This window comes from Pinus tabuliformis, chromosome 9 (genome assembly GCF_031772625.1).
Source record: "Pinus tabuliformis cultivar Carrire ecotype Pingquan chromosome 9, CPIR1, whole genome shotgun sequence".
In the NCBI taxonomy this organism is placed as follows: domain Eukaryota; kingdom Viridiplantae; phylum Streptophyta; class Pinopsida; order Pinales; family Pinaceae; genus Pinus; species Pinus tabuliformis.
This window is the reverse complement of record NC_142307.1, coordinates 1,500,328,894-1,500,400,982: the sequence shown is the minus strand read 5'-3', so window position 1 is coordinate 1,500,400,982 and position 72,089 is coordinate 1,500,328,894. Positions and strand designations below refer to the sequence as shown.

General features: G+C 37.1%; 1 pseudogene; it reads left to right on the top strand.

Annotated features, from left to right (window-relative positions):
* Positions 1–26,920: 26,920 nt before the first annotated feature.
* On the top strand, positions 26,921–52,798 carry LOC149154292 (zinc transporter 1-like; annotated as a pseudogene).
* The last annotated feature ends 19,291 nt before the right edge of the window (positions 52,799–72,089 follow it).

Genomic DNA, 72,089 nt, shown 5'->3' with positions numbered 1-72,089 from the left:
TCAATAGGCCTTCATTAAAGTAGACTCAAGCCAATACATGGATCCAAATGCGGGGGAGGGTATATCGGGGCAACCTTAAAGAGAAATGTCTTTCTCTGGTGGCCAACACACAATAATGATACAACTTAATACTAAAGTAGTAGTGATGGTGGAGTGGAGGGGAGGAAGGAGGGAAATAGATGTGTAGGGTTGTAAACAAACAGAATCCTCAGCAACAATGTTCCAGTAGAAATATGTAAGAGGGAGGGGGTGAAATCGTAGAAACAACGATGTGCTAATTAAGGTTTCATGCCAGATATAACATAGGTATCATTAGCGTCAAACAACATGACTAAATCTGGGCTCCCATAGGTACTGTAGGTTAGTTCAATATCAAAAATAAATATGCAATTACTACAAGTCTTGTAGTCTATTGAACAACACAAGTAAATCTATAATATAATGCAGGTATTGTTCTCTATTTAGTAGCCTAGATAAATCCATGAATCAGAGAGAAGCCAGTAGCTTCATTACATTATTTCAGAAAGAGGAAAACACAAATGAAATGAGATTACAAAAGGGAAAACATACTACATATTGATCGTGTTTGGAATCACCAAGATTATTTCATTAATACTGATAGGGTCCAAATAATCAGTCCATAACATTCAGGACAATATTTCTAGTTTTTTTTTCTCGTTATATTTCCATTCTTAACTATGTTAATTTTGGCGAGTCTGTTCATTTTTCCTCGGTGACCTATATGCCTTTCGCTTTTACCCATCTCTACTACCTTCCTACTCTTCCTCCACTATTTAATGTTGAGAAAACCCTGTTTAATCTCTCTGACATTGGCATTCCTTAACACTCGTTCTATGAGTTCTCTTCTCTATCACTGAGTTCTCTTCTCTATTTTCCTTACCGGCCTTTGCAAAATCCTTTTCGCTTTCTTATCGCTGAATATTTTCATTCCATGTTACCCATCTTACTCAAGGTCTGACTCTAATATTACATAAGTTCTAACTCTATGTGCAGGCGTCGATGCTTTTCTCCTCTGTGAAGTGGAAGGAGGGGATGCCCTTTGAAGTCAACGGATAGGATGCCCAAGTTAATCCCCTACCTCTAACCATATTCCTTCCTTTACCATCAAAATTGGGCCCTGGCAGTAGATCAAGTAGTCATGCGGCATTAGAGGGATATCATTCTTGTAGTGATTGAAAGGGCTATTTTAGATATAGAAACGCTAGTTAGACAATACATATTTTGTATTTTGTATAGAAAAGTTAACAAGAAATCAGGGACTGCGTAACACAGGTGGGGAAGCCTGTTATAGCCAAAACCTTCCTTCTTCTATGTGTAGACCATCATTCTATACTGGAATATCAAAAATCTCATGGGAAAATTTGTCACTAAGAGATAATGCTGAGCATGAATTATTTATCTAAATGGTAGACCTTGTGGACAAAATTAATAGGCTTTTCCTACTCAAACAAACACAGTGAGACCTAAGAGAGATATTGTCAAGTAGGAATTGGTTCTCTAAATGGCAGAGCTGATGGACAAAATTAAACAAAGTTGATAGGCTCAACATGAAGTCACAACTCCTAAATGAGGTTCAAGCAAGTCTGTCACTTTAAGCATAATTTTTATCAAGTCAATATCAATAGAATGTTTACCGATTATGGTTTTAAGTTTGTACTAGTTTTGTGCTCTTTTTGAAATTTTATCATATAACAAATAGAATCTATAATAAAAAAACTTTAAACTTAGGCTATTGATGTTCTCCATGTAGTACACCGGTAATATGTGATAAATGATTGTGTTAATTTTTTCTGAAATTCAAATAATAATACTAATAATATTTATTTAAAAATATTAAAATTAAAAATATCTTTAAAATGTACTAATACATTTATAAGAGGTCAGAGGTTCCTTCGTTCTACAAACAAGAGGTCTCATACACTAATTTGGTGTCTAGCTTAACCATAACCTTAATATTAAATAATAATAATAATAATTAAATCGATAACTTAAAATATTTATTTTAATATCTTTCTAAAATATTAGAGGATCAAAATTACCAAAAAAAAAAAAAAAATAAACCAAACTTCTCTCCACAAATGAAATTTTAAAACAAATCAAACAATTCCAAATATTTGTTAAAATGTGATATACCACATTTGATTTTAATCAGTATTGTTTTACCATCTTTTTTACAATTAAAACTATGAACTGCCATAGTGTGCGATTATATGAAACTAACTCTTCTACACTTATATTTTCTGGGAAGTTGGAATCAGAAATTTAATTTGGTTACATAGTTTTAGTTTCTCACAGGTTTTTTCATAGAGTGCTAAATCCACATTGAAATCACATTTAAAAAAACAAAGATCAGAAATTTAATTTGGTTACATAGTTTTAGTTTCTCACAGGTTTTTTCATAGAGTGCTAAATCCACATTGAAATCACATTTAGAAAAACAAAGAACTATACTTCTAGTTAAAAAAAATCAAAAAATTCTTTTAAAGAAGAAAGCAGAACATAGATGTTTTTTTACAGAGTACTAAATCCACATTAAAATCACATTTAAAAAAACAAAGAACTATACTTTCAGTAAAAAAAATTCAGAAAATTCCATTAAAGAAGAAAACAGAACATAGATGTATTTGACTGCAGACATATTTATAATCTAAGAACTTTTCCTCTGTTGCTAGATTCATTTATTTCTAGCACAGAAATTCTGAAATATTCTTGGAAATCAGCTATTAAGTTAATTAGGATAACTTAATAGAGTCACATCTCTTATCGATGTACTATTTGTCATTAATAACAATTTTATTAAGATAAGTTCCAAGTATTCGTCGTCTTATGCGTATTCCGCTTTCTCTGACCATTGGTTTATAAGTAGCTTATTCCTGATATGTTTGAACTCCAGCGTTAAACTTCTGTTTTCTCTAATTCCATCCTTACAATGAAAGGTAATCAAGACTGTGGGGGAAGCATTCGTAATAAAATGTATTTTCAGAAAAATTCATCATAAGCAAGTGCTCTTACAACAGATGTTTATCGCTTTGAAGATGAGCTACGCCACTTCTTCCGCGCTCAAAATATGTTGAACAACTGCAACAAACGGCGTATCATCAAGGTTCTAATCCCTTAGGTCAGATCTCCTCGATCTCCCATCCGCTCCGTTAAATCTCTTCATATATGATATATGGAATTTGATTAAGGTTATTTATTTTGAGAGGTTGTAAGGTCTATTGGCGTATCAGGAGTAACGATCCGGAATATTAATTATTTTTATTTAATTTGAGATGGTGTAAGATTTACTCCCCTAGATGAAGTGGTCAAACTTTAAGTTTACGTTTACAGCGTTAGTTTATTTAAAACACGTTTTAATTATGGTAATTTATTTATTTTTATACATTGGCAATTTTATATACCGTAATGTAATATTTCATGTATATTGTTTTTTTATAATTGGCATAAATTTATTATTAATCTTGTTATGTATACAGGTGAAATCATAGGTCATTACCGTTGTAACATGGGTCTCTAAGATCGAGACTTGTATTGCACTCTTTGTAATGATCGTTTCTCTATTCCATGATAGTTATGGGATTACTAGTACCACTATAGCCTTTATTGCTCTTATTGTGTTATGTATTTCACTGATGAGATTGAGATCCAAGCTGATTACGATCGAATAAGGGGAAATAGACATTTTCGATCTGACCTGATTGAAAATAGATCGATATGCTTTGCTTCTTCTCTTGCAACTGGCTTGACTCCTGCTACTTTATACTGGAAGAGCTGGAAGAGATGGCTACTGTTAGTGGATCCATAAGTTGCTATGTTGCTATGTTGCTATATGGTTGAACCTTCACTTGCGGAGCTTTTTTTTTAAGTAAAAACCTTTTTAAAAGTACAAAGTTTTGATTTTTTTTTTTTTACAATTATAGAGCTTTGATATATGTGGATGCTTGATAAATCTGAGCTTATGTATAAATGGTATGCGTTAACTATGTTTTATAAATATTAAAATATTATGTTTTTTTTTTTTGGGAATTTTGAGCAACACATTAATAAAATGTTTTAATTATAAGATTTTTTGTTTTTTTAATTACTTAATATAATATTACATAGATGACATTGAAATATTTTATTGAACATACACATTCAAATATTTTATTCAAATAATTCATATTAAAAATTTCATATGTGACAAGTGTATTTTTAAATAGATATCTTCCTCTTTTGGGAAATAGAAAACATATATCAATGGAATAAGATCACTTTCTCTCTTTACATATAAAAATATGTTCATTGAATTTTTATTGTTATTATACATCTTCCTCGTCTTCCTCTGATACTTTGAATTAGAAAGCACTTATCAATAGATTAAAATCTTTCTTTCTATTTTTATGCGCGCACGCACATATATAAACATGTTATCATTCGTAAGTTGCAACTAAGTTTGTTCTTCTCTTATTCAATAAATTTATCCAATGTTTTTATAAGATCCTTATCTATTCTAGCTTCTTGCTAATACTTGGTTGAAAAACCTTTAAACTCCTCAGAAAAATCAATCTCTGCGAAATAAAGGTTCTTCTCTTATTCAATGAATTTATAAACCTTGAAACTCCATGGTGAAATCAATCATTCCAAGATCATATAGAGTAAATAAATCATACATATGTTCTTATCTGTGGTTTGGATCGGAGATTCTTCTCTTATTCAATGAATTTATAAACCTTGAGACTCATTAGTTAAATCAATCATTCCAGATCATATAGAGTAAATAGATCCATATGTATGTTCTTATGTGTAGTTTGGATTGGCATCATGAATATAGCATATGTATGTTTTTATGTGTGGTTTGGATTGACATCATAAATATAAAGGAACTCTTATTATCATGATTTATTTTCTTAGCTTAAAAATATATTTATGTATGTTTGTATGTGTGGCTTGGATTGACATCATAAATATAGAGGAACTCTTACTCTGATGATTTATTTTCTTAACTTAAAAATATATTATATATGTATTTGAAAAAAGGAATCAGGATCAAGCCCTTAACCTAAGGTTCCAAACACATAAGCAATCTTCGTCTATCCGCATCTTCTTCATCTCGTGGATACATAGTTTATATTGAAAATAAAATTTGATTGGGTACTCTGAAAGAACTATATTATCTTCACCTTCTGGCTACTCGAACTTGAGACATGTTTCATGCTTATGCCTCATATCAACCCTCGAGTCCTCATGTCATATGATATGTTTCAATATATTAAGCTATTTACACCCCCTACTCGAGTCACAGTTGGAATTCATGATGGGAGGGTCCTTGATTACGTGTCGTACATGCATTTCCTCTCCTTGAGCCATAAATGTGACGGGGTCACAGATGGATGATTCAGATGGTCCAAGGCATTTGGATTCCATTGATGGTTCAATGCTTCATGCTTGTTTGATTGACTTCCCTCCCAGACTTTTCATTTTATGTTGTTCTTTTTATCTATTGATACAATGATGGGTTGGGTTTTGAACACTATTATTCGATTTCCTATTGTTTGGTTATAGTTATGTTTTGATAGTGAGTTGGTTGCATCTGCAATGCCTTGAGCTACAAGCAACACGTAATTTCACATTTTTTTTCGATGATTATATTGTCGAGGGTTTACCCGCTTTGAACTTGAAGCCTTTCTATGGATTATGTCATTAAGGCTTTACCATATTTCAACTGGAAATTTTGTATTTGTCTTTGGGTGACTGGAAAAGAATCTTGACCAACAATTGTGGGTTTTTGCAGGTCCTCTCGAGAACATTTCGAAAACACTGTGTTGTATAACAATTTCTTTGGGATTTTTGTAGGTTCTTCAAGAAACAATTCAAAAACCCCTTGTTATCGGCCATTACCATAGGTTACCTTGACTTTTAGTTTGTTGCAATCAACTTTCTAAATGTTAAAAGGGGTTTCCTTCATGAATTTCCTCTGAAGGTTTGGTTTTAAAGTAACATGAGGGCTTTCAATTTAAATTTCTTCCATGGTTTTGATGGAAGGCAAGACAACAATTTATTTCTTGATTTCTTGTAGGATTTTAATTGGAGACTTCAACTAGCAAGGAAAACACTTTGACAGCTAGAGGTAAAATTTTCAAACCATGTACCAAACCACTTTTCTTTTGTTTCTTTTATATATTCTTGATATTAGGGTTATGGATCTTTAGATTATTCCATGACATTCTTGTATTGTATCTTTTTGGAAGCAATGTCTCCCTTTTATGTATTAAAGGGTATTATAGACCCTTGCACTTCACTATTACTATGTTGGTTGTTTGGTCTCAAAATCCTAATATAGTGTCTTGAAAAAGGTTTCTAATTATCGTGAGTCTATATTATAGAGGAAATGGTTTTATATTTGTGAATCACCTCTTTCCTTATTTGAATATTATAACCTCGAATCTATTATCTAATTATTTACTACCCATATGCTTCCAATAGGTCACTCAAGACTACGACTGCTAGGAGACCTTCAAGGTAAATTCTGCTGTGATAACCCATATGCTTCCAATAGGTCACTCAAGACTACGAGTGCTAGGAGACCTTCAAGGTAAATTCCGCTGTGATATTCTCAGTTCAAGAACACCTTTTTTGTATGGCTATAAATATTATGATGACGCTACTAATAGAAATTCATCTTAATTTTTTTAACATATTTGAATTCCAAACCCCAACTCAAAGTTTTTCAAATAGTACATTAAATTTCACCTCTCCACATATGAATCCCCTGAACATCATTTTTCTAGCATAGATATTTAAATGATATGGAGGATGATGTACACTGATGAAATCCATAGCAACATCTTCAGAACTTTTATTGTATAGTGTTTCGCATACATGGCCTTGAGTTGGTCTTGAGTTATGTTGTTAGCTAAAAGATTTAATTTTCTTAACTTGATACTTTGTCTTTTGAAACGTTTGTTCAATTTGACAATGGAGTATGCCTAAGCAACTCATTTTTGAGTAATTCGTATAGTAAAATAATATGTACTATTTTTTATGGGAATAACGTTCTTAAATTGACAATTTATACATTATTAATATATATTTTAAAGCAAGCTTCTAAATATGTTCCTCAGTGCACATGCATTTACTCTTTGTAAATATTTTTAATTCTATGGTTATTTCAACATAACCTTTAGCCAAATTATGTATAGTTATTCCTTTTAATTGGTTCAATATTTCTTTGTTTTAAGAGTTGATACTCCCTTTATTCCATAGTGTCTCAGTTCCTGTCATTAATTCCTCCGTTAAATACTCAGCTAAAGTCAAAGCTCAGAATTCTTCTTAGTAGAATTTTGTGCACAAAGGAATAGTTTTAGGGTACCTATGAAAATAGGTTCTATAACTACGTCCTAAGAGTGTTTTACATGACAAGTGGTTAATGGGTTCTATAACTACTTCCTAAGAGTGTTTTACATGACAAGTGGTTATTGCATGTGCTTGAAAGTTAATACAGAGATTGTCTCTGCATAGTAGCTTAAAAGCATGCTAAACCTACTTAAATATTTTTTTTTGTCTTTATGGTAGCTTATAATATAATAATTTATAAAGTTTATATTTTTTCATTTTTCATGATACTATGAAAAGAAATAATACTTATCCAAAATACTATCATATCTGGAATTTACTCACATAGATTGTTTATTTAGGAATCTCCAACCTCTTATATAGAAAATATTTATACCTATCTCTTCTTTGTTCACTGTATTTTCATATATATATATATATATATATATATATATCATTACTTTGTTTACTATGAAACATACATGTATCCATGATTTACTTACTATCAAAATTACACGCATTCAAGAGAATTACTCTATATATATCTTCTACTACATTGTAGTTATTTTTATTTATTTTCATTTATTTATTCGCTAAATTATTTGTTCATTATTGATTCTTGATGCCGACACCCACATTCTATATATTCCTAGTCCTAATAATGGAAGGACTATAGTGATTGTTTTAGTTATTTAAACATTGGAAATATGGTGGGATGGAGCACATTCCTCCCAACCAATGAATTGCAAACACAAAAATTTCCACCGAGACATAGGCTTCTGTGTTATTAGAAACTTAGCATCATTCGATGGTGTTTTTCTTGCTTCCCCATACAGAGTCTAGCAACCTCGTACTTTTTCATTCTATGTTATTTTCTCTCTCTTAACCTAAAATTTTACAGGTATATTTCTTTCTTGGATTGTGTTTCTCTCCAAATGAGCATAAAGTAATAAAGTTTGGCAAAAGTAATTGTAGCATGGGTATTACAATATATATATATATATATATATATATATATATATATATATATATGAATTTGAAGTTATGGAAATTCTGGTCATATTTAGAGAAAATCCGGCAAGGATTTTTGTAAATCCAAGTTATAGTTGTTAAAATTCAAAATTTTAGGTGTCCTAGACTTTTTTGATGGTGCTGAATCCATTTCCACCATTAAAAACACGATTCAAATACTGCCTCTACAAGATTTTTTGAATTTTTTTTTTGCCCCCAGCCACTTTTGGCCATCCGCGCAATTCCTCCACCTCATTAGACGACTCCATTATATATACATAATGGGCATTGAAATATTTTAATTTATAGATAATGTTAAGATATTTCTCACTTTGTGTGTGTGTGTTTGTGTGTGTGTGTGTGTGTGTGTATATATATATATATATATATATATATATATATATATATATATATATATATATATATATATAGATATGTATATGGAAATTAAAAAATATTATTCAATGTAAGCATCAAAAATGAAGAAATTACACAATTTCGAAAAGTAAAAATATAAGATGGTTTTTACTCTTAATTAGTGAAGGAAATACACATTTCTCATACTAATTATAAATTTTTTATTCGCGAGATCTAGATATCATAGCTAGCCCAACGATTGTAATGATCATGCCCTAGGAGCTAGCGTCCTTTCTCTTTGGCTCGATGCACCATGCAAACACCCTCCTTCATTACTTCCACCTCATAGTGTCCTCACATGGCTAGAACCAATGTCTATGTCGATGTCACCCACTGCTCATTTATTCTCCCTTTCATGCATTCATTATGGAGCATTCCTACTCTGGCTCTTATTCTATTGATAAATGCCTAGCCTCACTAGCCTTCCTTCTATGCTTCTATAATTATCGACACCCATGTACCTCGTACACACCTCCTTGGTTCCAATTTTTCCACTATGCTCCATGAAAATGGAGATTTGACAAGGTTGGCCATGGAAAGGGAAGAGGCCACCGTCCAACTACCCTTTGGTGGATAAAGACACTTCTCTTTATGATAATGCTATCCCAGCTCATATTCGATGTCAGGTTAATGAATTGGAAGTTGAGGATATTCAATAGGAAAGGAACAGGGCTCAATTCACCTAACTGAGTTCAACCCTCCAATGGAGTCAGGCTAGCATTTGGGTGTTGGACATAATGCCTTCATGCTACTGAAATTTAAAAACAAAACAAGGATGCACCATGAAAAATCTTCAAAAAAGAAGCTTTGATGCATACTCCAAAAACAACCTGCTCATGTACTCAGCTACACGGTCATGGAATTGACAAGGAATTTTTGCAGCTGCCTCTTTTTCACAAAAAGTCTACTGACGGACAATGTCTTCTTTGTCAGGGAAGCGACAAACACTGTTTAGCTCCCCAGCCTTAGATTTTTCAAGAAAAACTTGATGTTGATCTTTTACTGCCCATTTTTCAAAGGGCCAACACTCTTGGGAAACTACAATGGAATCTTAAGCTTCTGAACTATAAGATTCATAGACTGGAGGCCCCCCAAAGAATTCCCAGTAGGAATCTTTCTGTAATAAATAGTCGCAAACACTGCCTGGTCCTTCAACTTCGGCCTCTTCTTGAGAAATTTGCTGCCGGGAACAGGATCCCCACTTGTTGGTAAATGACTCCCTTTGAACCTCTACGACCGTCTCATCCTCCTCTGAATAGTATGATTCATAAATCAGAGGAGGTTCTTGATCATGTTATCCAAGTGAAGGATGTGCATCGTGGATTGGAGCCTCTTTGCTGACCTCTTGGTGGGCTTCCTCTTATTGTGCAGCTTCCCATAACTGGGAGAGGGTGGCTCTATATCACTTGACTCTCCACCACAGTCGTATTCATCATAGGAAGGGGGACCATAAAATTCGGTTCAATCAAACCTCTGACGGTTTATTTGCAGCTCGTTGGCTTCAGTCGTGTGCAGCCAAAGAAAATATAGTGAACATATGATTAATTTTATCAATAATATGTAAATTCATCTAATATTAATATAATCATTTTAAATACGCTAAATACATCTAAGATCAATCTGGTCATTTTAATTTTTTTTGTTTTTCTAAATTAGACTAATTCTATTAATGTAACAAAACTAGTACAAGGAGGCACCAGCCTCTGCAGAGCAAGCCCCAAAATATTCCATGTTTAACAATAAAAGACTGGGAAGAGATTGCCCGCACCAGGGAAACCAGTCCAAAACTATAAGAGTTTGCTGCCCACACAGGGGTTACAGCCTGTAGTGCCAGAGTGGAATAGTTTTTTGAATAATCATCAAAATTAACAACATTGCATAAAAAAACACCAGAATAGACCCATAGTATTGGGAGCCAGGAACCCATAACCTGAAAAACATTGACTAGCTAGGTGTCGTTAGGAGGAAGAGGTTCTTCCACTATCAGACACCTGTATGCCTCCATGTCAACTTCTGCATCCTGTTTATCTCTCGGAGTTTCTTCCATGTTCTTGAAGCAGCATGGATTGGTGCGTCCCTAAGCTGCTTCTGTGTGTCCCTGAGCTGGTTCGCTTCTTCTGTGCGTCCCTGAGCTGGTTCGCTTCTTCTGTGCATCCCTGAGCTGCTTCCAGGGGCTTTTCTCTTGCTGGTGGTGTCCTGCGCCTGAGTGTTGCAGAAAGGGTCTTCAGAGTTTTGTGGCTCCTCTCTAAATGCCACTGAGATAGTCGCTATTATGCAGGGACGTTCCAGCGTGTAACGAAATTGAAATTGTGTAGAATGACTAGGTTGTAGAGATGATACAGAGGCAGCAGGAGGTTGCGGAGCAGCATCAACAGGCAGAGGACCTGCAGACTGAGCCTGCCCCTGACCGCTGCGAGTGGCTAGGTAGCATTCAGAGAAATGAGCTGTCGAAGGGGAGGATGATTCAGAGGGGGACGAGTCAGAGAGGAACAAGGAGGGGGGGCGAATTGATCTTCCTCTACTACTGCCCCTATTGTAGCGCATTCGATGATGTAGACGAGGCATGATCACCTGGGCAGAAATGAGCAGACGAGGACGAGAAGGAGCAGTGCCAAAGAATGAGTGGTCAATCAGAACAGAAGGACTTGTAATCAGTGGTTCAGAGCAGAGATTCAAGACCAAAGAACTAGTCCGTATGCAACATAGAATACTCTGCGAGAAATGTGCACCATCCACCATCTCAATGCAGCATAGAACTTGGTAGTGTCTCCCCGTTGTTGTGCACGAGCTCGGCTCTGCAGCAGCAAGGAGACAATTGCAGTTCAGAAGAGGCGGAGCGGGGGGAAGATGGTCTGAAGAGGCCATCTTAAAAACCAAATTGATGAGGCCTCGAACCGCGCAGATCATTAATGTGCCATTAATATCGACGGTGGCTTTCTGTATATGCTTCTAAGTGGAAGCGTGGGTGGCCAAGTGGCCTCGCCACTTGCCAACCCAACCTTGCTGCATAGTACCTGCGTGCCTAAACACTCGCATCTGGGATGGTCATTTTAATTTTGAATTTTCTTAGTTACCTTAGTTTTTTTAGAAGATAAATATTGTTAATAAATTTAATGATGAAAAATGATGAAATAAAAATTTTGAATGTAAAGTGACAATGTAAGTGAGTTGAATGATAGAAAATGTGAATAATATTAATATATTCAATTACAAACTATTTTCTTCTACTATTCTTATTGCCACCCTCGCTACTTTTTTTTATCTTTTCATATCGATTATATGTAAAGTACAAGTTAAGTCATAAAACATTTAAATCTTTAGCTCGAGCTATTGTAGTAAACATCATACCTTGTCTCTCTTTCTCTCCAATATTAATAGGTTGAATTACTATAACACAAAAATCAATGTACATTGTCAATAATTTTTTTGTGCTTACACTGAAATCAACGTACAATGTTAATCCAATCACTTTAAAATTAATGTACCATCATACATCCAATTACATCAAATCAAAAATAAACATCTACACTGAAATCAATGCATCTAATGCAACCAATTAAATAATATTAGAAAACAACATTTACACTCAAATAAATGCACCTAGTGAAAGTAAGAAAATAAGATTATAAATCAACATCTACACTAAAATCAATGCATCTAGTGCAAGTAAGAAAATAGGATTATAAACCAACACTACACTGAAATTAACACATCTAGTGCAAGAAATCAATTAGGATTAGAAATCATCATCTACACTAAAATAAATGCATCTAATGCAAGCAATCAAGTAGGATTAGAAACACCATCTACACTGAAATCAATGCATTTAGTGCAAAAAATCAAATAGGATTAGAAATCATCTACATTGAAATCAATTCATCTAGTGCAAGCAATCAAATAATATCAAAAATCAACATCTACATTGAAATCAATGCATCTAGTGTAAGCAATCAAATAGGATTAAAAATCAACATCTACATTGAAATCAACGCATTTAGTGAAAGCAATGAAATAGGATTAGAAACCATCTACCTTGAAATCAATGCATCTAGTGCAAGCAATCAGATATCATTGGAAATCAAAATCTCCACTAAAATCAGTGCATCTAGTGCAAGAAATCAAATAGGATTAGAAATCACCATCAACATTGAAATCAATGCATCTAGTGGAAGAAATATTCTTCCCTCTCTTCCGCCTCCATCTATATTTATATCTCCCTCCATCTCTCCTTCTTTGTATCTCTATCTAAACCTGCCAAACACACACTCCCTCTCTCTCCATATATATCAATCTCTTTTTCCCTCCCTCCCTCTCTCCATCTCTCTCTTCTTCCCTCTCTTCACTTTACATCTATATCTCTATCTCCCTTTGTCTCTCTATATCACCCCCAAAACATACACTCTCTTTCTCTAATCATCATTATATCCCTCCATCCCCCTATCCCTCTCTCTCTCTCTCTCTCTCTCTTTGTCTCTCTTCCCCTTCTCTCCCTCTCCCCAGCTTCTATCTCTCTTCCCTCTGTTGTCTTCTCTCCCTCTCTCTCCATCTTCCCTATCAATCCCTCTCTCTCTCTCCGCATTTCTCTCTCTATTTCTTTCTTCTTACCTCCCTCTCTCTCACCCCCCAACTCCATCTCTCTTTCCCTCCCTCTCTCCACTCTCTCACATCCTCTCTCTCTTCCTTCTTCTCTGTCACATACCCATGTAAGCATCATTATAAAAAAATTCTTATTGGAATTAAACAATACACGAATATGTACTATTACATTGACAAAATTGACAAGTTTTGTACACCTTATATAACTCCTACCTATCTATATATAACGATGGGTAATTAAAAGATTCCGTTTTATGATTTAATACAATTTATCCCACCTTACGATAATGTTTGGAGGGACGGTGGCCACATTTACCCAAGTTCTAATGAGCTTTATTTTCCAATGATTGTTTATCTCTGCAATTAATTTTCTGGGCGACGTGACTGCCCAGGCCTGGTGGTGGGATGAATCTGGATTCCTCCATTTCTCTCTAGCTGGAACTCCTGTCCTCAATACATGTTCTTCATCTACGGATTTTATTACTAATCGCCATCGGAAGGATGAGCTCGTTTGCATTTTCCAATGCCTTCGTTGCATGTCTATCTCCACGGCCTATGGTGTACAACGTTATTGTTTCTCCTTTGAGGTGAGAATGGTTTACTACTCTGTATTTTTTTTCTCGTCATGGCTATTTTGTGCGAAGATAGTGGGTTTACTTCTCTCATTGATGCCTTTGTTTATTGATGGGCCTCGCCTCTGCAGAATGGTGGATTTCTACTAAATGCATAGTCTTACGGGAATAACCCTAGGACCAATTTGTGTCTCAGGTAACATTTATTTCTTAAACCTAGTATTTTAAGTTATTTCTTTTGTTCACCTTTCTTATTTCTTTTTTAACCATATGATCTTTTATTCTTGCGAGGTAGAAATTCTGGGTCGCAAAGAGGGGCAAAAGTTGTAGTTCAAATTTCCAAAATGGTTGGCACGTCTAGAATCAGGCTATCAAGTGTTTTTTTTTGGTACTGTGCTTTAGCCAAAGCCATTTCTCCTATTTGATAGCTATTGTAGTTAGCCATAAATTATTTAAGGTGAATCTTGTCTCTGAACAATTTTTTTAATGTAATTATTTAGGGTTTTTATTACAATTGGGTTTATCATACAAACTAGGTTATATTGCAAAACTGGGTCTACCCTAAACTCTCGTTGGCTTAGCTGAATCTAAGGTAGTTACAAGGAAGTGGTAGACCCTAGTTGTGTGGTTCAAGTTTTAGTTTGTTTTCTCATCCTACTACTCGACTATGGTTAAAGGGAGACGATTATTTTTCTGTCTCGAATGTTAATTTTTGAACTATTTACTGTCACGCACATGTCCTTTTCATCTTAATCAGATGATTTATTTTTTACTCAAATCTGTACAGGGTTGGCTTATTCTCTATGTAATAACATGGTTAAGGAATTTTGCATCCTAATTGTTTTCATGGGTAATTTTCCTTCGTCTCATTTGTCTATTGAGTAGTAGTTTGTTTACAAAATTACAAAGGCCGATTGCTAGCTAATGGCTGAGTATGGCAAGTTCTTTGTCTGTGGAATAGTAATGGATTTCTTACATGTTCTTTAATAGATATCTAGCCTTGTTGATTGTTTTCTATATATTGGAATGACTGTTAGTTTTTAACCCTTCTCTCCTCGGAAACTGTATTTAAATTTTATATTATTTGTTGGAATTTGTTAAAAGTTATTTCATAATGAATTTCCATTATATCAACGACTTCTCTCAACATTCTGGGTTTGGTCGTGGTAACAAAACCTTGTTTCCTACTGTAATAATTTACATCTCTTGATATTCTGGTTTGGCATTTGCATCGAACCCTGTTACTATTGTATCATTCTACTGTGGTAAAGATAATCGAGGGAATCTTAACCTTTCCTGAGAAAGGTGTTGGCATTATGACACAGGTGTTGTCCTTGATGGCAACTCTCTCAGATGACAGATCACAATATAGCAGGTTAACACCTCAGAGTTATAGATCAGACTTCACATAATGAAGAAAGAGAGGTATACACAGGTTCACCACTGGCCAAGCCGTGTATACACGTGGGTTCACTGTATCCAAGCCACGTATATGTACACACGCACTTTCACAAAAGGAAAAGCGTGTATACCTTGGAAAACTAAGTTTTTGGTTCGAAGTATTTGGTCCATGGTATTTTGATCCATGGTATTGGTCCAATGTATTTGATCCCAGGTATTTGATCCAAGGTATTGGTCGTAAGTGGTTTTGGTCCATGGTATTGAGAAAGGCCTAAAACTATAAAAGGAGGAGAAGATCATTATGCCAAGGTACACAAGCATTGAATATCTAATGAAGTGTGAGATCTAGTATGCAAGTTATTGGGTTATGGTGCATTGCTGGATCTGAACCAAGGACGAACCTTGGCACTTGATGAAGGATAAGATCTAATGATGTATCATGATCTTAAGGCTTGAATTGAATTATTTTTATGTGGTTTGATCATTTATCTGAATAACTTGCGCATGTTGTAGTCTGTAAATATGATGATATGGGTATGACTGAAGACTGGAATTGTTGTAATGTTTAAATCATCATTTACAGATTTGTACGCAGGTTCACTTTAGAAAAGGTGCATATACACGCTGGTTCATCATATCAAAACATCGTATACATCATAAATTTTATTTTTAGATCTGTACATAGGTTCGCCTTGAGGAAAACGCGTGCACATGCAGGTTTGGCATATGGAAGTAGCATATACCTTATAAAATATGTTTTAGCTACTTCTGTTTGTTGTTGCAGTGTTTTAGGTTCTGGCTTGGGTTCTGGTTACTGTATTCTGGTGACAGTATTCTGAATGATCAGATTTATGGGTTGTCAAAGTGATTGATTGATTCAGTTGTGGTTCGTTCAAAAGGTGATTGGTTGATGCATATATATTTGATATGATGTTGTTGACAGATCCAGTCTGAAAATTTATGAAACGTGGTCCCTGGAAGAAAAAGGAGAAGGTCGTAGCCTTCTGTAGGCCAGCGCCTACGTACTAGTAAACACATCAGCTAGTACAAGAGCTAGGGGGTTGTAGCTCCGTTCCAGTAGAAGATGGAGAACAAGAGAAGGTTGTAGCCTTCTACAAGTAGAAGCCTGCGTACTGGTATAAGACTGCACCAGTAAAAAAACTGTAAATAGAATTTTCTTATTAAAAGAAGAGAGAGACGATTGCAGCAGGTGGTTTTCACCCACATTGGGTTTCCACCTTATATCTTGATGTTCATGTGTGTTTCTTATGTGTGATGCTTTAATCTGTTTTTACTGCACTGTCTAATGAATTCCTAATATACTGATTAAAGTTCAATACATGATAATTTGGGTAAATCAAAAGATATTTGCATATACGCTGGTTGCATTAAGTACAATCACGTATACACACTAGTTCACTGAACTAAAGTAGCATATACAAATCAGTTTTGAAAATTAAATTATTTATCTGATAATACGGATTCACCCTGCCCCCCCCTCAGTATTATTTCCAACAAAAGGAATTCGAGGGTTAATGTAGTTTACTCAACATCTACTTTTGTTCTATTGTTTCTAAGATGACTACAGTGATTTTTAATTATGACAGTTACAAATTTCTACTCTTGAACATACAGTAAGTAAATTGTTTACTATCAATTTTATGCTTTCTTTTACTGCACTGAATAACATAAGTTTTCTCACTTCTGTCTGAAGTACATTGTTTCCCTTTGCTTATTTTTAAAGAAACTTAAACCTGCAAATCACTCATTACTGTACCTATAAAATAAAAAAGTATACTTATCTGATTTATTGTTGAATTCTAGACAAGAGCCTGCTACCAGACTTTGGCTTTTGTTCCTCCTTTCCTCCCAACTGTGAGACTACCTTGATCATTTGTCTCCCCGTGAGTTGTTCCTCGCACATAGGAATTGTCTATGAGACTATAATCTCTCATAGAATAGCTATCTAGTCCCAACGAGACTTAGCTCTAGAAATCTACCTGACCCTTCAGCATAGAGTCCTATTTTTAATTCTTTCTTTTTCATTTGACTTGATCTCAGATACCTCTATCCTCTTGATCTCTTTTGAATAAATCTTCAAGAAATTAGTTAGTGATAGGTAACTGTCAATCCTAAATACTTAACATGTGAACAAAATATTTACATATAACTTTTATTCCATTCCTACATAACTTAATCTAACAAATATTTTTTTTAAATAGTAATAATCAAGTTCTTTAGTTTTGTAGTAAATTAAATATTTACATTTGCAGGGGATATCACATCTTCCCCCCCTAAGATTAAACATTGTCCTGATGTTTCTTCTCTGAAAGTAGGTTCAGAAAGGTCTCTCACATAACCTCCTTGTCTTCCCAGGTAGCCTCCTCCAGCCCGTAGTGTTTCCAAAGCACTTTAACTTGGGTGATAATTCATTTTTGTAGTGTTACTTCTCTCCGATCGATTATACCTAGGGGTTCGAGCAAGAACTCACCTTCCGGTTCGAACTATACACAATAAGACAAAATTAGTCATTCCTCTTCATTATTAATCAGCTTGTTATAATATGTCCTATTCTTAAGTAATCTTTCTAAATTACCTGTATGTCCTGCCAATTAATTATATGTTTACGATCATATATGTATTTCTTAAGTACAAAAATGTGAGAGACATTATGTACATGAATATGGCTAAGCAGGGTAAGTTGGTAAGCCCCTGGCCCGATTTCAGCCAAAATCTAGAAAGGACCGCATAATCGGGGTGCTAATTTAGCACATCCGGTCCATTGTAATGTACTCTTCTTGGCTCGTACCAGTACATAAATGTGATCTCCCACTTGAAATTCCCAAAAACTTCTCTTCCAATTAGCAAAATTCTTTTGTCGATCCTGAGCGACTTTTAGGTTGGAATGTATATCTTTAACCATATCCTCCATTTCTTTTAACATCTCTGGTCCTAGCATCAATTTGTCTTCTGGGCCGCCCCAACTCAAGGGTGTCCTACACTTATGTCTGTATAATACTTCAAATGGACTCATCTGTAAAGATGTATGGTAGTCATTGTCGTATGAAAACTCTACAAAATGTAGGTAGTGCTCTCGTTTGGATGGTTACTGCATTACGTAAGTCGACATCATATCTTTGAATACATGATTTACGCGCTCAATCTATCCATCCGTTTGAGTGTGGTAAGCAGTGCTCAAGTGCAACTATGTGCCTAACCCTTCAAATAAGGCTTTCCGTAAAGCTGAGGTAAATTTCACATCACGGTCGGAAATTATCATCTTGGGTATTCCATGCAATATAAAAATGGTTTGCATAAATATGTTAGCAATTTGCATGGCCTTGTAGGTTGACTGTATAGCTATGAAATGTGCAGATTTGTTGAATTTGTCTACTACTACCATTATTGAGTGGTTCTGCTTTTTTGACTTAGGCAATCCTGTAATAAAATCGATGGAAATGGTTTCCCATTTCCATTATGGAATAGGAAATGGGTGGAGTAATCATGTCGGGTGACGGTGTTCCGCTTTCACTTGTTGGAATTCTAGACAACGAGCTAAATACTCCGCTACCTCTTTCTTCATATTAGGCTAGAAAAATTCATTTCTAAGTGCAGTAATTAACTTTTGGTACCCGGGATGACCTGCATAGGGGATCTTATGATATTCATCTAAAATTAAATTTTAAAATTTTTCTAATTAGGCACATATACTCTTCTTCTATAAATTAGTAATTTTTCTGAATTTACCTCATATCCCAGCTGCTATTCAGGGTTGTTCAAAATTTGAGCTTACTTCCATAAATATTTAGATTCTAAATCTTGCATTGTTTCCTCTCTAATTTTCTCATAAAAAGTAGTTTGTGACTCACTGAAAGTGACCTCATATAAATAGTTTACCTTTTGACTTAAGGCATCTACGACTCGGTTCTCCTTTCCTTTCAAGTGCTTGATTTCAAAATCAAATTCACTTAGGAGGTCAACCCAACGAGCTTGTCTAGCATTCAAGGTGGGCTATTTGAAATAATTAGTAAAACTATGATGATGAGTCACTAACAGAAATTTCTTACCCATCAAGTAATGCTCCCACATCTTTAAGGCATGAGTGACTACTGTCAGTGCTAAATCATAGGCTGAATATTTTTGCTCGTGCTCCGTAAGCTTCCTAGATTCATAGGCAACAACCTTGTCTTCCTACATTAATACACCACCTACACCTTCCTTGCTGACATCTCTACAAACCACATAATCTTTATTTGGATCAAGAATGCTCAAAATGGGTGCGGTTGTAAGTAAATGTTTGAGCTGATGAAAAATTCTTTGACAATCCATGTTCCACCTAAAGGTTTTCCCTTTCATCTGCAAGGAAGTAATGGGGTATGCCACTTTAGAAAAACCTTCATAAACGCATGTATAGTATCTAGCTAAACCCATGAATGATCTTATATCAACCATGTCCTTTGGTACCAGCCATTCCATGATAGTTTTTATTTTCTCTGGGTCCACAAAAATTCCATCATTGGTAATGACATGTTCTAAGTATTGGATTTGTTCTTTGAATAAATCACATTTACTGTACTTAGTGTACAATTGATGTTCTCTTAAAACTTGTAGAATAAATTGGAGATGCTCCTTATGTTTTTTTATGTTTTGAGAGTAAATTAGTATGTCATCGATAAAAATTAACACAAATTTATCCAAATACTGATGAAATATATTGTTCATGAGGGACGTGAAGGTTGCGGGAGCATTAGTCAGCCCAAAGGGTAGCACAACGAACTCATAGTGTCCATAATGAGTTCTAAAAGTAGTTTTTGATATGTCCTCCTCCTTTATCCTAATTTTAGGGATGTTAGGATATTCCGACACATAGGAAATAGTTAAGTATAGCTTGGTCCAGTTTAGAGTTAGGTAAAGTGTGTTTCTTTACTATGTACAGTTGTAAGTTACAATCCGACGGTCACGATATGTTCTAGACATGAAGTGATCCGATGGTTCATTCTCTCCTTAGTATTACCGACACTTGATCAATGGCTTAACACCTGATTGGTCCATGATCTCTATTTAAAGAGCATGGATGGTCATTTGTAGTGTAACTGTTCATGAGAGAAACTTATGTAAATTTTATTTCTTTTATTAATAAATTTCCTGAAGTGGTCGTATTGGCTCAAGCCATGGACTATTTCCCTCTTTGAGGGTTTTAACCACATCAAGAATACTGGTGTATTGATCTATGATCTATTTGTGAGCAGTGTCCTTTGGTGTTATGTCTGAGGAACTTACCGTGTATATTCCTACATGGTATCAGAGCTATTTTAGGGCTTCATCCATTGGTGATCCAAATCGGAAGCCGGTACAACTGTATCCGTATGTCATTTCCTAGATCTACTGTTTATGACCACTTTCGAGCCGAGAGGACTACTCTATTGTGTTAGTAGCATCTGTTCTAGTGAGGAACCCCTTTTGTTTCACACGAAAAGGTTTTCGGTAGCCCTAGCTACGTTATTTTTAAGATTTGGAGCTATACATTGTTTATTTGTAGTTTTAGTTATTTTCTCTCTGTTTATTTCCATTTATTTATCTCTCTGTTTTTTACTACTGGATCTATATCTTTCATTTCTGTGTATGCTCTTTGCCCCACAACTCTATGCGATCTGGGAAAATCAGAAACAGAAAGGAAGAATTTTTCCCATGCATATGCTCTTTTCCGCCGCGGCTTAGTGTGATCTCGGAAAATCAGAAACATTGAGGAAAATATTTAGTTTCTGGATAAAGCTAACTTCAAATCATAAGTTTTTTTTTTGTATGTCCATGTTGGGTTTTGTGGTTTTTGTTTTGTAGGCAAAAAAGAGCTTTTTCAAGTAAGCACGCACCCCAAAGCTTAAGTGACTAAATAAAAAAAAAACCCTTTCTCTTTTCCAAAAATTACTAACCTTTTAAACTAGCTCACTTTGTCCGAAGATACTTTATGAGAATAGAGGTCTTGGGTTCAAGTCTTTCTTTTTGTTGAGTTACATTTTCAAAAAGCACATGTAGCTTATGTTTTAAAGTTACATTATGTAAAAATGTTCTCACCCATTATAAAAAGTGAGTTACTTATAATTCTAAAGTCTCTTTATCTTTTATTTAAGTTACAATTTAGTGGGTAGCTCATAAAGTACCATTGTAAAAGTGACTTTCACTTATTTATAAAAGTGAGTCACATAATTTTTTTTTTTTTAAAGTAAGCTAATTAGATTAAGTTTAGAAGGGGGGAGGGTTTTTTTTAAATATAACATTATCATTCACTTCCGCACATTCACGCACTTCATCAGCATCTTCAACAACTTTTATTCAAAAAGCCATAACTTCTTCTTCTAGAAGTCGTTTTTAGAGCCTTTTTTTTTTAATCAGCCTAATTTTCCAAGATCTTTCCATTGGGACACTTAGTTTCAGCATCTACAACTACCTTTTCTGTTAAAATGGAAATTCCATGCCAAGTTATTCTTGACAGCACCAACTACTTCCAATGGTGGTGCTACATTGTGGATTTACTTAGAAGTAAAGGTCTTTATTGAATAGCCTCAGGCCAAGAAATTAAACCTAAACATGAAGATAAGGAAGCCAAATGGGAAAATAGGCAAGATTAAGCACGTGGGTTGATAGGGATGTCTATTTCTCCAGACCTTAGATTCCATATCACAGAACTTGATACCCCTAATGAAGAAATGAAACAACTCACTAAAGTTTTTGGAATTAAAAATGAAATTAGAGCCCATCAACTTGAAAATGAGTTGTTTACGTTGGACCCCAATAATTTTTCTTCCATTGAAGATTTTCTATCCAAGTTCAAGACCCTTAGACTTCTCTTGGAAGAGGTTTAGATTAAGAAAGAAGATGATAGCCTTATCTATTCCATTCTTACTAAGTTGGGACCAACCTACTTTGTGTTTGTTTCCACCTTCCATTCTACTAGAGAAGCCTTTATTTCTCAAGGAAAAGACTACAATTCCCCCTCTTTTTATGCCTTTTGTGATTCTTTGATAAGAGAACAAGAAAATCTTTTACATCTTGGTCTTCTTAATCTTGGAAACTCTTCTAAGAAAGCCTTGGCCACCTAGCAACAACCAAATTCAAAGAATCCTAAAGAGAATGGTCCTAAACCAAACAAGGGTCCTAAGCAATTTCAGTCTCAAGTGAAAAATCATTTCAAAAAAATGATAAGGAAAACAAAAACAAAGGGAAGAAGAGTCTAATCAAGAAACCGATAAGTTGTTGAGTAAAGCTGCAGATGGTCTATTCGAATCCTTACGCGCAGTACCTCGAGAGTCCACGGGTATTTCAACAGCGCGACAGGCAGTTCACGCAATCAATAATCTCACGGAAGAAAGTAAAGATCAAGCTGAGGTGAATGAAAATAGAGAAGACTCTGTGGATTGGAAGAAGGTAGCGGCAGGGAACTGGTCTTACAAATTGTGCAAGAATACAGATTGCACATCTGGTGAATTTACGGAACTATTGGATGAATTTCAAAGCTCATTAGCAGACATTCTTGGTGTTTGCATACAGAGAGTGGGGCCTACATTGGTGGAGAGCTGAAGGAAATGGGCAGTTGATCTGCAGGGAAAGAAACTTGTGGAAGCAATTTACACAGTGGGGAAATGGAAGGGTCTGATGGAGGAGCTGGAAGAGCGACGATGGAGCATCACCACAACAACGACAAATGCAGAATCGAGCATGGTATAATTTAGCTGTATTGGCTTTTCATATTAATTTATGTACCTTGTATTTTGTGAGAGAGCTATGTAAGTCTTCCCCTTTATTGCCTATTACGGAAGTGAGTTACTCTTAAAATGACAGACCCAAATATTGAATTGGGCGCATGCAAAAGTTTTCGTCTATCTGTTATAAGTTGCAGATTATGTTTTTTGGTAGATTTGTTTATGCAGATGCTTTGCTAGCAAAGTCCTAGGCATAATTGCAGTGTGTAGTTTGTAGGAGCGATGTTTCATAATTGACTTAGTTCATCAGCATATTGTGCTTTGCCGAATTGCCGAATTGATTTTCGATCCTTAATTCTGTTGCCTTCCTAATCCCTTAATGGCCCGCAATAGCTGTAGCTAAGTAAATGTGACATTTAATTGTGGAAATTTCTTCATATTGTGCTTTGCCGAGTTACTGAAAGCTATTAATGGAACTACTGATATTGTGCTTTGCCGAATTACTGAAAGCTATTAATGGAATTACGGAAACTTGAATTACAAAATTGCACAATTGCATAGAATTCAATCATAAATGAAAATTGAAAATTGACTGTGAAGTATATAATTCCCATTGAATCATCAATAAAAATTTACTGTGAAAATTTCTTCATATTGTGTTTTGTTGAAAGCTATTAATTTCTTCATATTGTGCTTTGCTGAAAGCTATTAATGGAATTATTGATAGTGTGCTTTGGCGAATTACTGAAAGCTATTAATGGAATTACTGAAACTTGAATTACAAAATTGCACAATTGCACAGAAATATTGATTCCGGAGAAAGAAGTGGAGCAAGCAAACACAGAGACGAAAGGGCGCCAGTAAGGTCCCTATATTGATTCCCCTCAAAGCCTAAATGCAAAGGTAAGTAAGGAGAACCTGACCTGAACTACGCAAATGACAGCTTTCCAATTGAATATTCCTTCAGAATTTCCTATAAATTCTTTCTAGGGGTTTGTTCTTCTGGTCATTACCATCACGCTGGCAGAGATCAGATATCTGTGTCTGTTGCCTTGTTTCTGCAGGATTTCTTGACAGATTTTAAACGACGCTAGCAACCCCCTGTGATTTTGCTGTCTGTTTTACCAGGCCGGTGAAAATGGGTGCATTCGCCCTTCTATCAAGCTGGATTGATGCTGCCACTAATCCTACGTACAAGAAGCGTAAACAATTATTTCTGGACAAACGTGGACGCCTCTGCATAGACTTCAAACATCTGGCACTTGCAGCATGCAGGGCACTGCATGCAGGGCACGGAGAACAGGCACCAGAGAGAACTTAGGATAAATTAAGTTGCGCGCACATCGGGCCAAGTGAGGCGGGCAATAAGAGGGTAAACTGAAAACTTTGGTTAAAGTTTTCTTGCAAAGAAAGTGCCCAGCATAAACTTTGGTTAAACAGTACTTAACCCGTAGAAATTGACGGTCAACGCGAAAATTAATAGCAAGTCAACGCCGTATTGAACGCTATAGTCCCTACTATGCCGGAGGCAGCGACTAATAAGACTCAAGTTATTTTAGGGCTGACATGATCAACCTGAAAAAACCAAAACCAACGCAAAACCAAGAAAATTACAATTTAAGTGGTTAGAGGCTAAAAGGTCAATGAAATTTAAGCAGGAAACATTTAAGCATCTACTGGAGGGCTTTGTAAAAACCGTCTTTTTTAATGTTCATGAGCACCGACAATTTGCAGATAGGCCAGGCAAAAGTGTTTTTCAACATTTGCAAGGAGTAGCACCTGGATGCTCTGACCTTGAAGCTCTTTCATCTCCAGTAGTCGCGAGTGCATGAAAAAATCTAGGCTATGGCTGCGATTCTCATGAGGAGGCATGATAGGCTATGCCCACCAAAACTGCCAGAATTTAGGGATTACACATAATTTAGAAATTACACATAATTTAGAAGGGATAGTGATGCAGATACTGGTTGTTATGTCCCTGCTAACAAAGATGGATGTACCGAATGACAAAGAAATTCCAATTGTTGTGAATGTGGGATAACAAAATTCGTAGGACTTAATTATTACATCAAAGAAATACATCAAATAACTCATTGTCATCCGTTGGTGCAACAAAAGTAGAGACAAAGGTAACATAACATTGAAGCATGGGAACTGGAGAATGGGGCAAACGGTTAATTCATACTAAGATCATTTTGGGCTGAAAATACCGGATGCTAGATACGTAGGGATATTCTAGCCTCAGCAGCAACTAGGGTACGAAGGTTTTAAGATTCACGAAGAAATCAATTTAAAGTTGTTGTGGCCGAGCTAAATTTGCAACAAAATGGTGAAGATTCAGATGAATACTGTCGATGTGGCAGCTCAAGTGAAATGCCTCCGAAAACTCATTGGAATGCGTTTTTTGAATGTCTATAATTTGTTGCCCAAGGTATATTGTTTGCACTTTTCTTATTTCCACATTTCCAAGTTTCTGGCCGAAACAATGAGGATGAATTTTAAATTGTGGGAATTTATTTTCATGGGTGTCACGTCCTCCTTTAATTCATTGTTATCAGGAATCTAAACAACATAATTTTTAACCTTAAAGCCTTGATTGTGTTAATCCCTGGTGTGTCTCACCGTCTCAATGTAGCAGCTTGTTGCTGCTAATTGGGAATATAGGGTTGTTTGCTGGAACAACAGGCTCTGTCCTTGGATATTTTGAAATAACTATCATTTATAACACTGACTGTAAACAGTGAGGCGTGGTGGGGTGCAGAATGGTTGAAAACCCTACTAGTTATTTTATTGCCAGAGATAGCCTTCAATCTCGACCTTCTTCTGAATGTTAAAATATTCATACACTACAAAATTTGTGTCGGTGAAGTAGATCTATCATCATCAAGGCCAACCTCGTTTGCATTCAAAGAGAGGACGAGGACGCCAGTGAATCAAGTAATAACAGTGCTGGTCAAGAGTTTTTGGATCACTTTGGATATTTCTCTTGAGGAAATAGCATCGTTCCCACGGAATCCGAGTTGCTTCCTATGTATTTAGTTGATCCTGATTGACGAAAAAATTCATGATGCTCTCATTCCTCTCACCTAGATCGCAGAAATCTATGCCAGGGTATGCCCACACTGAATCTTCGTTTTACATCTTTTATTATGGAGAAAGTTGACTCTAGAAACACACATCAAGATCAGCGGATGTGTCACATAACACACAACTCTTTTAGCTCAGGTGTAATCCCCTCCCCCAATAGCAGCTTAGTCAATTCATATTTCTTCGATGCCAACTCCTGGTTTAGAGGTCGATTGATTTAATATCGATAACAAGACAAACACTGAAATCTCCTCTCCACTGATTAATAGCCTGCTTGAACATCCCTAGTCATGAAAAAAAGTTACTACGTGACCCACGATTAACTTAAGGCTCCTATATGTAATGGGGGACTAATGCCAACTCCTGGTTCAGAGGTCGATTGATTCAATATTGATAACATGACAAACACTATAATCTCCTCTCCGTTGATTAATAGCTTGCTTCCACATCCGTAGTCATGACAAAAAGCTACTAGGTGACCCATGATTAGCTTAAGGCTCCTATATGTGACCCGTGATTATTCTCTTTCGTCTCCTTTGTGTTTTCTCCCTCCAGGGAGCTTCAGCGTCATCGAACCAGTTGACGAATTAAAAAAATCACACTGACAGCGAGGATGGAATAGGGAATTTGTAGTACAGTATTAGTGTTTTTCTGTATTTTAGCGGGTAGTACAGGCCACATGGTAGTACAAGCATAGTTGGTCAGCGTGATACAGATGGTGTTGATGCCATATATACCCAATTTTATTGCTAGAAGATCTGACCCAAAATCTCCATTACTACTCCATCCATCACAGTAGCAGGCATGGCTGCGAGAACAATTACGAGAGCAGTTATTGTCATAATTACTTGTGTCCTGATTCCATTAGTGGTAGCCCAGGGAGGCAGTCAGAATGGAAGTCCTAGTGATGAAACGAATTTGAGAGAAAAATGCCTAATTCTTGTTAAGATCTGGTGTCTCATAGTAGTTTTTGTGGGCACATTTGCAGGGGGAATTTCGGCCTATTTATAATATCCATATATTATTACCTTCTTATATTTTTATTATTTTTTTATTTCATTAATTTTACATTACTGTCCTTGACCACCAATAATAATAACTGCATCATTGTTCACCTGCCTTCGAAATTTCCTTTCCATAAATAAACAATTCTAGAGTTAGGTTTCTTTTTGTAGCAGGTTTATTTTTTAGCAGGATTATTTGTAGCAGGTTTCTTTTTTAGCAGGATACAAATAATATGAAAGCAAGTGTTTGGAATCGATTTGCAGGCAATCTCAGCCTTGTTATAGCTAATTTTTTTTCATGTTTCTCATTTATTCTTTATCTTGTAAATGTCATTACGGTTCAGTTTATAATTACATCCATCATATTAGTTAATTACATCCATGGAATTCCACCGAAAGCATTAGTTCCGATAACATGACGTTGTAATATGTGTAAAGCACAGAGGCACTAGAACATTGAAACGTTATCCGGGTAGGTTGCCAGTTTACAATTACATCCATGGTATTAGTTAACATGGAACTATACCCAACGCATTAGTTCCAATCGCATGGAGTAATATATGTAAGTGCATGAATAAAATCATAGAGCTTCCAGGAGAGTGAAACACTATCTGGGTAGGCTGCCATTGATTTAAAGGCCTAGACTGGAATTGAATCAAACTAGATTAATAACTTATCTAAGGTGTTCTAGTTTATAAGTTTTGCAGGCTTAGATTAGATTAATAGTTTATTTAGCGTGTTAGGTTTGATAATTATAAATTTACAAAGTTTAGATTACCTTAATTAACATTTTCTTTTTGAAATCTATGTATCCAAATTTTATTGCTGATCTTGTTCCACAGAGATGTGAGATATTTTGATGCTATTTCAATTTCTAGCCAATCAAAAGTAAACATTTAGAATGGTATAACACCTATGTCCAAGCATGTTATCCGTCCAAAAATCGTTGTCGAGACAATGGGGACAAAATACGGTTGCTCAACATATCTCCAAAAGAATTCGTTGTCAAGACATCGGGGGCAACATACAGTTGCTCAACATGTCTTGAGAACTTTTTGAATTTTCTGTGCATTGTTTGAAGAGCCCAAAAATGATTGCTCAACAGGTTTCTAAAACTTTAGATAAACAAAAGCCGCAAGTCTCTTTGGTTGAAATGGAGCAACACTTTCTCTTTTCATATATAAGTCTAACATTGAAGATTCTGGCTTACAAGAACCTTTTTATTTTGCTGGGAACTTTGTTCGCGGCTGGTGTCTTCTTGGGGATGGCGTGGATGCATTTTCTCAGCGATTCTGCTTCAACATTTGCATGAACTGTTTAGTGAAGAGCAAATTTATCGGATTGATCATTACCTTGTAAAGGAATTAGTGCAGAATATGGTATGAAAAACATTCCTGATCATATGTACAGCTCATGCAAAGAGTATTTGGTGTACTTTAACATCCATCTCTTTATCTTTTCCTGATTTTTAAATCTGTCTTTCATTTAATTGGCCGTTAGTAGTTCGATTCGCAAACCGACTCTTTTTGCCCCTTTGTAATCGAGATAACATTGATAACATTCAGGTACAGGGGAAAATATATCCTCTTCTATGCTCTATACTTGAGTATTTACATTAGAAACGAAAGAAATCCTTTTCTATCTAGCATTACACTTTAAAATTTATCTCTAAATGAAAATGTGAAAATTCACTGATTGTGTTACAATTACTTTGTCACTCTTCAAAAAAAATTCATTATTTTCATGTAAAATATACTTCTTGTTGATTTTCTAGCCAGCAATCAGAGGATGACCTTCGTACTGGATTTGCTGTTGTTAATATTCCTTTTTTAGCACTAAGAAATGTTCTGTCAAAATTGAATTGGAAAATTACAATGTGTATCATATGGTCTCTTGCATTTCTCCCATTGGCTTTCCCATCAATTAATATGTTTGTATGATAGTTGTAAGAATTGGAATCTGATAAAAATCAAACTTTGAATTAAATGAAGGAGTTGCAGCTCACACGTGTGTACAGCACCTCGGACACTGCACTCAAACAAAGAGGAGACTCTCACTCTCGTTCACTCTACATTACATCAAATGAATATTACAATATTAAATACATCACTGAAAATTAGGTAGTTGTAAACAACCTCCTAAACTCTAGGAACAAATCCTAAACTAAGGAGACGCGTTACAACCATATAACCTTTTCTTCATTATTTTTAACTCCCCCCCTTAATGGAGAAAGGGTTATTCTGCACTCCTAACATCCCTCTAAATAACTCAAACTTTACTCGCCCTAGAGGCTTAGTAAAAATATCAGCTAAATTATCACAAGTGTTACAATACTCCACACATATTTCTTTTGATTATATCTTTTCTCAAACAAAATGAAACAGAGTGTCAATATGTTTAGTATTTTTATGGAAAACTGGATTGTATGCAAGCTTTATTGTGCTCTGGTTGTCAGTTTTGATGCCGGTTGCTTCTTTCTGTCTTTTGCCTGCATCGCTAAGCAATCTTCTCAACCAGATGGCTTCGCATGTGGCTGCACACAAAGCCTGGTACTCAGCTTCACATGATGATAATGCTATAGTACTTTGCTTTTTTCTACTCCACGAAATAACCCCGGATCCAATACTAAATGCGTAACCTGTGATGGATCTACGATCATCCAAGTCACCTGCCCAATCAGAATCTGAAAAACTTGCTAAAGTAACATCAGAAATGTTAGTGTATAAAATACCATAATTACAAGTACCACTAAGATACCTCAACACACATTTTGCTACAATCCAGTGACTTTCAAGTGGTTTCGACATAAACTGGCTCAGCACACTAATAGAATATGCCAGATCAGGTCTAGTTGTCGTGAGATATATCAAACTTCCCACTAGTTGTCTATACAAAGTGGCATCCACCTATTTTGTGCCATCGTCATTGCTTAACATGAGATTCTGCTGCAATGGTGTTGCTGCTGTTTTGCACTGTTCCATTCTGAATCTTTCCAACAGGGTTTCGACATACTTTCCTTGAGTTAGAAAAGTTTGACCAGAATCTTTCCATACCTCCAAACCTAGGCAATAATGAAGATCTCCAAGGTCTTTCATTTCAAATACCTGTGACATTTGCTGCTTGATTTCTTTGATCAAATTATTTGCATTTCCTGTTATGATCATGTCATCCACATACAAAGAAATCAAAATTATTTGCCTCTGTTTATTTATCTTGGTATACAGGTTTGGGTTGTTCAGGCTCCTATGAAAGCCATGCTGTATAAAAAATGAATCTATTTTTTCATACCATGACCTCGGTGCTTGTTTCAAACCATAAAATGCCTTATGCAATTTACACACTAAGTGCTCCTGCCCCTTTTTCACAAAACCAGGAGGCTATACTAAATAAATTTCTTCCTTTAATTCTCCATTCAGAAATGTAGACTTAACATCTAGCTGGTGTACCTTCCATTTATGTTTTGTTGCTAAAGAAATTAGCATTCTAATTGTATTTAGTTTAGCTACAGGGGCAAAGGTGTCATCGAAATCTATTCCTTCTTACTGTGAATAACCCTTTGCTACCAATCTAGCTTTGAATTTTTCTACACTCCGATCTGCATTTATCTTAGGTTTATAAAGCCACTTACAACCTATGAGGGTTTTTCCTTCAGGAAACTCAACTAAATCCCAAGTATGGTTTCTATATATTGATTCAATTTCCTCATGCATTGCAGCCCTCCATTCATCTGATTTACTTGCTTCTTCATAGTTTGAAGGTTCTACAATGTTTAAAATTTTGGACATTAAAGCATAGCCTTTCAATCTTTCAAGTAGTCTAGTCTTCCTACCTGATCTTCTAGGTAGAGGACTTACCTCAACTCTATCTGTTTCAGCACTTTCCGGGCCTGCATCATCACTTATTACACTATCTGCTGCTACTTCTTCCTGTTTCTGCTCCTGCTCCTGCTCTTCATCTACGTCACTATTTATCTCTATCAGCAATGGAATGTGGCTGTCACTATTAGAGTCTTCCTTTCCATCTTCAGTCTATTCATGACAAATAACATCTCTGCTTGCAAAAACTTTATGAGTCATAGGATTATATAACTTGTATGCCTTATACTCTGTGCCATATCCTACAAATATACATTTCAAGGCTTCGGGGTTTAACTTCTTTCTATCTGCTTTTGGTATATGAGCATAAGCTTTAGATCCAAATATTCTTAGATGACTAACTGTTGGTTTGAGTCCAAACAATGCTTCAAAGGGGGTTTTGAAGCCTAGACATTTAGTAGGACTCCTATTCTTTAAATAAACAGTAGTATTAATGGATTCTGCCCAAAGACCATTCGATAGACCTTTACCTTGAAGCATACTTCTCGCGCACTCCACAAGAGTTCTGTTTTTGCGTTCTGCTACTCCATTCTTCTGTGGAGTGTGTGGCACTGTGAATTGCTACATAATCCCATGCTGCTTGCAGAAGTTCATGAACTCTCCTAACCTGTATTCTCCCCCTTGGTCCGAGTGGAGAATCTTTATCCTTTTTCCTGTTTGGTTCTCTATCATAGATTTAAACTCTTTAAAGTATCGAAAGGCTTGACTCTCTTTACTTAAAAAATACACCCATGAAAACCTATTGCAGTCATCTGTAAACAACAGAAAATAATATGCACCTCCTAGGGACCTAGTTTGTATAGGTCCACAAATATCTGTATGCACTAGTTCTAGGATGTCTCTTTCTTTTCTGTTGACATGCAAAGGGAACTCTTCTTTATGCATTTTCCCTAATGCACATCCATCACATTCCATCTTGACATTATGAAAAACAGGGAGTCCATCGACCATACCTTTCTTCTGAAGTAAGATGTGGTCTTGCAAATTAAGATGTCCAAATCTCTGATGCCAGAGATTTTCGACTGTTGATCCAGCTGCAACCATTGCTTGTCGTGGCATACTCTTTGCATCCAATCTGTACAAATTCCCCACGCGTACTCGTGTTGCAACTGTTTCCATCTGGCTATCCTTAATGACACAACCATTCTTAAAGAATTGCACCTGCATGTCCTGGTCTGTAATCATTGAGACAGAGATCAAGTTTTTCTTAATTCCTGGAACATATAATACATTTTTAAGATGCTTAATGTCGCACTAGGTAGCTTCACAGGAATATCTCCATATCCTTTGATCTCATACCCACTGTTGGACCTCCTAGATAAATTTTTGATCCACATGCAGATTCTTCAAGAAATTCAAAACAGTCCTTCTTCCCAGTCATGTGTGAGGATGCACCAGAGTCGACATACCATATGTCGTCCTCATCTCCCTTTGATGCTAAAAGAGCACAATCGACTGTGAATAGTCGAAGATCATGGCTGTGGTCCTCCTCTTCTCCAGCAAAACAGCCCTGATGTTTCCTCTGTTTGCCTCTTCTTTCATCCGCTGCCTCTTATAGCATTCTCTAATCTGATGACCAGGTTTCCCATAATAAAAACATCTCTTAACATAATTATCAGTCATACCTCTGAATGATCTCTTTTGAAAAGAGTTGGTTCCCTTCTGCTGCTGTTGCTGTGGTTGCTGGTGCTGATGTTGGTGCTGGTGCTGCTTTCCTCTGTACTGTCGCCTCTTCACCATCAAAGCTAGGTCATTGCTATGAGTTTTCAGATTCTGTCATCACTCCTCCTCCTGGAGCAGAATCGCTGTCAGCTCATCAAATGAAGGGGCTTTCTCCCTCGCTGACAGCCCTGAGATAAACGTCTGATATTCATCAGTCATTCTGTTCAATGTGAGTGTGACTAGATCTGAGTTGGACACCTTTTCTCCAATAGCTCCCAGTTTGTCACTCAGATCCTTGACTCTGGCCAAGAATCCAACAACGGACTCATTCTCGTCCATCTTCAATGCAAACAGCTTTCCCTTGAGTGCCAGAACACGATTTGTATTCTGAGTCTCGTACAGGTTCTTGATTGTTGTCCATATATCAGCAGCCGACTTGGAATCTCTGATATGTGGGATAATATTGTCCTTAATGGAAATCTTCAATATAACTTTTTCTTTCGTTTCTCTTTTATCCCAATCTTGTTCTTGGGTCACTGTTCCAGATCTCTACTCATTTCCCTCAACAATTGACCATGCATTTATTCTCTCTAGCAAAGTTTGCATTTTGAATTTCCAGTTGGAGAAATTCGATCCATCGAGTTTGTCGGACTTGTGGAGGTATGATTCTATACTGTTATTCATGTTCTCCCAACTGAACACTCCAATCGGCCACCCCCGGGCAAGTCCGATCTGCTACCACCAAACAGATCAGGAACTTCACTGTGCCACCACCGGGCAAGTCCGATCTGCTGCCACCAAACAGATCAGGGACTTCACTATGCCACCACCGGGCAAAAACCGATCTGCTGCCACCAAATAGACCAACAAGCAAGCTCCAACATGCCACCACCAGGCAAAGGCAATCTTCTTCCACCGAACAGATCGAGGAGCTGCACTGCGCCACCACCGGGCAAAAAAACGATCTGCTACCATCGAGCAGATCATAGAGCTCTGATTCGCCACCACCAGGTAGGTCCGATCTGCTACCTCCCAGAGGATAATGGAACCCCAATTCGCCACCACCGGGCAGGTCTGATCTGCTACCTCCGAGCGGATCAAGGAACCTCAATTCGCCACCATCGGGAAAATCAAATCTGCTGCCACCGAGAAGAAATCTTCATGTGCCACCACCGGGCAACTCTGATCTGCAACGAAAAAATTGCAAATTTCTAGAGAGAAAGAGGTTGTTTCTGTGGCGCTCTGAACAGCTACGAATCCGCGCCAATTGCAGAAAAGAAAAATTCACGATGTGCACGAAAATTGGCACGATTAACAGCCACGGATCCACGCCAATTCAGTTACCTTTTATCTGGCGCACTTATCAGCCTTAAACCCGCGCCAATGGGCGCGTCTGTTCACTAAAAAATCACGCTCGTCTGTTCTGTTCTGTATTGGCACGACTGTCTGCAAAAAATCCGCACCAACTGCTCCAACCCTTTCTTCAGCTCAGAGATGATCAGTCATCTGAGACCCTTCGCTCCAGGTGTTACTGCAGTTCCACCTGATCACACAAATACATTTACATGCACTCCTACCACTACAGATATGTAACTAATGATACATCCCTAAAAAAAAATTTGAGGCTATCTCTACCCTAAGCTCTGATACCAAGATAAAAATCAAACTTTGAATTAAATGAAGGAGTTGCAGCTCACAGGTGTGTACAGCACCTGGGAGACTGCACTCAAACAAAGAGGAGACTCTCACTCTCGTTCACTCTACATTACATCAAATGAATATTACAATATTAAATACATCACTGAAAATTAGGTAGTTGTAAACAACCTCCTAAACTCTAGGAACAAGTCCTAAACTAAAGAGATGCGTTACAACCATATAACCATTTCTCCATTATTTTTAACTAAATCAAGACTGATTGTTATATTAGTAAGCTCATTTCAAAGCTTTCTTTGATGTGCTGCTATAAGAATAATATTAGTAATATTTCTGCACTAAGTTGAAAGTTTCTTTTAAGACTACCTGCTAATCTAATTCATCTAAATACTAATATGCTACTTGCTACAGATTGTCTTTAGGGAAGATTTTGGAACATAAGGTCGACGTGGATACTTTGATGAATACAGGTACCTTTTTCTCAATTGTTGTTGTTTATTGGTAATAGGAAATAATTTGTTTTATGCATTACTTTTCTGACTTTGGTGCCAAAAATGATGTATTTCCTATTTACTGTGAAATTCCTACTTATAGCTTGTATTATTCTCCAGATATTTATTTTATTTTTATTGAGATTTTTCTTTTGGTAGGAAGAAACCTGATATTTCTTATTTTCTTTTTATTGAGCTTTTTCTTTTGGTAGAAAGAAACCTGATATTTCTTTTTCTGCAGGATTATTCATGATATCATCCAAAATCATCTACGACAAGTAATCATTTTTCATCCTCATGTTCTCTCTCCTCCTGGAAATTAATAATGTTATAACGTGTGTTATCTAGTGGTGGGCTCCAGTATTGTAGCAATAATGCTACAACTCCTGGAGCTTCCTATCTCTAATTTTATCAACCCGGTAGTTCGTACAAACTTGGAAGCGACGGTGCTGTATGCACAAGTACTAGCTCTTGTCGCAGTTGTCACTTGGTCAGCTGGCACAAGTCCGCTAGGGCTCAAGCCAACTTCTATATGCTCTTCAGAAGAAGCTTTATGAGTGATGGATGAAAGCTATCTTGAAGGAAGCTAACCTACTTTGCAAAAAGGAAATTGAAAGCCAACAAAGCATGGAAACCCTAATAAACCCTAATTTAACTAGCTTGACCCTTACAATGCAAAAATGTGAATGAAACTTCTACCAATGATGCCATTACTTGCAGTGAGTTGAAATACATGAATCTAAGCTATTTGCATATGAAAAGACATGTTTTTGTATTTTGTCATTAAGTGGTTGGATTTATTGTGATGGTGCTTTTGATTAGGGTTTGACTGTGCAGGAGCGGTTCAAATGGAAGGAAAGCATGGGCAAGGTCAGGATGGCTAGGGGAGGTCCCAGAGGGTCTCTAGCATCAGTCCACAGAAGTCTACCACGTTCGGATGCTCAGCAACCGAGTTTGCAGGCTTCTACAGGAAGTCTGGAGGGGATCCTGCAGGAAACTCAGGGGTTCTACAGGAAGTCTGTGGAATTCTACAGGATGTTCGACCGTGGGAGTTTTGGGAGATGGTGAAGTGATGGAGTGGTGTGGGAGGATAGGTGAGATGGAGATGGAACTGGTGATGGCTCAAGAGCAGAGAAGTCAGATGGAGAAAGAGTGTATGCGGTGGGTTGATGGCTGGAAGGATGGGATCAACGAAAGGTTAAGTAAATGGAGCTAGGTGAGTAATGGAAGAGCTGGAAGGTAAACGAGCTGAACGGAGGTCGGTTGAGTGGCTTCAGGTGTGGTTGAAAAGAAGAGGAAGGTAATGGAATGGTGTGGAGCAGTGTAGATGAAACAAATTGTCTATGAATGTCACCAAAAACGAGAACTCTTTAACCTATGTTAACTGTGCTATTTTGAACCAATGAACAGCAGTGAAATTTGTGAAAGAAACTCGTGCATGGAAGTGGAATGAAGAAGTAATGATCAAGACCAAAGTGCATGGATGGATCTACGACTAAAGTAACTGTTGCAGCTTGCGTGGACGTGAAAAGAACTGCGTTTCTTTTTGGTGGTTGATATGGACTGCACCCCAATCCCTAAGCAGAGATGGCAGTGATCTCTAACAACCTTTTTCTGGAGCTCCAATGAATTATAACTATCCTCTTCTAACCTAAGCAACTGGAAGCAAATTCACCATAAACTAATCCTATTCAATCTCATAAAAACTAAATCAGCAGACTGTAAATTCGAATTGCATGTCAAAGTAAAGAAACGAAGTGCTGGAACGAAAGGCAAATAACATTACAACACAGAGGAGGTCTATTGCTCTCAGGTTGGGCCCTAACCTGAGAGCTATAGCTCCCTTAGAAACTCAGAATGAGATCAAAATCTGCCTGCCTTTATTCATAACCAAAAATCTGATGTCATGCCAAAACTGGCTTACAAAAAGAACCAACACCGAGCTGTAGCTCGTACTTCGAAATTACAAGAGCAATGCAAAAGTTCAAAAAGCTCCTATCAAAGGCTACGGCCTCAGTATTTATGCAAAATGATAATCCAACAGGTTTCCTTGATTTGTGGAGCTCGGCTGTCCAACTGAAGGTTAAACTGCTGATCCTGTAGAACAGTTGTAACTGTTGTTCCTGTAGAACGGTTGGCTGCCTCTAAGCTCGGTGGGGAGATTGGTTGGAGCTCGGAGCTATGGTGGGAATCACGAGGAAGGTCCCCAAGACTATGGACATCCTTTCCTAAAAACCAGCAGTGCCACCTTACTGTCTCCTTGTCTCCTTTCTCGTGGTCTTTGCTCCCTTTTAATGCCAAAAACCTGAAATCATCATGTATTAGTCACGTAGATAGAATGCCTACTCTTCTTCCTACAAACAACATGAATAAACCAAGAAATGAATGCATAAGCAATAAAAGATGAATGGTTTGAGCAAAGCAAGTAGGCCAAATGAGCCCAAATTGTACCAAAAATTGGGGCTCATCATCACCCCCCAGCTAAAGTATTTGCTCATCCTTGAGCAACTTTGCTCTGGCTCCTCGTCTTTGGCCGAGAACTAGAGCCCGGAGCATGCTCTTCCTTTCCTGTTTTTGGTGGCCCTGCCTTTTCTGCCCTTGGTGGTGACGAGGGTGGCGCTTCTTCCCCCTTTTCCATTTCCTTGAGCCGGGCTTCAGAAGGCGATTGGCCTATTTTTCGTGTCCAGTAAGTTATTTTTGGGCTTCCCCTCTCGGGGGTGGCTGATTTTTTAGAGGGGGTTCTTGCACTGGGTGAAGTAGGGACATCCCCTAAAATGGTTTGGCTGTTGGGTGGAGGCTGTGGCTTGCCCGTGTTTATCCTCTTGCTTCTCCTGGCTTCAGATGGTAGAGGGGTCTCCCTCTCTCTCTTCTCCTTTGGCTTTGGAGGTGTACTGAGGGCGGCCAGTGCCGCTGCTGCCTCCTTTTCGAGAATACCAGCCTTCTCTTTCTTGTGTTTTGCTCTCTCAGAGCTCCTTGTAGAGGGCCCCTCCTTTTCAGATTTCGGGCTTCCTGTAGAGGACCCTGCTTTGGCCACTTCCGGGCCTCCTGTAGAAGATCCTGCTTTGGTAATCTTCGGGCTTCCTGTAGAAGACCCTTTCTCTGTCTTCAGGTTTCCTGTAGAAGATCCTGCTTTGGTAATCTTCGGGCTTCCTGTAGAAGACCCTTTCTCTGTCTTCAGGCTTCCTGTAGGAACCTGTTTCTCAATGATTTTCGGGCTTCCTGTAGAAGCCTGTTTCTGCTTTCCTGTAGACACGGGTGTCTCCACCTTTGCTTGCTTACCTGCCTGAGTTTTGCTTTTTGCTTTGGTTGCAGGTACTGTTGAGGTACTTGGGCTGACGTGGACCACCTCAGCTTTGTCCATTCTGCTCTTCAGCCTCTTTTCTCTTGCTGACAAGATAGGTGTGCCACCTTTTTCTTTGTCCTCCTTTTCCTCATGCTTCTTCTTTTGTTCTTTCTTCTGCACTGTGGTCGGGGTCTTCTGGCCTTTTTCTCTCTGTCCCTCGGCCACTGCTTCTTGTTCCTCACTGCTGGAGGAACCCGTTTCTTCGATCAACATCTTAATGTCTCCATCTTTTGTCAAATTCCGGAAGGATTCCCATGAGAGGGGAACCTTATATGAATGCAGCGCATCCTCCACAAGAAGCTTGATCAACCCATGGTGGGCTATCTGATCTGGTATGCCCTCTCTTAGCTTTGTGGCACACTCCATTAGAGACTGCAATAGGAAATAGGGGATGCTCAGTTTTTGTTCTACAGGAAGATCAATCTGGTGCCTCAATTCAGTGAGCAACCGAAAGTGATATGCATACACGATGCTAAAACGGCCTTCACAAGTGATATATTTCATGATTTGCAAACTGACTTCATTCCATGGTGGCAACAGACTCGTTCTTCGCACCCCATTTTTGTCCTCCGAGAATTCCTCCTCAGGTGGAAAGAATTCTTTCTTTGCCTGCTGGCTCAGCTTTCTTTCGTCCTTATCCCATGGCAAACCCATAGGAAGTTCTGTGATCCGACTGAGATGTTGCGGGGTGAGCTTGAGGCTTAGACCTCTGAAATTCACTGTGGCCAGTGTCTGGGATTTCGGCCTCAGAGCCTGCAAGAATTCTTCGGCCACTTCATCATCGTAACCCTGCAGCTTATCACAAAAAGATATCCACTGTGCTCGTGTGAAGAGCTCTACCACTTCCTGGTTTTCCCTTAATTTGGTTGAATCAGTGGGTTCCCGTCTTATAAACCCACCCGGCATGATGAACACGGTTGTTTTAACTAAAGGTGGCAAATGCAAAAGAGATTTGGTCTATTGAGACAGAGCATGCACATAATCCAGAAGATTCAACACAGTCTAATTATACTGACATCCTGTAGAACGATAGTATAGGCACAGCAAACAACAATTTCACCGATATCTTTATGACCAGACTATGGACGATGATCTTGCCACTCTTACTAACCAGTTGCATGAAGAGTTCAGGGTTACCTCTTTAATTGGCCACCTTTTTCGTGAGGCACCCGCTTCCCTGTAGAAGACTGCGTTCCTGTAGAGACTGCGTTCCTGTAGAAACTGTGTTCCTGTAGGAACAGTGCGCAAATTTCGGGGAGGACTGTAGTTGGCCTGCGCTCGAGGTGTGCTTCACCGGCGTTCTGGTAGCCAAAAGCTCGGCGTATCAAAGTGCAGAGGAGATCAGAATAGCCACTCGAGTTTGAAGTGGTGGTTGATAAATGCATGCGCACAATCTAGCTGATTAGATTTTGAATCGGCGCAATCCGTGGCGCGGGGGGTGAGCTGTCCCCGCCGGACCATTGGGCGACGTCATCCATCATTCGCCTGCGTATTCACTTGCTGCCGCATCCATTCCCACAGATCTGCCGCCGCCTCTTTCTGTTAAACTCATTGCTTCCGACGTGAGTGTTCTCACGTGCGTGCTGCTTATTCTCTTTGTCGTGGCCGCCACCCAAACATCCAACTATACCATAACTAGCCGACGTGGCCAGTCAACTGTCCATACGGCCGCTCAACCATTCTCTTTTACGTTGTGCAAACAATTCAAAGTAAAATTCATGCGATTTGATGGAAGGAAGGGTCGAGACACTTACCTGCGTGGCTGCACACGACTTTCCATTTTTTGGACGATGGTGAGTGGATCTACCTGCTGCATGCGAACTTACACAGACCCGGAGGCTCATGGTTACATGCTGTCGACGATGGAGTGGATGCTTTGGTTGCCTGCGCCCGCGTTTCATTGTAGATGGCGGTGCTGTGAATGGTATCCACTCTAGCAGGTTTAACTGTTACAGGATTCCCGCGGGGTGTCTCGTAACAGTTCTTCCTCCTTGGGTGCATGGTGCACGATGGAGGATCTAGCCTTTCGGTCACGCTCCCGGAGCTTCTGATGCCTGTGGTATGAGATCTCAGCACTTGTTTATCTTTGAAAATGGCTTTTCCCGCGAGAACTCATCGATCTGCTTTGTTGGTGCAGGGGACTTGGTTGCATGTCGACAAGGATGGTGGAGCAAGGTAACAGCGATGTGCACAGGTGCCAACAGAGGCTTGCATGCATCCAAACCGATCTGTAATCGCTAGATCTCCTTTTAAAATGAATTCTGGGCCGTCCCAAACTTCTACAGGAAGTTTCCTGTAGAACACAGAGCTTCCTGTAGAAAGTCTGCACTTTCCTGTAGAAAATCCGCGTCTTCCTGTAGAAAGACTGCATCTTCCTGTAGAAGATTCAAACCATGATAAAATTGCACATACCTTGAAAAAACATGGGTATCCTTGGAGGAGGTGCTGGTGAGGTCCCTTGACAGCATGATATGGACCCTTGGCTTTGAGTTGAAGGGCTTCCTCTCCTCCATAGAACATCTACAACCTGCATGCAATTTTACCATATTTTGCTTATTGTTTTTTTTCTTTTTTCTCTCTTTTCTCTTTTTTGAAAGATAACAGGGGCGCCTCAAAGAGGTTTTCACCCGTGCCATCTACCCTGAGCGCCTCAGAGAGGTTTTCACTCAAGGATCTTTTTCAAACCTTTTTCCTTTTTTTTCGTTTTTTTTGAAAGACAATAGGGGCGCCTCAATGAGGTTTTCACCCCTACTACCTGCCTTGGGCGCCTCAGAGAGGTTTTCACCCAAGGATCTTTATTATTTTTTCTCTCTCTTTTTTTTTTTTCTTTTTTTTTTTATATATCCTTCAGGGTATGCCAAAAGCAGAGGCAGAACCCTTCTCTATGACCAATACAGATTTCTCCATAGTTTTGATGAACTCTTGTCTTGAGAGAGGTCTCCTATAGATCTTCAATCGATGCCCATTGACAAGCATGGGAATGGCTTCCTCATCAATGGTTCGAATAAGGACAGATCCATTGTCATGGCATTTTTCCACTGCATATGGTCCTAGCCATCTGGTTCTCAGCTTCCCCTTGAAATCTTTGTATCTGGAGTCATACAACAAAGCCCAATCTCCCGGCTGAAATTGCTTGTCATGGAGATGTTGGTCATGCCACACCTTTCTCTGAAGTTGAACCACTTCTGAGTGAAGGAGGGCCTGCATTCGGTGCTCATCCAGGCCATTCACCTGCAATAGCCTTTCTTGTTGTGCATGGCTGAGATCTAGGTCCAGCTGAGCTGCCATCCTCAAAGTGTTGTATTCAAACTCAATGGACAGCAAAGCTTTCTTCCCATAGACCAGCTCATACGTTGTGAAGCCGGTTGTGGTCTTCCAAGTGGTGTTGTAAGCCCATGTGGCTTCAACCAGGCGATCTGCCCAGTCCTTTCTACTGCTGCTCACCACCTTAGTCAAGATCCCTTCTAATGTTCTATTGGTGACTTCCACCTGCCCATTTGCTTGAGGGTGATAAGGGGTCGAAGTCCTATGCTTGATCTTGTGATGAGCTAGTAGATCCTCAACCAGGTTGGAGGTGAACTGGCTCCTTTGATCGGTGACCAGCTCTCTTGGATAGCCAAACTTATAGAAGATGTTTTCTCTTAGGAACTCGCCCACCTTTTCTTCTGTTGCTGCTTTGATTGCTTTGGTCTCTGCCCACTTTGTCAAATAGTCAGTACACACAATGATGTAAGACCTTTGCCTCGAAGAGGGGTTGATTGGGCCCACAAAGTCCATGCCCCACTTCTCAAATGGCTCAAGAGTCACTTGAGGTTGGAGAGGCATCTCATCCCTTTGGGTCGGTTTCCCCATTCTTTGGCATTGGTCACACTGACTGACATATCTTCTGACATCTTGATGAAGTGTGGGCCAATAGTAGCCTGCCTGCAGGATTTTGAAGGCAGTTCTCTTTGCTGCAAAATGTCCTCCACAAGGCCCATCATGACAAGTGAGGAGGATATCAAAGACTTCCTCCTCCCTTACACAACGCCTTAAGATCTGATCGGGGCCAAGCTTGAACAGATTGCCCCCGATCCAAGTAAATGAGGCACTTTTTCTGATGATTCTGCTCTTCTCTCTGGAAGATAGGTGCGGAGGGAACTGTGCTGAAACAAGATAGTTTGCTATATCAGCAAACCATGGAGAGAGTACTGAAATAGAAAACAGATGTTCATCGGGCATCTGGTCATCCACTGTTCCATCCTCATCTGCACACAAATCCAATCTCGATAAAAAGTCAGCAACAACATTTTCTCTACCTGGTTTGTCAACAATGGTCAAATCAAACTGCTGCAATAAAAGTAACCATCTAATAATACGAGCATTCACATCTGGTTTATTCATTAAATATCTAATTGTAGCATGGTCAGTATGTACAAAGGTTTGGTAACCAGTAATATAATGTCGGAACTTGTTCAGTGCATGGACCACAGCCAAGAATTCTTTCTCGGTTACAGTGTAATTCAGCTCAGCTTTGGACAAGTTTTTGCTAACAAAGTAAATGGCATATGGAAGTTTTTGCTCAACTTGTCCTAAAGCTGCACCTATGGCTTTGTTCGAGGCATCAATGTGGATGTGGAAAGGTAGGGCCCAGTTTGGACCTCTTAGGATTGGGGCTGACACCAACTTGTCCTTCAATTCATTTAAAGCCCTCTGACAATCGTCAGTCCATTTAAACTCCACATCTTTTGCCAACAGACCGAACAATGGCGAGGCTAGCTTGCTGAAATCTTTAATGAATCTCCGGTAGTATCCTGCTAATCCCAAGAAACTCCGGACATCCCTTACCTTTTGAGGAGGTGGAACCCTCTTGATGAGAGCAATTTTGTTAGGATCCACCTGCAACCCTTGGCAAGAAATGGTATGGCCTAGCACGGTCCCTTCAGTCATTAGGAATTCACATTTTTCAGGACTAAGGGACAAGTTCATCTCAGTGCATTTGGTTAGGACTTTTCCCAGGTTGGACAATGCTTCCTGGAAGTTGGCCCCATAAGGAGTAAAGTCATCCATATAGATTTCTACCGCATCATGGACCAGCTCCGAGAAGATGCTCAAGACAGCTCTCTGGAAGGTAGCAGGAGCATTGCATAGCCCAAAGGGAAGGACTCGGTAGGCAAAGGTACCCCAAGGACAAGTGAAGGTGGTCTTATCTTGGTCTTCCGGGCTGATTTGGATTTGGTTGTACCCGCTAAACCCATCCAGGAAAGAGAAGAACTTCTTTCCTGCTAGTCCATCCAACACTTGATCTATGAAAGGTAGAGGGAAATGGTCTTTCTTGGTAGCTTTGTTCAGTTCTCGGTAGTCCACACAGATTCTCCATTTCCCATTTTTCTTGGGAACCAACACTAGAGGGGACACCCATTCACTATCTGAGATGGGGTAAATGAACCCGGCATCAACAGTTTTTGCAATTCTTCCTTGACAATGTCCTTAAGGGCTGGATTCATTCTCCTCTGAGGTTGCCTTACCGGTTTACAATCCTCTTTGATGTATATATGATGGGTACAGACCGAAGAATGGATTCCTTTCATTTCCTTATAGCTCCAAGCAAAAGCATCTAGGTGGTTGGCCAACAGACTACACAACTCCTTTTCCTGGGAAGGAGATAGGGAGGAGCTGATCTTCAATGCTTTCTCAGGGCCGAACTCCACATTCTTGATTCTGGGAGTAACAGGGTTGGTTGTACAAAGATCCACTAAGGTGCTAGCTTGGGCCTCCTCCACCAATTTCTCTAAGGGTAGTGCACTGGAAGGTGGATTCTGGATCAAGGTCTCGATTAAGTCATCCTCAGTTGGGGGGTCTCTTCTAGTGGTATCTAAGGTGCACAGAGGTGCTGAGTACACCTCGTCTTCCTCTCCTTCTTCCGACCAGAGTGGTAAGTCATGCTCTAAGGAGGGTTGGGCAGGAGGGTATAGGACTAGTTGCTTGGACATGGGACCATTTTTGATGGTCATGTTTCCTGCACAACAACTTATGTAAGCATCTGCAGTAGCTAACCAAGGCCTTCCCAAAATGAGAGGATATCTAGTAAGCTTTGCCTTTGGTTGCAGAACCAGGAAGTCTGCAGGGTATTCCCAAGAGTCAATAGAGACCAAGACATCCTCCACAATCCCTTCGGGAGTCACAGTGGAGCGATCTGCTAATTGCAGTACTGTCGAGGTCTTCCTCAAGGCACCCTGAAGATTGAGTTTAAGCATGGTATCCCTGGTCATCACATTAATGGCAACCCCCAGATCAATCAAGGTGTGAGGTATAATGGTGCCATTGATGTGGACATCTACTACAGGACTTCCAGGATCTAGGTACTTTGGGCAGATGACTTGTCCTAACATAAGGTCAGACAGTTGTCCTATGACATTGATAGTTTAAGCATCTTTCTTCCGTCTGCCTGGGTGTTTGAAACACTTCTCCTTAACCAGTTTGTTGTATATTGGCACATCCTTGATGGCTTGGAGAAGTGGTATTTTTACACACAACTGCTTGAGCTCACCCAGAAGCTCATCCTCCTCTGGGTTGGGTTGTGTGGTGGCTGTTAGTCTCTCAGGAAAGGGTGGAATAGCCTTTGGTTCACTTTCCTGTTTATCTTCCTCATCCTCTGGGGGAGGAGGTTGGCGATCTGGTAGAGTCTTTCCAGATCGAAGATTGATCTCCTAGATCTCCACAGCATAGGTAGGGCATGAGGTTTCCCCAGTGTATACCTGTTGGGCCTGTCTATTGTTGGGGTTCGGGTTCGGTTGAGCAGGCATTTGAGGTTGCCTTGGAGGAGCAGGAGGTAATGGCTGAGGTTGAACTGGTGGTGGAGGCAAGATGGCAGGAGGAGTGTTGTATTGGGACCTCCACCCCGACTGAGGTGCATTCCATTGAGGCTGTGGCTGGGCATGTGAGTGATATGAATGAGAAGTAGGTTGAGTGGGGTACTGAGGTGGATAAGACCATGGAGGAGGCATGGACCATGAAGGATGAGCAGGGGGACCCCAGGAAGGCATAGGAGTCGATTGGTTGGGGCTGTAATAAGCTTGAGATGCCCCTTGCATCCCTTGCTGATAAGGTCTAGATCCTTGTGGCCTCCTTTGGTTAAGGTAATAGAGAGGTTCAGTGGGAGCTTCTATCCCTTGGTACATGGCTTTAAACCCAGGTAAGGTGGGACACTGATTTGTGGGATGGTCCTCCTCACAAACGAAACACACTTCAACCGAATGCAATGGACATTCGTTCTTAGGGTGTCTCCTTGTGCACCTAGGGCAGAAGACAGCCAAGGCTCTCTCAGCTTCTTCTTTCTTTTGCTGAATCCTGAATGTGTCAAGCTGCATGGCAATGGTCTGTCTCACCTCACTCTTAAGATCTTCCAATTGATTTGCAAGCTCATGTTTGGAGAAAGGGACACTAGTTGAGAGGAGGTTTCCTCTACCTCGTTTCCGATCTGCCCTGGAGTGGTTTCTAAACACAGTCTTGATTTCCTCATAAGGCAGTTGGTAAATGACCCCCCAGCTAACATGTGAAGGGTATCTAAGAGGTCTTCAGGGACTCCTCGGAGCAGGACCAACTTGAGGGATTCAGGGTCAAGTGTGCACCTGGCCCGCTTATAGCTTAGTTGGAACCTCTCCTCATAATCCTCTAAGGACTCATCATTTCCCATGGTCATCCGAAATATTTCCCCCTTTGTTTCCTTGGACCTACAGTAATCCCGGTACTTGGTATTGAAAGCTTGCTGCATCTGAGCCCAAGTGGTGATACTATTCCCAGGTAAGCCCATGAACCAGCGTAATGCTACATCCTTAAGAGTGGAAGGGAAAAGTTTCAACTTTTTCTCATCTTCAGTATAGTCATAGGTTCTACAAAGGACAGCAAACTCAAACAGGAAGGTATCCGGATCTTCAGTAGTCAGCCCATGGAAGTGAGGTAAGGCGGAGGGGCTAATGTTCTTCATTTTCATCTCTCCATTGGTCTCTCGGATGGGGAAGGCACCTTCTATTCTCTCATCTTCTCTTCTATTGTCAGCCATAGCTTCAGATGGAGTGGTCTCTAACTCTTCTTCTACTATAGGATCTTTGTATATCTCAGGATGTTCACCTATAGGTTCTTCTGGGTCACTGTCGCCAAAGAAGAGAGAAGGGTGACTCAGTGATGTGGTAGGGGTGTTTGGTAGGAATTTGCCTGATCTATCTCGGTTCCTACGAGGCATGAAATGGAAAAGACTTTCTTTTTCTTTTGATTGTTTTTGCTTTTTTTTCCTTTGGTACCTGCAAAACTGAAACAGATTGATCTACAACTAACTATGAAAGATGCAGAATTAAACTGAAAGAAGGAAAGAACTAATCTACTTTGCTCAAATGAAATTGCAAGAATGGAAATGCTAGTCTACGCTTGCAGAAAGGAAATGCTAATCTATGAAAGCAGGAAATGCTAATCTATGAAAGTAGGAAATGCTAATCTATGAAAGCAGGAAATGCTAATCTACTTTTGCATAAATGAAATTGCATAATGGAAATGAAATAAACTACTTAGTAGAAGGTTGTAGTAGAAAATAGAAGAATAGCAACAATTACTAATACTCTGACGCTTCCCCGGCAACGGCGCCAAAAAGCTGGTGGGCTCCAGTATTGTAGCAATAATGCTACAACTCCTGGAGCTTCCTATCTCTAATTTTATCAACCCGGTAGTTCATACAAACTTGGAAGCGACGGTACTGTATGCACAAGTACTAGCTCTTGTCGCAGCTGACACTTGGTCAGCTGGCACAAGTCCGCTAGGGCTCAAGCCAACTTCTATATGCTCTTCAGAAGAAGCTTTATGAGTGATGGACAAAAGCTATCTTGAAGGAAGCTAACCTACTTTGCAAAAGGGAAATTGAAAGCCAACAAAGCATGGAAACCCTAATAAACCCTAATTTAACTAGCTTGACCCTTACAATGCAAAAATGTGAATGAAACTTCTACCAATGATGCCATTACTTGCAGTGAGTTGAAATACATGAATCTAAGCTATTTGCATCTAAAAAGACATGTTTTTGTATTTTGTCATTAAGTGGTTGGATTTATTGTGATGGTGCTTTTGATTAGGGTTTGACTGTGCAGGAGCGGTTCAAATGGAAGGAAAGCATGGGCAAGGTCAGGATGGCTAGGGGAGGTCCCAGAGGGTCTCTAGCATCAGTCCACAGAAGTCTACCACGTTCGGATGCTCAGCAACCGAGTTTGCAGGCTTCTACAGGAAGTCTGCAGGGGATCCTATAGGAAACTCAGGGGTTCTACAGGAAGTCTGTGAAATTCTACAGGATGTTCGACCGTGGGAGTTTTGGGAGATGGTGAAGTGATGGAGTGGTGTGGGAGGATAGGTGAGATGGAGATGGAACTGGTGATGGCTCAGGAGCAGAGAATTCAGATGGAGAAAGAGTGTATGCGGTGGGTTGATGGCTGGAAGGATGGGATCAATGAAAGGTCAAGTAAATGGAGCTACGTGAGTAATGGAAGAGCTGGAAGGTAAACGAGCTGAACGGAGGTCAGTTGAGTGGCTTCAGGTGTGGTTGACAAGAAGAGGAAGGTAATGGAATGGTGTGGAGCAGTGTAGATGAAACAAATTGTCTATGAATGTCACCAAAAACGAGAACTCTTTAACCTATGTTAACTGTGCTATTTTGAACCAATGAACAGCAGTGAAATTTGTGAAAGAAACTCGTGCATGGAAGTGGAATGAAGAAGTAATGATCAAGACCAAAGTGCATGGATGGATCTACGACTAAAGTAACTGTTGCAGCTTGCATGGACGTGAAAAGAACTGCGTTTCTTTTTGGTGGTTGATATGGACTGCACCCCAATCCCTAAGCAGAGATGGCAGTGATCTCTAACAACCTTTTTCTGGAGCTCCAATGAATTATAACTATCCTCTTCTAACCTAAGCAACTGGAAGCAAATTCACCATAAACTAATCCTATTCAATCTCATAAAAACTAAATCAGCAGACTGTAAATTCGAATTGCATGTCAAAGTAAAGAAACGAAGTGCTAGAACGAAAGGCAAATAACATTACAACACAGAGGAGGTCTATTGCTCTCAGGTTGGGCCCTAACCTGAGAGCTATAGCTCCCTTAGAAACTCAGAATGAGATCAAAATCTGCCTGCCTTTATTCATAACCAAAAATCTGATGTCATGCCAAAACTGGCTTACAAAAAGAACCAACACCGACTTGTAGCTCGTACTTCGAAATTACAAGAGCAATGCAAAAGTTCAAAAAGCTCCTATCAAAGGCTACGGCCTCAGTATTTATGCAAAATGATAATCCAACAGGTTTCCTTGATTTGTGGAGCTTGGCTGTCCAACTGAAGGTTAAACTGCTGATCCTGTAGAACAGTTGTAACTGCTGTTCCTGTAGAACTGTTGGCTGCCTCTAAGCTCGGTGGGGAGATTGGTTGGAGCTCGGAGCTATGGTGGGAATCACGAGGAAGGTCCCCAAGACTTTGGACATCCTCTCCTAAAAACCAGCAGTGCCACCTTACTGTCTCCTTGTCTCCTTTCTTGTGGTCTTTGCTCCCTTTTAATGCCAAAAACCTGAAATCATCATGTATTAGTCACGTAGATAGAATGCCTACCCTTCTTCCTACAAACAACACGAATAAACCAAGAAATGAATGCATAAGCAATAAAAGATGAATGGTTTGAGCAAAGCAAGTAGGCCAAATGAGCCCAAATTGTACCAAAAATTGGGGTTCATCATCTAGTATCCTCCAAAAATTCCTTCCTGCAAAGATAGAGGAGTTTGGATAACTGATAGGCGCAAAGCCAATGACACCTCACTTTGAACCTGTCCCACTTTGGGTTGGTGCTTTTTCAAATGTAGGGGGGTTTCCCTTATTTGTCTAAGTGTGAAACCCATGAACAAAACCATATGTAGCTCCGCCCACCTAATATAGGGTCAAAAAATATTTCTTGTAGCATTGTCCCAGACCCTATCCAGGGGGACTACCTCTGTCCTAAAGTCCCTCAACAATCGGTGTTGTGCCTCCCCTATGACCCCCCTATTGCACTCAGCGCAATGAACAGGGGGTGCTCTGTCCCCCCCAGTGAGCCCCCCCGCGTGCCACTGGTCATGGAAAGAATATAACACACACCCAACAATTATTATTGTTAACTCACTCATTTATCAATTAACTAGTCAATTCAATAAAAATATCCCTAGACATGCATGCAATTCGAATTGCCTAGTTGAATGGAAGGAAAAAGAATAATTGTATTTATTTTTGTATAATAAAGAGTGTACAGAGTTTACATGTAGCAGGTGGGGATTTTCTCTAGGTAATTTCACAAGAAAATGGGTCTCAAACCTTTCCTAGGTTGTCCCTCCTACCTCCAAGGCTCATGGAAGAAGACCTCATGGATTCTGCAAATGATCCTTTGAGCGTAAGCAGGTATGTGTAGACTCAAAGGACATCCAGGTCAGCCAAGACCCCCTCTTGCTCATACACCTAATTTCAAAGAGGGGCAATCTACCAACAAAGACCTTTTTATATGACGATAGTTTTAGCCTTGGATCGTCAGCCTTAGGAAATAAATTTAATCCCACCACATATGAGAGATGTTGTCAACACTTCCACTGTATGTCAAATCCTCTTCAATTTGATGGTAGGAGGGTTTGGCTCAAGCTTCATTGAAGGAGGCATTCATGGTTATGAAGGGCATGGTTTCACCCATAGTTTAGATTAATACCCATTAATTATTTTAATTTCCTAAGTTTAGACTTAGGGTCCCATTAAAAATAATTAATTATTTTAATAAAACTGCCTCTGGGTGGAATTTCCCAAAACGGTTTCTAGGTATTGGAAAACACATGTGTCTAAGCTTCCATGCAAGATTTTAGACTTAGATCACATCTGATGCTACCAGAAATTAACAAACAAACACACACACACACATATCACTTTCAATGTTTCGCTTCCAAAAAACTTCCCCACTTTGTGCAACATTGCTCCACAGCCATTGTTGTGACTATTTCATATCCCATGTGATGAGGAAAAGTTGATGAATTTTGGCTCCTCCAAGATCCTTCAAAGTGTTGGTGTGTTCCCACTTGTAAAGGAATTTGTTCATTCTACATCTCTTGGCAATAAATATCTATTAATCTCTTTTGGCTACCATTTTTGTGTTCAAGTGTATAAGAAAATTTACATTTTCATCGACTCTTATTATGCTTATCTCTTAATAGGAATTGATAAGTAGGATTCAAATAGTTTTCCTTCCCCTATTTACATTCTTTCATTCATTATCAACTCCATATTAAAACACTGATCAAATTACTTAGTTATTTAATGATCTAAAAACCCAACTCAATTAATTTTTCATCATTTTCTATGAAGTTAGGTCACTCAGGTTAGGTATGTTTGCATTATTCTTTTCTTGTTAAAAATAGCTAGTGTAGTTCGCTGGTTTTTGACACTTCACACAGGAAAGGAGAGAAACTATACTACTTCCTCAGTTTGTGTGCATAAAAATATCATCTAGGCATTAAATGTGTATTTCATTAGTGAATTCATGCGCCAAAGCAACAATAATAGCTTTCTATCCATCTGTCTTTACACAGTGATACATTGTCTTAATCGTCCTTTTCCATGAGCTTGCATGCCATTGATAGTTAGTATTTAGTGCATCATTTTTGGTGTGTTTAAAACCATTTTTGGGTGACTTGTGCTTGCTATCACATACTCATTTAGCATACAACAATAGGTAGTTATTGTCCATTTTAGGCATACACCTAGTGAATATCATATACATTCATTTTCTTCAGTTGCATGTTTGTTGTCCACTTATTTGATTGTTGATTTAGATCCTTTAGCCATTGCAAATCTCTCAATTTAGAAAGAAGACATAAGAACCTAATAGGAGTGCACTTCATTTAAACCCTAAATCTTGCCCAAATTGAAGAAGGGAAAATTCAATAGTTATGAACATTTGGATGGTAAACCAACTAAAATGAGATTGGTACAAAGATACTTGAGAGGTTAGGGTTTTCATAAGAATGATGACACTTCAACACAACCAGGGTTTCACTAGAACCTAGGGATCAACGGATGTGGGTCTAAAACCATTTGTAGGCTGTCCCTCCTTCCTCCAAGGCTCATGGAAGAAGACCTGATGGATTATGCATATGATCCTTTGAGCGATTAATAGGTATGCGTAGGCTCAAAATACATCCAGGTAAGCTAAGACCCCCTCTTGCTCCTACGCCTAATTTCAAAGAGGGGCAATCTATCAACAAAGACCTTTTTAGATGATGATAGTTTTAGCCATGGATCGTCAGCCTCAGGAAATAAATTTAATCCCACCACATATGAGAGATGTTGTCAACACATCCACTATATGTGAAATCCCCTTCAATTTGATGGCATGAGGGTTTGGCTCAAGCTTCATTGAAGGAGGCATTCATGGTTATGAAGGGCATGGTTTCATCAGGGGTTTAGATTAATACCACAAGACATATCCTTTTGCATTCATGCTCTACACTGCATGCTACCTTATTACCATGCTCGTAGACCTCATTGTCGCTTGGGTGTATCAGAAACAAGATGGATCAAATGTCACTATAATTCCTCTTCAAAGAAAAGTGGTGAGTGCCTAGCATTTTGATACCCTTCCTCCTTATAACAATAGATGTTATAAGGAAGTAGATATTAATTACGAATTAGGTTTTGAATTGATTGTGAATGGGTGTATTAAGGAAGTAAATATTAATTGGGAATTAGGTTTTGAATTGATTATGAATGGGTCTGTTAAAGAATCTTGCCAAAAAATTAACCAATTCAAATTTGATATCCTTCTTTACAACAGTAAAAAAGTAGATACTATTTTGAATTGATTGTGAATAAGTGAATTGTTAAAATATCTTGCTAAAATAAAATTCAAATCAATAAATTAACTGAAAAAAAAAAAAAACAAATAAACATTAATCCATTTCAATATCACAAATTTTCCATTTGGATAACACAATTTTTCATTCACTGATTGATAGCAGTAATGTTGTAATTACCAGATATTCGCTCTACAGAAAGCAGAGTACCCATACATATGGGCTAGACACCACTCAGCTTGCAGGAGACTTAATTATGTAATGGCATATATAACGTGTATTTTTATGTCGATTGTGGATTTTGGGAATATTCTAGAATCAAATAGACATAGAAAGTAAATTGTTTCACCGCCCATGTCCCTCCAATTCCAAAATATTCTGGGAATCAACAATTTGAGATATATAGTTTTATTGGGGATTTTATTTATCATTGTAGAATAAGCTTTTGTTTTCTTCCTTATCAGCAATTCGAGGTATATAGATTTATACTTGGGGATTTTATTTATGGTTGTAAAATAAGATTTTGTTTTCTTCATTGCACCAGATAAACGTACGGTCACAATTTTATTTTATTGATGTTGACCTATGATTTTGAGATAAGCAAGATCTCCAAACACCTTCGCAAACAACTACAATAGTGAACATGGTGACGGTGGCCTCATTGGTAAAGAAGACCTCCATTGGAGATAGTTTACTTCTCATAATCACATTGTGCTTCCATTATGTCTTCGAAGGGATTTCCATTGGTGTTACAGGCAAGTCTTGTCTCCTCTCAGCTTAACGGTCCTATATGTAATGGGTGACTGATCCCACAGGCTCTTCCTTCTCTTCTGTCTCTTTTGTTGACTTCTCGAAATGCCAATTCTTGTTTTTATTGATTTCGACATGCCATTTCTAACATCAAACAATTCATAAGAATTTTTAGAGTAAATTGTAGAGGCAAGGCATCATATATTTGCGGGCATGACTAGCGATGGAGATATTCAAGCGATTCCCATGCCCTTTCACCATTGAGCCAATGAAGCTGAGCTAGGTATTCATTATTTCTCCTTTTCTTACTTCAAAGTGAATGGAATGTTTCTCTGGGGTTTGAACTTGTGCTTTCTATCATGTAATATTTCCCAAAAATGCCATAGTATATAAGAAAACAAAAAAGCAAACGACTCTTTTACAATTTTCTATAATGAGAATTTTTTTTAGAAGGAATTAAACATTTATTTATTTAGTTCACTAGCAGATCTATAAGATCATCGATCACAAAACAAAAACCCTGGCACCTCTTATGATGGGAAAAAATATTGCGAAATTTTAAATGGAGTGGAATGATAATCTTTATGTTGGAACGAAATCTCAACCTAGCAACATTTTATTATAGTAAGCTAGTTATAACATCACATTAGAGTAATTATAATTGTCAGTGCAAGACACACTAAGCATGTCACGGGAAGTCATAGATAAGATGTTAGTACTTGGGGGATTTCTATTACATCAACCTAGGGACTTCACTGTACTCTGAAATATCCATGGCGAGTTTTGAAATAGCCATCATAAAAAAGAATGTGCTTAAATGCTCAACACAATCACCCAGACCTAGCATTTAATACAACCCATACCTAAATTTCCTTGGAAGCTTGTGGTTTTGGTTGAACTCTTTCTTTTTTCAAGTTACATAATTTTTTAAATTTTTTTGTTTTATATTTAATTTCTGCAGCCCCTTTTGGTGCGAAAGTTGCTTGTTTCAATTACATATGTAGGTTGTGGGATGATTGTGTTTCTTTAGATTGAGCCTTGTTAAACTATGATGGGGCTTTTCTTTCCTTTGGCACTCGGAATGAAATGGATTCTTTTTGGCTTAGTGGCATTTTCAAGGATTCTGTATTTCATTTCGCGTCAATATTGCCAAAGCCCAAAAAATGTGTCACCACCATATATATATATTGGATTTAGTTTGGGTGTATGGAAGGGATGATTGTTATCCTCTCCACCTAGATTTAATTGCCACAAGTGACATGTTGAGCTCTTAAATGAGTATACCATTATAAATATGTCTTCAATCCTCATTGGTAATTGACCTCGTGCCTGTAAGATTCTAGGGTTTACCCTTGGTACCATTCTTGAAATGAGGGGAAGTACTTGGGGGTTTTCCTTGGGCATGTAATGCAGGGTATGTAAAATTGCTTCAAGAAACATGTTCTGAAGTTGAGTTTGCACTGCATAACTTGGACATTACCTCAAGAAACATATCCTGAAGTTGGATTTTGCACTGCATAACATGAACATCCTTTGCCTTAGGTGCTAGGTGTTGGAAAATGTATCTAGGTTTGGTCTTCATAACTGTACTTGAAGTCAAAATGTAAGATATTTTTCAAAAGAAATGAAAAAATAATTTTATTATTGAAATTGACTTACTAGATCATGGGTTTCATGCTTGGGTCACTTGTTTAGGCCAACTCACCATTATAGGCTTTAGGTCATTGTCAAAGTTAATCTGTGAGGACTCTTCCATCCATTGAAGTCTCCTTGTTGCCAAAGAACTCATCATCAAATCGACTTACCTCAAAGTATCATGTCAACTCATTTCAAGATGGAAAACAACTATATATAAGCACGAGGACTTCACATAACACAAATATTTTCTCATAATTTTAGAGATAAGTTTTAGTACCATTACAGAATGGAAGCTCGAACTTCATAGAAGTTTTCAATGATCCCTGAAATGAAGTTTCAGTGTTTACAGTGGACAATTTTCAATGCTATCTCAATTTCAGACTATTATGGTGACCATGTTTTCGGGGTATTAAAAATATCTCAGTCTCAACATTATCACAATTTCAGTGCTATTTTATTTCGGTGCAAAAGAACGATGAAGTCTCACCACAATGCCACAGTCTCGGTGAAATCACAATGAATGATTTCAGTGTTAGCACCAACACAGTAATGTAGTCTCAATGAAAACATAATGATAAGGATTTGATGCATGCACAGTGATGAGGTTGACTTGATCGATGGAGGTGGTCTTGAGTCTAAGTTGTAAGGGTCACGATCGTCTCATTTTGAATCTACCGAAGGAAGAATTTTGATTGGGTTTTCCCCTATGGTGGGCTTTTTCCCTGGCAGCATGCCTACATCTTGTGTACTCTTTTATTTGTTTCTTGGAATTAGTCTTGATGATAAGAAAGGATAAATTGAAAGAATTAATAATAATAACAAAACACAAGATAATGCCATTAATAAGGGAAATCATTTAATTTCCACTCCTTTGGATTTCCCAACATGAGTATATGAAGAGGTGTGTTGATGTATTTAGGCTGACATGATACTTTGAAGTAAAATGACTTCATGATGATCTATTTGATAGCATGGGGACTTCGATCGATGGAGGAGTCTTCAAAAATTCACTTTGACAATGACCTAAAGCCTACAATGGAGTCTTGACCTCAGCTTCATTGGCTAGGTGGTGAAAAGGCCTGAGAATGGCTTGAATATATCCATCACTAGCCATGACCTCAAATATTTGATGCCTTGCCTCTGCCCTTTACCCCGAAAATTTTTCTTAGTAAATGTAAAGGGAAATCCAAAGGAGTCGCAATGGAAAATTCTACCTAGTAACCTTTGGATTTCCTAGTTATACCCTTCAAACTGCCTAGTAAACGTAAGAAACAAGTGTCACAACTCATTGCCTAACATTTAGATATTACTCAACATTGAGGGAATCTTCCCATTATAATATTTTGAGCTACTACCTAGCAAATTCACTTCCTTTTGTTGTTGTCAGTATTCTGTAAATTTATATCAATGGTGTTCTTTTTGTTTATTCCTTGTAGTTTGTAATGGTTTATGTTTCTTTATGAAGACTTAGCCAATGTTCATGCTATGGAACACGTTTTAATTATTGTTGACCATTTATTTTTAGTGATGTTGTTCTAGCATGGGCATCTGCAACAAATCGATTCACAACAAAGGTCTGGTTATATTTAATGTCTTCATATGAATTGTTTACCAGTAATTAAATAATAAAAATGCATCCTTTCAAATTTGAAGACATCATGTGAGTATCTTTATTCTTTGTGAACCCAAATTATTCCTATGTTGGCTATAGGAGAAAGATGATATTGATAACCAAGAAGAAGGGGAAGGATTAGTCCCTCAAGTAAAGAGAAGATTAAAGCTAACAACTCAGATGATGTACCAACTAATTCCTCCAATACATGCTGTGATTGTTCATGGAAAAATCAAGTGTGGAATATGAGAATGCAACATATACCCTTGCTAAAACAATCTTGTGAGATGCATGCAAGCTAGCCTCCACCTCCAATAAAGATATGGGAAAGAAAGCTGAAAATGAAAACTTGTATGTATCTAGTTGGCTTTACTTAGAATAATTAATCAACTGTATTACAATTAGGATTTTGTTAGTTCTACCTGTAGTTTTATATCTAGTCCATTGTTTTGTAATATCGACCATCTCTATTAAGCTGCTTTTTCTATTTGAAATATGCAAGTTTTTCGTTTAAGATGAAGTCTTATAAGAAATATTGTACAAAATTTTTTACTTGCTTGCTTGAATTGTCTATCACATGGTCAAACTATATTGTTTCAATACCATAAGCATTTTATGAAAATCAATGAAATTCACTACTTCATTTGGCAGGGCCTTTCGGCAGCTTCAAAAACTTAAAAGATTGAATGTGAATTCTATTTTGAGGATAACATAAAGCTTCATGGATAGAGAAAAGAATTTGAAAGATGACTTCTCTAGGTAGTATTGCTCTTTGAACAAGATCACTATTTATAGTGGATTTTTCATATTTATAGTTGTTTATCAAGCTTTAGCAAAAATCTTATCATTTTTTAATCGATTATTAATTGTTGGATTTTTTATTTCTACTTGTTTCTCTTTCTTAATGTTTTTGCACTAACTAGTTTGAAATAATTGATGATCAAATATTGGTGGCCGTATTGTTGTAATATGTTAAATCCTTGTTTGTATTGAATCAAGTATTCATTGTAAAAGATCAATCGATGTGTTATATCTTGGAAATTACATGTATCATAAATATGGGAAAACTATTGATGATTTTCATGTCAATCTGTAAAACATATCCAAACTACTCCTATTTTATCTTTTCATTATAATGATCACTAATGTTTTTAATTTAGTGATTGATTTTTTAAATGAATATGGAGGTCTTGGCTCGATGGAGTGAATTATCTAGCCTAAAAAACACACTAGGATGGTCACAGTGGTTCCCTCAAATTGGTAGTTTGGTGTTGGAATTCAATGTGGATTTTTCATTCACGAATCATATCACAATTGGAATCTGAAAATTACATTCCAAAATGATCCTATTTGGCAGACTACTAGTGGTGATTGCTACATATTTTCAATGCATAATTGGGAGATTACTAGTGGTGATTGTTACATATTTTCGATGTTATAAATTTTCTCCAAATCAAAGGTAATGTATTGTACCACGAGTCATGAACACAATGGGAAGGGGATTTTCTTTGAAATTTATCCACTTATAATGTAGTGATCCAGAAATATAAGAAAAACATTAATAATTTGATATATACTAGTTGGCTTATCTATATGTGATAATGGACCCAAATAATAGTTCTTATCTCAAGAAATGTTCATCAAACTTGGGAATTTTTTACGTCATCGACCTCCAGCCCTGGAACTAATCACTTAGCCTTATACATTATTTGATTATATAATGTATACGAGGCTATCCTATTATTATATCCTTTTTACTTCATTTCATTTTATTATAGACTTAGGTTTGGTATTTTCTAGGAGTTGTGTTTGCACTCCCACATCGTATAAGTAATATACAACTTGATATTTTTAGCATGTAACTTAGTTGGCATGATTGTGTTGAAGATTTACTTGAAGGTTGAATACTAAGTTTACTAAGGTCTTCTTTTGTATTGTGACATTTTATTTTCTTTGTTTATACAGTCCATTTGGACACATAACGGCCACTATCGCTCAACTGACGAAAACTTGTTCGAATTTCTTGCTTTTATGGGGAAATATGGCATTGACATTTCTAATGTTGAAGTATGAGTTGCATAAATCCTTTATAGTATACTTTGTTTATATTATAGTGTTCATCGTCTTTCATTTCTTATACCCTACTTTGCATCTTGTTTTTTTTCAGAAAAGGAACTCAATGTTGATGGTAAAAATCAAGAATTGGAGAAAGAGGAGAGCAATAACACTAGAGAGAAAAATGAAAAGAGAGAGAGAGAAGAGAACCAGTATACCCATAGAACCAATATGCCACATAAGACACACACATAGAGACTAATGGTCAAGTCTTCAGAGTTGGTGAATTCACGTGCAATGCCTTGGCAACACAATGATAACGTTTTGAAGTGATGAAACAATATTTCATGTGTAAATTATAGTCCAACCAATATTAAGTTGGAAACTCATATTGTAATACTTGACATTTTATATAACACAATTTATGTGGTTGAAATTATTTATAGTTGCACTTGATATTATTTAGTATTGTAATTGACATATATAACATTGCATTTTCATATTAGATGGACATGCACATTGTATCACATTTTTTTAATGTAGTCGCAAAATCATACTAATTAATTTATGTTGATTAATAATGAATACATCAAATCAATCTAAAACTACTAAATTGGTATTATATTGATTAATGATGAACACAAATAAAATGAATATACGATTAAATTAGTTGTTTATAATGATTATTACTAAAAGTAAATGAAATGTATATAATATACTAAATTAGTCATTTATATAACGAATATGAAACTACCAAAAAAAGATAAATGACTACTACAAATGATAACTTTGTGATTACAAATGATGACTAAATTTTGTATATATACGAATTTTAGTAGCTAATTGACAGTGTCTTATAACACGACCCAAAATTAATCATATTTCTTTTGTCATTAATCAATTTCAAATGATGACTAAAGTTTGCATATATGTGACTATTAGTAGCTAATTTACAGTATCTTATAACATGACCAACATTTTGGTCATACTTCTTTGGTCGTTAATTGGTTTTCTTGGGTGATCATATAGTAATAGATTTTGTTGTACATTTGGTCATTAATTGTGGCAATTAATGACTAAATCAATTACTAAATTAATGACCAAATTTATGACTAAATATACTACTAGAAAATAAAATTGAGACAACCAATTAATGAGTAAACTAAAAATGGCTAAAAGTTGGTCGCGCTATAAGATACTGTAAATTAGCTACTATTGGTCACCAACCAAAAAAAATAGTTGTTTATATGCAAATTTTAGTCATTTTTTTAGTAACTAATTAGCTATTTTGTACTAGTGGTAGTGTTGGCACAATGGAAAATCACTTAAACATATCTGAGTGGCCTTCCCATTATAATTTCCCAGTAATTATCACTATATTATCTGTCAAATCTATCTTTGCTATCATTATCCCAGCGACAACCATTTTCCATATTGCTTATAACATCTCCTACAGGTTGTGGCATCTTCGCCCCTACAACCATTGAACATAAATATAACCAATATATATACTCACTACAAATTCCATGGATCACTACGGATTTGAAAAACTAAACCTCCACATCAAAACAAAGTTAGTAAATTTTTCTGAAGACCATTGAGCGCATCAAATATGCCCTATATCCCATGATTTTTTCTTTCTCCAATGGCTCTATCAATTGGATGTTCTATGAACAACTTGAATTAGTCACAGATGGCCTCTAAATGGCACATAATCGTTCGATTTTCCTTTAAAAATGTGTGTTGGAATTAAACGTACAAAGAAATAACTATTGAGAATTGTGTAACTGTTGAGGATTGAATATTATAGAAGAAGGTGGAATTAAGACTAGAATCTCAAAGCCACTTTGCATGTCAAATGAAAATTTGATGACGTTTTTTCATTTTTCATGCCTTTCATTTTACATTTTACCCAAATTTGTGAGTGTCAACCTTCCCTTTTTTGGAGGCTCTCTTTCAATTACTCTTCATCTCAAGTTTCATTAATCTCCCTATGAGTGTTCCTTCCTAAGTTAGCATATGTGCTTGGACACCTTGCTTTGATATAAATAGAATAAACACAAAATTCTTCATGCTTGATATGTTATTAAAATTGGTACTGCAACAATATGTTTATATATCATTTTTTGAATTATTGTGAGATCCAACTTATTTCAAAATTAGGAAGATATGTTGAAAGAATATCTCAACTGTCTCTAATACACACAATTAAAATTTAATCATGTAATTATAACATTAATGTAAGTTTTAACTTCAACAAGTTAGAGTTCCATCAGTTATAGTTCCGAATAACTTTCATGACCACAAACTAGGACCATGAAAAATATAATAAACAACATTCTTTTTCAATAAATTTCATAGTTCCTTGGTCAAAGTTCTTGTTGGCCAAGAACTCTAACAAATAATTTTTGGTCAAATTTTTATAAATGCTCGTATTGGAAAAAGAGATTGTGACAAGGAAGAACTTTGACCAAGCTCATGTCTTTGTGCCTTCTTTTTGAGTTCGTGTTAATGAGAAGTCATGCTAGTGATACTTCTAAAGAATTTTCTTACATAATTACTTTAACCAAGGAACTACGAGAAATGAGCTATGATTGTCTTGTTCCCTAATTGATCTATTTTGTCCTATTGATGTTGGGTCTTTGTTGATTAAAATTCATATTAATCATTGTTCTAAGGAATTTGTTGATTAAAAGTCCTAACTAACAAAAGGATGGAGAATTGTAATATATAGGAACTTTGATAAAAAAACTACAACCAATAAAAACTTTGATGAATGAACTTTAGTCAACAAAAAAATATAACCATAGGAACCATTAGTCATGAAGGAAATTTTAACTAAGGGAAAAGAATAAGAACTTAGTTACCGCTCCTATTGAATAGAGTTCCCATCTTGTTGGTCATCGTTTTACGGTACTTTTTTAGAAAGAAAAATTTACTATTATATATTTTGTGTTTGATAAGGAAACATTAGCAACACATGTTAAAAATTTGAAAAAAATAATACAAAATCAAAAAATTAAAAATTAAAAACCATACAAAATATATGAATTTATATGAAACTAAGTTCAAAATGCTAAATTTGGGATCAATATCTCAAAATTTTCAAATTATATGAAAAATTTCGAAAAGGGAAAAAGTGAAAAATACTTGTAACATATGGATCTGCAATGCCTCCAATGGGCATGTCGATATCCATCAGAATGCTAGCATAGCATTGTATATCATGGGAAACCTTATACTCCATGGGTATGTGATTTGATTTAACCATGCTACAAAATTTGTGCTAGAAATTTAAAATACCCACGTTGTAAACTCCATTATTGTTATTGTTACTATCTTCTTCTTGAGAAGACAATATAGTGAAATAAAAAGGGTGGATTCTCTCCCTCCTAGATTTGCTAGCGGATCTAGATCTTTCGCATTCACTATTTTGATAGATTTGACTTTATTATGAAGGAAGCACCGAAGACCTAGATACGTTAAAACCCCTTGGGGTAATGTTTTTTTCCATGAATCGTTTTCGAGAAAATAAGTATGCAATATAGTATTTCATAGTGCTTTGGACGGCAACGGGATCCTATGTTGATACTTCTAATAATTGTGACTTGAATCATAATGTACACGTTACAAATGTTGTTGCTCGTAATTGGGCCATTGCTATTGCATCCCATTTCCAAACCAAAATAGATGTTGTACCTTTCCCCGCGGAGTGCATGTATTTATGGAATGAAAGCAATAAACAGTTAACCAAAGACCAAGGGATAAATAGGTAGCTACAGTTCATTTTGTTCAGTTGCAATTCACCGAGCTTGAAAAAACTTAAGTAGCACAATCTGTGTGGGTCTGTGATTACTTTTTCTCAGTGACTGTGACACCGAATGCAAGTTAAATGTTGTTGTTCTTAATCGAAGGGCCACAAACCAAAAAATTTAAAGCAGAGTTTGTAATAACTGCAGGCAAATGACTTATTCATTGTTAGGTAGAACTCACAAAAGTGGCAGCAGGAAACTATGTACCCTACCATAGATTTTGACACTTCCAATCTAACAATGGGCATCACTTTGATGGGTCACAGATCTGTAAGAGATGTAAAAATTGGCGTCGAAACCTTTTTGGAAGTTATCAAATACATCCTGGAATGGAAAATACGTCCTCTAGCACGTTAAATTATAGGCTCGCAGAATCCCAGAGATTATGAGCAGAGAATCAAAATCCCTCCCAACAAGCTAGGAAGGAAGAAAAGTAGTGGAAAACTATATTTTAATAGGTCAATTTTAGATTTTAAAGTTGTGGAAAATTAGATTTTAATAGGCAACAAATTCTTATGAGGCAATTTTTATGGGAACTTATGTCATCCCCCATTTTAGTTAAGTTTTTTATTTTCATATGAGTAAAAGGAGGTTGGTTGACATATATTCTATATCTAATGACGTTGAAGGTCCAAAAGTGATAATGTTGGCCTAAGGCTATTAATAAAAATTATAGAATACCTCCCTCATATAGGAAAGTATGTTGATATAATGAGGGGAAGGGGACATGACATTTACATATAACGAAAACATCCACTAACCTTTAAACAGGTGGAAAATATCCTCATATATATGAATAATGTTAGCAATAAACTCAAGTAGTTGTAGTTAGACCATTATTTTTAGGGAAGTTCACATAGAGCTCAAAAATAGCCTATTATAAGTTAACCATAGTTTAGAAGACCTCCACATGTGTTATTAAGAGAGACATAGGATAAAATTTGAATAAAGGAAGTAAGGGGTACAGTACGATCGATGTGTAGAACCTACTCAAATCACCAAGTATATACCCAAACCATCAGGATGACACACTTCTTTGAGTAAAATTATGAAACACTAAGGAACAACTCAACTGAGAACATATAGACAAAACATCAAGACTTAGAATAGAGTGCTTAAGTGATCATAGTAAAAATAATACACATTGAAGATATCATATAGACATGGATCATACATATCAAGTCTAGACCTAAATATTCCTCAGAATCAATTAAAAATTACTAGCATAAATTAGTAATTAATATACTTGTTGCATTTGTTAGTTGGCCATATTTTTATTTTTTGACTATAGTGTTCATTTTTGTTAATAATTTTTAATTTTGTCACTTATTATCTAGTCATACATTTTAGTCTTCGACTAAATTAGTCATTTAAGTTAGTCACTTTTAGTTTGGTCACTTATTATCTAGTCATATATTTTATCCTAGACTAAATTAGTCATTTAAGTTAGTCACTTTTAGTTGGGTCATTTAAAATTTCTCAAATTTAGTAGTAATTCACTTGAAATAATTGTGATGACTAACATTTTTAGTCGCGTAGTCACTAATATCTCATTTTGTACTAGTGTTTCTTGAGCTTCAATGCCAAGCTTAACAAGTGTTTCGGCAAGGAATCTTCTATACACAGATAATATAGAAGCCTAAAGCCCACTACCACCAACAAATCTTCTCAACATTTCGTGACAAATTTTTGATCTTCTCTCTTCCTTCGAAGCATATTTTGTAATATACTTCAAAACTTGATGTTGGGAAACAACTGCTGACAATAAACATTTACTCACCACATTGTTAAAACATCAATATTGTGAACATTTAAATTTTCATCATTTCGTGTCAATTCATACCTTTTTTCCCTTTTTTATTTATGCACAATGTTGACTCCATGCGAACCTCCCATGGAGCATGATAACGACATGAAATATTCTCAGGATGTTAAATTCGAGTTACAAAATTTCTTAAGCTCCCTCGGAATAGATCAAAAAAATATCATTCACAGTTGGTATTTCCATGATGACTTTTAATCTCACTTATCCAAGTCCCAACTAACATGAGCAACTATGTGTAACTCACTTTTGTCTAGCTATCCAGGGAACAACATCTACTTATTGAAATCCATGTCAGTTATCTTTTAAAATTATAAGCATAGCTCATCTTTTCATGGTTAAATCAATTCATTTACAGAATAAAATGGTGAAATGCTTTATTGACTACTTTCTAAAGTTCACAACACACAAATTACCATATTATATACATAAAAGACTTAGAAAACTAATGAAGGGATAAGGAAACAGGGTAAGAAAATGTGTCAGTTATGAAACCCAACGTCAAGCACCCTTTTTAATTTCTGCAAGAATTTTGGAATGTATTTTGAATTTCCTCTTAAGGGTTTAGACTGGAAATGCTCCCCACTATTTTTTTTTTATTATTGAGGAAGAATGTCGCTCTAGGGATGCTCGAACTAGTTCATCACTTGTTATTTCATGAATTTCACCCCGAGGACTTTTAAAAATTAATGCATGGAAATTTTCATATTTATTTTGAAAGGGAATACTTAGCTTACATGTCATGGTTTCTAGCTTAAGTTAGTAACAAAACCCTTGTTTTCTGGTATGACTATTCAGCTATGTGAATATACACATATTAAGATTGTGGAATTGGTTGTTTTGGTTTTCATTGGATGAGTACTAACTCTGGTTTACAAGGTCTGTTAATTTATTTAAAAACCTATATCTTCAATACATGAATGACTCTTTCACTTATGGCTCCTACACCCTCATCAGAAAACCGGTCTAGTTGCTATTTAAGTCCCTTATAATTAGTTACATTTATATGTGGTGTTTCTTGTTACATTAAAATTGTTTCCTCTTTATTGAAAGTATTGTAATTATAGGCATAATGGTTCTGTATTTTATTTGGTTGTATCGACAGTCCACAGTCCTTGAGATTCAGTAGTCTCTATCCCTTATTTTCATGTACTATGGTATTTTTCATTCATGGCTTGAAGGCCTTGCGTATAGTTTTTTTCTTTATTGTTTGAGCACGACATTATCTAGTTCTTCTAATACTTGGAAGGAAAAACAGTGTATCAATTTTCTTTAACTCATAGTAAGGAAATAATTACAGGTATGCATATAATATATTTTCTTTTATAAATCTGGGTCATTATAACCTCATGGATGACAGGATAACGGTGTATGTATACTCATAATTTGATTTCGGTTTTATGGAAACCATGCATATCTCTAAGATTAAATTTGTTTATGTTTAAGTGTTACAAATAGACTTTTCTTGTACTAGATCATAATAAATAATGTGTAGAAAGAAAAACTCTCAGTTTAATACAACAACTTTTAACCTACTTTTCTGCCTGCATAAAATACTAAAAATGCTTCTAGTTCAAAATGCACAGTTTCTCTTACTTTATTAATTCTTATGTCATAAATTTCTCAAAACGAAGCACAAATGTAAGGAAAATAAGATTAAAATATATAATTTCTTATGGGATTAGATGGTGTTATCTGTCTCAACTATACACAGTCAGTGAAACAACCAGAAAGACTCCTTTTCCACCCAATCTTGAGACCGAATATTACATTTAGGTATCCCCCCTAGCCTTCTTGATTTCAAAAATAGTTTAAGATATCAATTTTTTGTGACCTCGATACCTGAGTCCAGTCTAGAAACTTAGTCCCAGAGTTCCACTGGCTTTTCACTAGCTCAAGAACTCTTAAAAGTAGTGCATTTTTCCCCCTTACAACCCCTTGTTGAGGTGTTCTTATGCTTACTTATTTTCTCCCTAACCACTCGTGGCCTCCTCCATCTGAGATACTTTCCTCTTAAAGTTTCTCCAAGGAAGGGAGTAACTGATTAACTACCTGAATGCTCAGCTTTTCTTTCTTCGGAGTCTTTCTTTCCATTCCATCGAATTTGCATAACTACTTTTTTTTTTAAGAAAAGAAAAGAAAATAAAAGGCTTGTATCTCTTAACTAAATTCGAAATTATTGAGTTTCCATAGAAGAGTAATTGAAATTTATCTACATGCCCAGGGGTGTTACATGTTCCCCCTCTTGAGCAAAACACTATCCTCGGTGTTTATTATTACTCTTGGAACAGGTCTGGGTACAATTGCTTCATCAATATTTCATCCTCCCACGTGGCCTCTTCTGGGCTAAAGTGCTTCCATTGCACCTTAACCTGGGTGATAGATTGCCTTTATAGAATTGTTTCTCTTCGATCGAGAATACGCAGGGGCTCTACCAGGAAATTTGGGTTGAGTTCTACCTATTCCATTTCATGCATTCATCATTACGTATGAACATATATTAAACATAATTCATTATCAAAAGAATTTAATTCCTAGATAATCATAAAAGAAAAGAAAAAATATACATATCTATATACATATATATTTTTTACATGTACCTCCTCACAATTAATTATATGTATAGCATCATACACATACTTCTTCAATAATGAAATGTGGAACACATTGTGTACCCATATGTGGCTTGGGAATGCAATCTTATATGCAATGGGCGCAACCATTTCTAGGATTTGCAATGGTCCACAATATAGAGGAGCCAGTTCAGTCGAACATACACATGATATCCTACTTGAAATTTTTTATATGCCCTCTTCTTGTCATCATAGGCTTTTTGTCTGTCTTGTGCAACCTTCAGATTTTTTCACACTTGTTTCACAGTATATTCCATTTCAGCCAACATATCAGGTATTAACATTAATTTATCCTTTGGATTGTTCCAATGCAAGGGGGTTCTGCACCTTCTCCCATATAGGATGTCAAAAGGACTCTCATTTTCAGTGATTCATGATAGTTGTTGTTAAATGGAAATTCCACTAAATGGATATATGCGTCCCATTTATTTGGTTGTTGCATCACATACATTCATAACATATATTCCAACACTTGATTTACTCATTCATTTTTCCCATTGCTCTCTGGATGGTATGCAGTGCTAAACTAAACCTGAATCCCCAAGCCCTTAAAGCGAGTTTTCCAGAAAACTGATGTAAATTTCACATCTCGGTGAGAGATCATAATCTTGGGCATACTATGCAGCCTAAAGATCTCTCGCATAAACACATATGCAACTTGTACCATCTTGTATGTAGATTGAAAGAGAATAAAATGAGCCACTTTACTTAGATTATCTACTACTACCATAATAGGGTCATTATGTTTCTTGGTTTTAGGAAAACCCATTATATAGTCCAAAGTAATCACTTCCCATTTCCCTTTAGCAACAGGTAGTGGATGAAGTAACCCAGGAGGATGTTGATGCTCAACCTTAAATTGATGGCATTCAAGATGTTTGGATAAATATTCCATAATATCCTTCCTCATGCCAGCCCAAAAATAGCTTTTTTTAGTAGCAGAGAACATTTTTTGGTATTCGGGGTAGGAAACATAAGGCCTTTTATCGAATTCATGTAACATTAATTGTCTAATAGATTTCTGGTTTGGACTAGGTTGTTTAAAGAAACTGGTCAGGCTACTATGATCAGTCATTAACAAAATTTCTTCCCTAGGAGATAATGTCTCCATACTTTTAAAGCATGCATGACTACAGTTAGTTCTAGATCATAACCAAAATATCTCTGCTCATGCTCCTTTGTCTTGTGGGATTCATCTGCAACCACTTTACCTTCCTACATTAGTAATCCCCCTATTCCTTCTTAGCAAGCATCCAATGCATACAACAAATTCCCTTTCAGGATCTACAATTTTTTATATCAGGGTTGTAGTTAATAAATTCTTTAGTAACTCAAAACTATGTTGGCATTCAGCAATCCACTTGAAATACTTTCCTTTCTTTTGCAACGACATAATAGGATAAGCTATTTTGGAAAATCCTTCAATAAATTGACGATAATATCCTGCTAAAACAATGAAAGATCGGATGTCAGTGATATTTGCTGGGACTGATGATTCGATAATGGTTTTAATCTCCTTCGGATCTACGACTATTCCCTCAATAGGAATAAGATGTCCTAAATATTGGATCCGATCCTTAAAGAAATAACACTCACTATACTTAGCATATAGTTGGTGTTCTCTTAATAGTGGGAAAACTATTTGCGGATGCTTCTTATGCTCTTCAAGTTTCTTGGAGTATATAAGAATGTCATTGATAAATATTAGGAAAAATTTATCAAGGTAAGGATGAAACACCTTATTCATGAGACTCATGAAGGTCATTGGCGCATTGGTAAGACCAAATGGAAAAAATACGAATTCATAGTGGCCATAATAGGTTCTGAAAGTTGTTTTAGGGATATCTTCTTCCTTTACCCTTATCTGATGATACCCATACTGTAAATCTATCTTAGAGAACATTGTAGCCACTTTGACTTGGTCAAATAAGTCGTCTATTCTTGGTAAGGGGTATTTATTTTTAACAATTAGTTTGTTAAGTTCTTTGTAATCAATACATAATATTATAGTGTCATCCTTCTTTCTAACAACCAAGACAGGTGCTCCCCAAGGAGATAAGCTTGGGTGAATATAACCTTTGTCAAGTAACTCCTGACTATGCATCTTAAGTCCAGTTAATTAAAAAATACTCATTTTGTATGGAATCTTTGACACAGGTGCAGCCCTTGGAATAAGTTCTATGGTAAAATCAATATCTCTCTTGGTAGGTAACCCATGAATTTATTCTGGAAACACATCCTCAAAGTCTTGGATGATGGCTAAATTTTCGAAGGAGGTGGTCTTACCTTTATAATTTGTTAAACCCTCTTGTACATCATATATCTAACACCCTTTCCTAATACACTTTCCTAACTGAGAGGCAGTAAGTGGTTGCAATTGGATTGGTCTTCTTATTCCTTGGATTTATTGCATGGCTCCTTCCCCAATAAGGTAACTAATGATCTTTTCCCAATAGTTTACTATTGATTAGTGACTTTCCAACTAGTCCATTCCAATTATGATATCATAAGCCCCTAGAGGTAACACATTTATATTTACACTAAGGAATGTATCCAGTATCTCAAGAGGGAAATTATCAATTTTATCTTTTACCTTTATTTTAGACCCAGTGGCTAACTGTAATAACTAGGAAATTTTAAATTTTTAGGTTTGTAAATGACATAGTTCCACAACTTTAAGACTCACATAACTTAAGTTTCTTCCTGGGTCTATCAAAATTGACACAATTTTGTTATGTATCTTACCTTCAAATTCGATCATGGTGGGATGATATTCATTTTGATGATCCTCTAAAGCCGTGTTAGTCTCAAGTATGCTTCTTGCCACCTCACCCACTGTGGGAGCCTCTTCGAGGTTAGCAGCATACTCGTTTCTAGTATAGTGAGGTCCATTTTGTAATATTGTGGCTCCCTAAAATCCCAACACTCCAGTGGGTGTTTCTATGATTGAAATAAGTCAGATTTATCAGGAATCTCCAATTGCTTAATCTTTCTTTGGGTTTTAAATTTCCATTGATTCCTTCCAAGCGTCTTGTTATGCTGACTCTTATGCAAATTCTTGGCATTTCCCCTTTTTATATTCTTCACATTTTGAAATTTCTTTTGTAATGTTTTATTATTTCATCCCCAAATGCCTTCACCTTTTTGTTTTGTCTATTGATAACAAATTCTTGCCTTCTCGATGGCCTCATCCATGTTTTTGGGGTAGTAAAACTCCAAATGTTCTTTCATGAATGAGGGCATAACGCTCATGAATCGTTGTAATTTCACTTTCTCCTCTCAAATATAAGGTACATACCTTAACAAAGATGTGAATTTGGTCACAAATTCATCCATGGAAAGTTTTCTTAGGCCAAGCTCATGGAATTATTTTTTCTTATCATCGTAAAATCATTCTGTTAAGTATTTTTCTTTAAAATATTTATGAAAATTTCCCCGCGTCACTGCCTTCTCATCTCCCCACTGCAACATCCTCCTTTTTTTTGTTAAAGTTTGGGTTTTAATCTTTTTTAATTCTCCTTTCAATTAATTTTTCTCCTTCATATTCCTTTGGTGATCCGACACGTTGTTGGATTCTTCCTCATTGCCACCTTTATCCCCTTCTAAACGTTGAGTGTGGCTTCCTTCAAGTTGTATTTTCTCCTAATCTCTATCTTCATTAGTCAAGCTGGGTACAACGTTTCTATGATTTTTTCTGGTTAGAGAGGCTTTTAAAAATATTTTCCTGATCTCGCATTAGCCTTTGATTGTCTGCTCGCAAGCTAGCCATCTCAGTTCTTAACTGCTGTACAATTTCCAATAACATGGCATTTACAATTTGGGGGCCTCCCTCCAATTGGACCCACATGTCATGATTGCCTCTCGAACCTGACAGAAAATCAAACTCGATAGTTGGCCTTTTGGACTATGTACCTCCAACTGCTATGTGCATTATGCTCTCTTTATGATCGCAATATATACATGCCCATTAATTGATTACCCCACGGGCCTCAATGTTGTAACCTTGCTTTGATACCACTTGTAACATCCATAACTCAAACTTAAAACATTTACTCCAACACATAATATATAAACTATGGAGGCAAAAGTAATTTGTAATTATTTATTGTCACATCACATTTCACCTATGGTTTCAATTGCTGTACATAATATGAGAGATTTGTTAAGATTCAAAAGTTTTGTTTTATTTCATAACATTTGTTTATAAGAAACTTCACCGGTGTAGACTTCAAGTTATGATTTTGTAATTTCTAAAACTCCTAACTTGAAAACCTAACTTTCTAGGCAGCTAACAAGGTTCACAAAAATTTATGGAGATCATCTTGCCACTAGCTATCACACATTGGATTTAATGGATTAGGTTAATCCCAACTGTCCACGTAGCAGGTCTAGTTGGGGATGGTGAAGATTGAATGTATTGGTTATTGAAACCATCTCTACCCTGGGCTTCCACCGACAACTCCATTTCGTTCCCTCCTCGCTGCTGCTACAACCTACATGCCCTAGATCTTGGCTTGGCGCTAATGTTGTTTAGGTAAACTCAAATTCATGGTTCATCTCACTAAACCTTCTGGTTCCTGCAAAAATATATCTTGCATGAAAAGTTTCTTATTTGTTGTTGGAGTAATGAATGGAAAGACACACGGTTTGGTCCCCGACTACCCGAATTCTAGGAGAATTTTAGGGTTGCCTTGCCTCAGGTAACAACTATATGAATTTTCTACCTTATTTTCATTCTTTCATTCCCTCTATTTTATTTGAGTCTTTTTCTCAAGCCCTAACAATAGTTTAACTGTTACTGTCAGAATGTTGGTCCTCTCTTTGAAAACACATTTCTCCATAGGTAAAAAATCTATTAGCTTTATTTTCTAGAGTTTTTAGCAAATGGTTGGAATTACCCATTTTTGCACAATCATTTAATTCCAGATTTTTCTATTCCGCAGCTAATTTTGCAGTTGAGTTATCTAGAACAAAATCCTTTATTTTTTGAATTTACAAGAGGTTTTGACTTCGATAGAGATTCTTACATACAACTTCTATGGCGCCAGGTCTTTCTGGAACTTATTTGATTAATGACGTGTTTCCACAACTTATTAGTTCACTAGGGTTTTTAATTTACCACCTAGGTACAATGGAAAAAGAAGATTCAATGTTTAAATTTTGTACGATATTTGACAGAAGGGTTTCCCGAGAAGCCTTTTCAATCTCTTTAAGAATTCTGGAATGTATTTTGAATTTCCTCTTAAGGGTTTAGACTAGAAATTCTCTGCACTGTTTTTTTCTTTATTGTTAAGGAAGCATGTCTCTCTGGGGATGCTCAAACTTGCTAATCAGTTGTTATTTTATGAATTGAACCACCAGTATTTTAATACTTAATGCATGGAATTTTTCATATTTATTTTGATAAGGAATACTCGACTTATGTGTGATGGTTTCAACCAAACCCATGTTTTCTCTTATGGTTGTTCATATATATATATATTATGTTTGTGGGATTGGTTGTTTTGGTTTTCACCGGCTGAGTATTAACTCTGGTGTACAGGGCTTGTTAATATATTTGAAAACCCAAATCTTGAATACATGAACGACTCTTTCACTTATGGATCTTACAGCATCGTCGGAAAACCAGCCTAGTTCATATTTAACTACCTTATAACTAGTTTGCAATTATATGCAGTGTTTCTTGTTACATTAAAGGTGTTTCCTCTGTATTGAAAGTATTGTAATTAGAGGAATAATGGTTTTTTATT